A 72,089-nucleotide genomic window follows, 5' to 3' on the forward strand; every position below is an offset into this window, starting at 1 on the left:
ATTCCTGCGTCGGGGAATTTCATCGCTTGACTGGAGACGGCGAGTCTTGCTGAGATGACCGGACTGGACCAGACCAGACCGGACCGGACAGGACCGGACCAGACCAGACCAGACCAGAACGAATCGGACCGGACAGGACCAGACCGGATCACACAAGACCAGAACGGACCAGACCAGACCAGGCCGGATCAGACAGGACAGGACCGGACCGGATCAGACCAGACCAGACCAGACTAGATTAGACTAGACTAGACTAGACTAGACTAGACCAGACGAACCAGGCGACGATGCCAATATGCAAGGTGTGTGTGTGTGTGTCCGGTCACACTGGCGTCCTACAGCGTTTCAATCAATCAAACACTCCATTGTTGCATTATTCTGTGTATTTTGGGGATTTTGTGAAGCAAATCTGAGCATCGTACTTTTGCACTCATTGATTTCGGGAAATCGTGAATGAATGTATGGAAATATTATAATAAAGCAATGTTTGTTTATGTTGCAGTTATATTTGTATTGTTGTGTGCCTGGCCGTTCTTGTTGGACGAGGTAACACACACTACTACACACACTCTAACCTGACATTTCCTCCAGTCCTACTCACCCTGACCTATTTTGTGTTTCTAAAGCAGGTTGTCCTGGGCGAGCCGTCCTCCCCGTCCATTAGCATTATCACCCAGCCCACATTGTTGACGAGTGGTGTTTTTGCGGCAGATTGCCCACTGCACACATCAGTAACACCCAGGAGGCAGTGATTTAATTATGCAATTAGTGCGGTGGATGATTAAATGGCTTAATTAATAGAGGCAGATTGGGAATTTGGCTAGAGTTGCAATGTTTAGCTAGCTCACTAGTTTGTGGGGATCTTTCAATAATTGGTCTTTAGCTCTTTTGTTCAGTATAATGCTTTGGTATGATGAGTATGATGATGGCAAGACAGCTATTCAAAGACTTCAATCCCCAACAAACAGTTGCATTCATGCAGTTATTATGAATTTCAAGTGATGTTCTTTTCAGTGTGGCTTTCCTGTTATAATGGTTAATATTTCTGGTAGTCACTTGTTAACTCGCTAATGACACCACTCAGTGCAACAACAAACACGATTACACACCGCCGCAGCGTGATGCTAGCTGACGTCTGCGACTCCCGGGCTCAGATGTTCCGAGGACATGTGAGGTTTTCACACTTCACGCTTGCTTTGGAAGTCATTAGATTGCCGTGTCGTCGGCTTCCCTCCCGCGCTTTGAGACCGGATCTCCACACAGGATTCCTCTCAGGTCGGGGGGGCTTTGGTCGTATTTACTGGATTAGTTCAGCTCCGGGCGTCGTTGTCCGTTTGACTGACGCGGGCGGCGAGGAGAGGAGAGGAGAGGAGAGGGAGTTATTTACTGCTCGTTTGTTTGCTCCGGCAGCAGAGATGCGCAGATATACCAGGCTGTGCGCTAACGTGAATGGCGAGTTACACGGGCCTTTGTCAGTCAGCAATAGTTGTGGTAAAGCACACTCGCTGGAGCATGCCGTCTCCTGAGTCGAGCAGTGCTTGCTGTGAGTGCATATTGTTTGCAGCACTTGACACTACAGCTTGAGGCTGAGAGAAGCTGCTCGCTGGCCCTCAGAAGTGCCACGTTGTCTTGCATGTGGAGTAAGATGCTGCTCAATAAAACCGCCACTAGTGTATAGCAATTTGTATTATTTCTTCTTTAACACCGCGGCAAGTAAGGATTGTAGTTTTAGCGCCGTCTGGAGTGGCCCTTTAAATGCTTCATGCAATTGTGCTATCTCAAGAGACATTGTGCCGACAGTGATTAGTCTTTTTAATAGTTTAAGCAGAGCTGCAGTTTGAACTTTTTAGCTCAAATAGTCAATTTCCCAGGATTTAACAAAAAGAAACATTCAGTTTATTTACTACAATATATGTTATTTGGATCAAGTCTGAGCCAAGCCGCCCGTACAGTCGTCAGATATTTTAATGTCTTGTTGAGAGTCTGAATGCAGTACAATAGGTATAATTACACTATTTTAATCACACATCCTCAGCAGTCATAATCAAATGGACAAATTACTAAGTGTGCAATTTTCCATTTGTTCATACAGAATTGCACTAATAGAGGCTTTAAAGCTGGATATAATTATTTGCTTTTTATTTGGCATGGCTGCATTATTCCATTCTGCTGGGAGCCTTGAATGGTTGCCAGGTTTGCCGGCTCTCAGCTTCCCGTCCGCTCAGTACCAATCTGGTTCTTTACTGGCGGTCGGGTGGTGTTATGGTCATCGCAGAGGATCTGTGGGTTAATTAACCCTTCACAGCCATTTCTGACCCCAGACCGAGCACGTCCTCACAATTAGCGTCTACGCCTCATTTTGAATCATGAATCTATTTTGCATCCATAAACACTCACATTAATAACAGGATCAGTGGGGGAGGGGGGGGGGTCTTTAGGTTTTACTCCACTACAATCTAACTATTGCTCATACACGGTACAAATACATCATCTCGTATGGGAAATGGTTGTTTTGTAAAGTGTATAGTGCAAAATATACTAAAACTACTAAAGCCAAAACCAGAGGTAGTAAATTAAACGCTTATTCGGGTTTATTCTCATATTCTACAGACCAAATCTCTCTCCAAAAACTCACAAAATTGCTGAGTGAAAACCTTTTTGGTGCCTTTTTCGTCTTCGGTGTATCGGCACGGCGAACCCCTGCAGCTTGGACGTGCGGTCGCTGCCCCTGTCAGCTGCCTGTCTGCCTTGCCTGTCTGCTTGTCTGTCACTCTGCCATGCTGTGATTGAGACATCAACCTAATCCATGTTTACACTGTCCTGCACGTGTCACGCCTCGCCGCTAACCACACAGAATTAGGCCGTGTTTGACACCTCCCGCAACCCAGCCACTTGAACCCATCATCGACTTTAGGTCTTCCCGAGAGCGGCGCCGGGGCTCCGCTCGCCGTCGCCCGCATTGTCAAGGGGGGCCGAGGAAGCAAAAATAAAACAGGAGGCTGTAAGGGGACGAGAGGTGGTGGCGGTGGCGGGGGGGTGGAAAGAGAGACGATGGATGGCTACGGGTAAGTGCCACTCCTTGAATATCCTCTCTGGCTCCCTACCCACTCTGCCTTTCTCCCTCTGTCCTTCATTCTCCTCATGTTTCTCCTCCTCCCATTCTCTCTATCTTCCTCTGCTTCCCCCTCTCTCTCTCTCTCCCCTCTCTCTCTCTCTTTCTGTTGCTTACTCAGAGAACCTGCCAGTGTTTACTTCTCCTTATCCAGGTTTCTAATCCGCCGCCAGTGAAAGAGTCCACTAAATGGGTGTCGTAGATGGGTGTGTGTGTGTGTGTGCGTGTGTGTGTGCGTGTGAGGGACAGGCAGCACCATTAGAGGAGAGTTTATCAGAGTCGCTCAATCTGTTATCACTCCTGTCCCTCTGTCCCTCCCGCCAGCAACCCCCTCCCTCTCTTGTCACAGAGCTACTGATTATAGCCCCAGCCAGTCCAGACACACACAGACACACACACACACACACACACACACACACACAGTCGACCTTCTATTTGCGCATGTCCTGTCCTACAGCTTTGTCGGCCATAAGTGAACATGTACGCCATTGTGTCGGCACATAAAAATCTTTTGATCAAGCGAGCGCTCAGTGGAAATTTCCTGCTCCTGATCACAAAGGCTCCTAAGAAACAACATCAATTGTGGAGTATTTCCACGAGCAGCCCGCAGTGGGGACATCGAGTGTTCCTGAGGGCACTTTAAGGTGTGAAGCCGGTGCTCTAAAACATCGCCGCTGCTGTTTTGTTGGCACGGGCGCCATTGGGACAGAGAGGGGAGGGTTTGCGTTTACCTAAAGGATAAATGTCAGAGGATCAGCTAAATTAGATCCTGCCTGTATTAAGACATCAATGGCTGGAGTGTATGTGTGTGTGTGTGTGTGTGTGAGGACCCCTGCTCTCAGCTAGACTGCAGTCCGGGGCTAAAATGGAGCTCAGATCTGAAGTGGTGGAGTAAGCTGCGTCCTAGAGTTCTTTCTAGTGCAGAACAAACCGGTGAAGAGGGACGGTCCTCGTCTCTTATGTCACACTGTGCAGCTCCGAGTCCAAGGCCGGATCAAGTACACGGCTAATAACACTGCTAATAAGAGATTGTGAGAGATTTTGTCATTTTATTAGCACTAATAATCTATTTAATGACAATACACCATCAGTGATGTATTCTAAGTAAGAAGCAGCATATGGGTGAGAAGGTGTTTGGCTCTAAGGCTCCTCAGTCAAGTGAGATAAAGTGCTTTGGATCTCCTTGACCATTATAGCTGCAGGCATCCCAGGCCCCATCTTTGTTTACCATTAAGGTTATACGGGTGGATGCAGAGCAAGTAGTGCTGTGGCCCCCGAGGCGTGACAGGAGGCTCAGCTTGTCTTTTCCTACCCCAGGTCGAGACGCGCTATAGATAGTTGCCTATAGCGTCTAAGAAAATTGGATAGCGCGCAACTGGGAAGGTAGAGCGAAACGAAGGTCGACGACATTGTAGAAGTTGTAGCATTCTGGAGAGTTGTGCCGTTCACTCACGAGGTCCATACGCCTATGAAGGGACCCCTATGGCTCCACCGGTGATCTGTGCAACACTAAAAGCCTCTAAAAGCTCCTCGAAGTGAAGGTTTAACTTTAGTTAGACCCAACCAAGCTCACAGTTTGACTCAGAAAGTGTTCTCCTCTGACATTTTATCCTGAGACGTCTACTTTTTTTTCTCTTCATGGATTGTGATCTTATAGTAAGTAACTTCCAGGTGCCTGATCACATCAGTGTGCAGATTGTGCGATGAGAATGTTTGCAGAGATATACAGCACATGCTTTGTAAGGGTAAAGAAGTACGCAAAGAAAGTTGACAGCATAAAGCAGCTCTATTTAGGAATGAAGAAGATACATTAAGCTTCTACAGAATTGTGGCGTGCATAACTTCGATCTTTGCACTGTAGAAGAAACAGCTACGTGGATCCATAAGGGTCCATTCAAAGGCCCGCAGACCTGCTAACAGAACCTCAAATATCTCCAACATGTTGACCGAGATCGGACATAAAGGACGTGAAAATCCTGATATTTTGTAAAATCGCTCACTCACACTTCTATCTAACGTCTATCTGCCATTTTAGTAGAGATATTCTTATTAACATGGCCATCCTGAATAAAGCCAAATAAACAAGCTGGCTATCATGTTATGTGAGATGTCAGATGGGAAACAACTGCATTTACATCAAGTTTCTGTGGGTAATTTGCTTTCAAAACATCACCACCGGCCTTGTTTAGGGATTGGGGGGGTGGGGATTTGTGTTTTCAAATTTCCCCGTCTCCATCTTGGCTCAGGGGGGAACACGGTGCAGCGCAAGGCAACAACCGAAAAATGGCTGATGGAGAGTGACATTTCCCTGCCACGGCCGTCCATGTTCCGTCATTTAGAAGTAATGGCTGTGACCAGTGCGGGCGTGTTTACATAGCAGTGGGCTCCCACAGCAGCCAGCCTGTGACAAATTATGAAAGCCGGGCCTCTGTAGCCGACCGAGCTGCATTTCATTAAACTTTAACTTCCCTTATCTGCGGCGACAGAGGACGGAATAATAAAGGCTGACAGGTATCTAAAGATGTATGTTTGGACTGGGGGGGGGCAGGAACAGCATGAGAGCCTTAACCAGCTTTGTCACCAAAGAAGGGACATATGTTGTCGGCTATAAAAACTGCAGGCAGATGTTGTCGTTTTACTGAAGCGGCGAGAGGTTGGTAGACGCTGATGGTGCTTCTCACATATGTCCGCCGTGAATTAGCTGTCTGTTTCTGTTTCACAAACACAGCTTTCCTGCTGAGACATGACAGGAAATTACAGGGACTATCTCCCGCTTGGATAGAAAAAACATTACAACAATTCACAGAAACGTATTTGTTGTGTTTTGTGTGAAGCTTAAAGGTTTTGAATGCGGTGATAAAATGCATGTATGTGTTTATTATAGTGACATTAAAAGGAAGGTGAGACTCTCTTGAGTGAAATCGTGTGCACATTGTGTGAAAGCTTCAACGTGAATGGAATACGGACGATTTTTAAGATTTTTATTTGACTGCGGTGAATAAACAAGTCACAAAAAAATGCTTAAGTTACGCCGTCATCCATTATTAGTGAGAACAATGAGCCTCAGCCTTGCTTGTCTCTCCCTGGTTGTGTTCTCCCCACGCTGAGGCCTCTCGGAAATCCACTCTACACAAAACGGCTCAGAAAAGAAACTTGGATCGCAGGCGTAAGTTGGATGAGGTTTATATCTCCAAAGGACAATGTGGCAAGGCTAACATTAAATCATGTTAAGATCTTCTGAGAGAAGCAGTTGATTGATTGTATAGAACCTTGCCCATCAAGGCCACCAGGTTTGAACCAAAGATATTTGGAATGTGAGGAAGAAAGAGGTAGTTACGGCAACAAAAAGCAGCTGAGGCGGCCTTTGTGAGCGTGTGAAAGGGCCTATCTGCGGCGCGCTAGGCTCTCCTGTTGAGCAGGCGAAAGACTACCATGTAAATAAAAGCCAAGGGTGAGCTCACAACTTTGCCGGCGTGAATGAAAAAAAGGCCACAATAACATTACAGATGCACACGCAAATAAAGTTGGCTATTCTTCCCCTCCGCATACTTGGTATGTACTTTCCCTTTACGTATTCAGAGATGTGAACATATGTATATGGATTTGTCGTCGGTTCTACGGTTTTGTTCAATGTCAGGACTGATTTCCTCCATCCTGTAATTCCTTATCTCCACTCATTAAGAACGTAGCTTTGCTGTGTAAGCTGCAGAGGAATATCAGGGCCAACGCAGGAGAAAGATTAAATCCTGAGTAAAGTGGCTATATGTTGGTGTTAAGGTATAATGGTGTTAAGTATTTCTTTGTTTGAGAAGCAGACACTTAAGTGTAACCACAGCCTTCACTCTGACACACAGGCAGCCGTTTGATCGAAATAAAGTGATTTTATTCTTGTAAAGAAAAGATAAGAAAAGCAAAGAGAATCCAGTTGTAATGTTCTGAGGAATCATCAAACTCTATTCTACAAATACTTCTGAAAATATTCTAAATTTAATCCTCACACTTTGAATTCTTCCCTGTAACATTTCATTGATCTTTTTTGAAATATGACATTATTCTTAAACCTCTCTTTCTTATTCTTGCTCCAGTAGTGTGCATGTGTGTGTGTGTGTGTGTGTGTGTGTCCTGCTGCCTGGTTGTTATTTTCCTCCCCTCTCCATGAGAGCTTGTTTTCTTTGGCTCAGCCTGTGTGTTGATAAACAGCTGCGCTCACGCTCAGATAAGGTCAGATACGGCCTCTCTGCTGCTGCGGCTGCTGCCGGTGCCGGTGCTGCCGGTGGAGGGTATCGGCCGGCCCCGAGGAGTGGACGAGGTGGCTCAGATAGTCTCCTCCCGCGGGCGAGCAGGTCTGGAGTGGGGCTGCTGCTCGCTCTCCCCCCCCAGCAGCCGTGTCCTGCTGGAGTGAGCCCCTTCACCACAGCTTTGTCTGAGAAGAGAGTAGCCGAAAGGGCCCTCTGACAAACTGGACAAGACCCTTCAATATACAAGCACCACCTCCACAGCATCCCAGCCAACCACACACACACACACACACACACACACATTCTGCATACTCTCCTTTCCAGCTCGTGTGTGTGTGTGCGAGCCAATGTTGTTTTATCTACTGTTTTTGTGTCATTCTGGAGTTTGTACAGAGTGTTAAGCACAAACACAAACAGTGGGAGATGGAGGCCAAAGCAGAGCGCCATCTGCCCTGTTCACGGCCTGTCAGGCTTTCACTGTTCCTTTCCAAGAAGGAGAAGAGAAAAAAAAAACCCCTGCATTCACAACAAACCAGGGGAGAGAGAAAAGACACGATGGAGTTCCACACCAAGTAAGTTTAAATAGTTCTTTATCTGCCGTGTTTTCTACTCTGCGGCTGGAAGCAGAGACAGAGATGTAATCAATAATGAACAACCTTGAGAGTGACTGTAGACAGATGGCCTATTGAAAGTAGCCACGCTTTCACCTTCTATATCTCCCCCGTATCTCTGTTTTCTAATTCACAATCAGGAGAAGGACGGATCCTCCTTTGCCCAACATCTGACTGCATCTCCCTGCATTCTCCAAAAAATGGAAAAACCTTGCAGTCAATGCCAGAGACGGCGTTTATTGTCTTTCATGCCGTCAGAAAAACATAACCTCAGCACACCTCTGCTTGTCTCGCCACCGAATCTATGGAGATACGCTCCACGCCATGTGTATCCCCAGAGCCTAACCGAGGCGGCGGCATGTGACATTTGGAGACAAATGGAGAGAATTTTGAGACGGTAAAAGAAAGGAGAATGAAAAGGAGAGGGTGGGGTGTGTGTGTGTGTGTGTGTTGTATAATGTATGGTGGTTTCTCCAGGTAATGGCTGACTCAAATATGGTTTTGACACATTTGAAATTGGCCCTGGCCTGCTCACAAAGACGGACGGAGTCGCCGCGCACACACTCGCCGATCCATACTCTCCAGACACCTGCTCGGCGAGGAGAATCCTCAGATATTGACCTTCAATTCAGCCGGCATTCAGAGTTGATGAAAAGAGATAAGCACTCTAATCTGTCCGTCGTCTCGCCGCGCTCCCCCTGTATTGACTAACTGACACGGACTTATTTTAGCTCCGGTTGCACGCTGTCGCCACGAGCCGGTGTGGTACATAAACCTAACAGATGTTTATTTGAAAGGGGCTAATATGAAAATTGCCGCTAAAGACACATGAATCAATTTTCAAAAGCAAACATAATTGGATATTCCGGGACACTTATTAAATGTGAATTGGCCCAGGTCTTGCTCGTCTGTCACGGCAGCCTGATTCTCTCTCTCTCTCTCTCCCTCTCTCTCTCCCTCTTTGCTATGTTTCCTTGTGTGACACGTTATTATGCTCTGTTTCCCTCTGTCAGTCGTAGCCATTTAACAGATTGCCTGCCATGGAGAAACTGCTTTAAAATCTCAACGGAGGGGTGTGTATCTGTGCGAGTAAAACGGATACGTGTGCGCGCGCGTGTGTGTGTTACGTGCGTCGTGAATGCATACATTTTTTTACACACTGGTAGGGTCTTTTCTAACCCTTCCCACCCCGGCCCTACGAGGGAGCTGTAGGCTGGATGTTGGAGACACTTGACAGTAAAGTAGGGGGAGTAGGAGGCAGCGCTTACTGAGATCCTCTATAGGGAGCAGGAATGCCTACATAACGTCTGTGTGTGTGTGTGTCGCAAACCTGCCGTGAGGGCGAGCATGTGGCCGCACACACACACACACAGATTATAAAAGCAGATTCACGTGCACGGCCTATCAGAGAGCCATCGCGGGTCATTTTCATATTCATATTTACATGTATATGAGAGGAGCCACACGGCAGGGATACGGATCTATTTAAATTCAGGCCGAATCCGTAAATACCCCACCAGCAGAGAGGAGAGAGGAGAGAGGGAGAGAGGCCAGTACATTTATTTGAGTGACATTGTCTAAATTGAAGTTTGACACTCTTCACCACTCTAACCTTTATGCAAATGTGAAAACATCTATATGTGATGGACAGAATTCAATTAACTGAGATGACAGAAAATAATCTAGTGAACTGAATACATCATGCAGTTGAAAGGTAACATAATCATCCTGGTAGGAAAGGGGAGGTGGGGGGGGAGAGGGGGAGAGGGGGGGGGGGAGGGAGGGAGGGAGGAGGGCACAGAGGAAGTAGGAGATAGAGCCCATTTCTCCGCCGTCTTATCTAATGGCACAAGCTCTATTTCTCCAAAGCGGAGTCTTCAGTCCACTAAACTCTTGATCTCAAATGAGAGACCCTGGACCACTGTTGCTAAGCAATTAGGGGGCCTTATTGAGCAGCTGATTCCCGCCGCTCAGTGTCCATCATTACAATCCCCCCCCCCCACACACACCTCATAGACGTCCATACTGATGAACGCCGGCCCGGTGACCACGCACAAGAAAATGGGCTCCTCCGGCAAAGACGGCAAATTACAACCGCCGCACGCCGCCGTCACCCTGATTTCACCCCAATGCACCCACGCTACCTGCAAACAACTGTTGATGTGTGTGTGTGTGTGAGAAAGAGAGAGAGAGAATTTAGAATATCCGATGGAAGAAATGACATTTGCTTTCTTTCCTATTCCACAAATTAAACTGCATTTTTTTTAAAAACATCAACGATAAAATGGGGACAATTAAAAACCAACGTATGCGACTATAAAATTATCCAAACTAATTTAGAGATAGAGATCTACATTTAATCTGGCAGTGGGTGCAGAGAGCGAGCTGAGCGGTGGGAGTCAGCAGAGGAGCAGACACACACAGCACACACGGCACACACAGCACACACAGAGCCTGTAAGCACGTGCGGTAGCTGTTGGCCAGATGGGGGCACCCTTAACCAAGCTATGTGACGCCTGCTGCCAAGACACCGGCACAGAAGGACGCCTCCTAAACTCTCGGGATTTACTGTTTATTTGTCAATTATTCAGGATTAAACTGAACCTTAAGTTATTCTACATGAAGGTGCCTGCTTAGATTGTATACATGCTGTATTTTACACTGTTTAAGTCCTTACAGAACGTTGTATGTTGCCCTAAATACTCCCTGAGATGGAGCTGGAATCCATTTCTTGCCAAATACAAACATAAAGGCCGACACGTCTGCGGATGTGAACGTATATGAGGTCGATTCGGTGCTGGTCACTGAGAGCAGTGTTGGCTGTGGGGCTAATAGCGGGGTCTATTGTGTGTTAAGTGCTAACACTAGGGGGCTCTCTGCTCTGTTAGTGGTCCTGAAGAGCCACTCAGTCTTTACTGGATTGGTGTTGTGTTTACATTCTGCAGATTCCAAAAAAAAAGAAGAAGCATCCTGTGCTCAATAAACTCTGGATTCTACTTCTTCCATTGAGATCCTTCCTGTGTGTTCAATGACATCATCTCATATGCAACAGAGGGTGTAGAATGTTGTGTATATATATATATATATATATATATATATGTAATGATGTCATCTGTAGATCTGCAGAAAGCGTCTAAAGTCACATTTGTAATCCAGTCTGCATTAGAATTCAGATTTAATCTTCATCATTTTCCCGTGGCCAACAAAGGAAGCTGTTGCCGCACTGAAGTTGCCGTGGTAATGGACGGTTAAGTGACCCCTCACCGGATCTCTTACATATAATATAAGTTCCATTAGCTCCAAATGGCTACTGTACGGCATTTAATTAAATATAGCCTTTAAAAAGAAACACATAGAAGGCAATTTAGAGTGTGGTTCCATTTGAAGCTGGTGTGAGGTGACTGCTGCTTTTAACCACTGCGCCCCGCCACACACACACGCTTAATTAACATATTTAGAATGAAGTAGATCTGCCATAAAGTAATCATTCTCTAATTCACTAAGAACTGCAGCCTTTCAAACACTGGACGCTAATCAGCGTGCCGGGCCTAAACATTGCATAATCACTAATTACCTTTCAGTGAAGGAAGGAAGGAGAAGAAATATATAAATAAACACACACACACAAATTACCAAAAGCGTATTGATGTGATTGGTTAATGGATGCCTTTACGTGTTGAGGAGGATATGTCTGTTTAGCATTTACACAGCAGAATACTTGGTGACCCGTACTAAACACATTGGCAGGCACATTAGAGGCAGAGGAACATTAAGTGTGAGCGCTCAAGTGCTCCTTAATAAACTCAAACACTCCAAACAAATATCAAACACATTTTCTTGCTGCACGAAATCATTTCTCAACAGCAACTTCTATCTCCATCTGTATTAACAATGATCACACACATTAACACACATATACACACACACGCACAGCAGCTAACTCCCCTCCCTCCCTCGCTCCCTCCCTCCCCCAACCCGCTCGGCCGCCCGCCCCCGTATGGTGCGAGGGGCGGGGCCGTCCCAGAGGCCCCGGTGCACCGTGGGCGATGGTTTGTCTCCTCAGGTATAATGAGCGAGCTGCGGCTTGGCTGCTGAGAGAGGGAGAGTGGCGGCACTCCAGCCCTGACCCCTCTAATCCCGGAGAAACACATCCCGGGCCGACTCCTGCTCGCTCGCTCGCTCGCTCGCCCGCTTTGGGATTTTCCGAGAGCGAGGGGACACTCAGCCAGGAGGCTCCACGTGCTGTACCTGCGCTGACCGCTTCCATCTGCTCTTACAAGATGTATTTATGTGAGATGGGGTTGATTACTGAGGTATTGGAAGGCGAGAAGGAGTAGAATCTCAGCTCAAGCTTTCAAAACTATTTCACTTTACGGGAAATGGAGGAAAGGCGAGAATAAAACATCCCCAGTTCAGTTCCTTGTGTGAAATCCTTCATTTAGCCCTCGTCTCTGAACCGCAGAGACAATCTTCTCTGCTGAAGTCAAAGAGGAAAATTAAAGATGCAAACTCGCAGCGTTGAATCATAAAATGGGGACCTGAACCTATCATGGTGGGAGGTTAATCACCGGGGGGTCTTTGTTCATAACCCGGGCAAACAGAAATTACGCCGACTAGCAAACCTGCAGGGAATCAACGGCTCCGTTTTACTAATCACTTGTGCAAAAGTGATTACAAGCAATCCTGAGCTTTGCTAGGCCGCACTTCAGTACAGTCAGGGTCAAACATGCACATATTCTGATTAAAAAGGGTGTAGAGACTGAAAGCACATTAGGGGGTCGCGTTATGTAAACTGTATATGTATTCTAACATGGCGTGACTTCCATCCCAGAGGCCTGCGGTTCTGGGAGATCACACGCAGCGGGCGCGGTGGCAGCGGCAGGGTTTTCTGCTGCACTGGCTGTTGTCAGGTGGATTCTCTCGCCCGCTTCAATGGCGGCAGATCCCAGCGGGGGGACGTGGCTGATTGCTGACCGTGCACACAACAATGTCGCCTGTGAACCCGCCGATTTATGGCTGCCCCGGCTTTGATGCCACATCTAATTGGCCGAGATGAACTGTTGCTGTGGCGGCTTGGGGGCCGAGCGCCACTGTACGCCCGTCCACACCGACACTGTCTCCATTTAATTAGGTCCCCTCTGCCTCTGTGTGTGTGTGTGTGTGTGTGTGTGTGTGTGTGTGTGTGTGTGTGTGTGTGTGCAAGTGTCTCTCTCCGTGCATCTGCCTGCATGTTTGCAACCACTTCTGTGTGTTATTTGTAAGTTCAGTGTGTGTCTGAAGGAAACTTACTGTTTTTGTTTGTTGTAATGAAGGATATGCAGCGACAATTACAAGTTAGGAAAGGTGGGATGGTTTCACTCTTTGTAAACTAGAATTAAGGAGTGGGCTTTAATGCCTGCTGGTGTGTGTTCTCAGCTCTTAGCGTAGCCGTAGGTGCGCGTGTGATTGGCTGGAAGGTGACAGGGTGCGGCCGTGTAGAAGAAAGCGGGAGAAGGTGTCATAGCGGTTTGTTTTCATAGGCCCTTCACTTCGCAGCGTTTGGCGGCGGCTCTGGAGCTGTTTGTCGCTGTGGAGAGGCGGCGTGTGAGTGGCGCTTTGTTTAACTTCCTCTCAGTGCTGCAGAAACCAGCGGGGCCTGGTAATGAGTCTGCAAACAGGAAGACAATTGTGTTGCTCATCACTTTTTGCAGAGAATGACGCCAACGTGGTAGAGGAGTACCTGAGAGGGCTGACAGGAAGCAGCAGAAAGTACAGACTGTATGTAGATTCAGGTTTGTACTTTTTGCTGCTTACAGAGTTTCTACTTGTGCGACTTTTTTAGTTGTGCTATTTGCATTTAATGACATTAGAACATATAATGGCTTTTGGGCGACCTTAGTAAGAGAGTTTGTCCTTACTGTGAAATTTACAACACTATTGTTGGGGTTTACTGTTTGTTTTTGCAGACAAACTGCATTAAAAAAGGAGTAATATTCATTAAATAGTGATGTTAACCTGTTAAAGAATAAAAATATATATGAAATGTATATATTTTTCCAAACCAGAGCACATTAAAGCGGAGCAAATGACTCAGAGTGAGCAGCTCCAGCATGTGTAGACGTTGTGTTGGTGGTTCCGTGCCAACAGGAATTTACATTTTAGAAATGAAGGGCAATTTTAGAAGCTGCGCTGCTTTGTTTATTTGCATAAAATTGAAGAAATACCACAGAGTATCATGTCTCTCGGCATGTGCTGAACTCACCGGTGCACAATGACTGATTATGGCAAATTACTATCCCTGTACGAGCGGCGGCGGATCCACTCTGTGTGCTGTGTGTCGCCCTAAAGCAGAGGAAGAGAAATTGTTCCACCCAAGTACCATAAAAACAGATTGGAAGCTCGGCACTGTGAATTAGCTGCACAGGAAGCCCCCTAAACCCCCTGTTTTATTCATGAGCATGAAGGCTATCGGAGCCGAAGAAACCCCCGCGGTCTTCCTCGCTACATCAAGGTTGCATGCCGCATCCGACGGAGGTTGCAATCTTTTTTTCCAACACGCCACATTAAAAATCATCAGATATTAACCCACTGCTGTCATTTCAAAATGTACAAACAAATTCTTTGGCCTAATGCAGAGCGGCAGATGAACCCAGCAGCCATGTTGCACGGTGAGCAGAGCGTCTCTCGGCTCACCAAGCTTAAAATGTCCACCGTGTTACATTCAGAGGCTCAGGGCTACGAGGACGTTCTTATGAGACCAGAACGGAAGAAGTTTACACAACATATTGTTAATGATAATCCTTTGTAAACTGAGGGAGCGGCGGTGGCGTCGCAGTGGTCACACACACGCACTAGCACACACACACACACACACACACACACAGGAGCGGTGAAGAGCCTGAGAAGCCTGCGGGAGCCACAGGGGGTGCAGTGGATTGGGGCCAAGTAAGAGGAAGGTGAAGAGGCCTCATCTACAGAAATTGCAGAGGAGTGTGATGGAGAGAATTATCTTCCACACGGCTCGTGCACCACGCAGTTTACTGCAGCTCAGATACTTCTCGGCACTTTAATTCATGTTATTATGACAATGCTTTCCTAAGTGTAACAGTTTGAAGCCCTGATTATGATCTGGAATCTGTACAATGATGCCAAACAACAGAGGATCCAGGAAACAAACACACACACACACACTTCTACATGCACAACACTGAGCTGAACATGGTACAGAAATGTCAGCTTTAGAATTTTAAGCTGGTATTTCTAGTGTCACAATCCTGAACAAACCTCTCTCCAAAGGATCAAAACAACAAAACCGAACTACAGTATGAACCTGAATAACAGCTGCATGTAAATCCTCCTGTTTAATCTGTGCTTGAATCAAACATGGAGCACCTTCTCTACCAAAGAGAGGAGCTGTAATGTCAACAGACCATGATAACAAAGTGGATCCAGCCACAGGATTTGCTCAGTAGGAGGCCATTTATTGCTCTTTCTTTAAACTGCCCTTGAATGCTATTAGATGCGTCTCACAATGTCAAACCCGCTCCCCCTCTATATGCAGGATTCACAGCCGTGCGTCCTTGTTTACCCGGTTTGTCTGGATGCCAATATTTCCTAATTGTCCTCTCTGAATTTAGCAAGTTGGTCTCTCGTCATTTCCCCGCCACTGAAGTCCTAATGAGTGGAATTGTTATCTGAAAGATGGCCCCCTTTTTTCCCTGCTGCGAAAGCACATTAGATCCAGACAGCTCATTTCCATTCCCCCTGTCATCTCTCTAGAAATGACGTGCAGTGCTTGAAACTGTTTATTTCCAAATTCAGACCTCCTCCGCGGCAGCCATCGGCTTCAATTACCAGTTTTTCCTGAGCGGAGCCATCAGGCAGCCTGACACTGAGGTCCAACCTAATTCCCACCTTCTCCAAAGTCAAGAGCATAATGTGCAGATAAAAAAGGTGGAAAATAGGCTGGCTCATTAGCATGCAGCGCCTGCCTGTTCATTTGCTTGCTGGGAATGAAAGTTCTGACACTCAGCACCTTGTGCAATACGAGAATAGTCCTCTTCAGACTGCCTCGTGTCCTTACTGCCACAGAAAGGTCACAGGCAGAGGTGTGCGCTCGCCACCCGGGGCTGGCGGCTCGTCGGTGGCCCACCTGGGAGAGGGGTTAGCTGGGGTATTGATTCAGGGAGAACCTCATTACCTGCTGAATCAACATATTATTGCCGTGTTTCACCCAGCAGAATTGTTTACAAGTGTCTTTAGTGCGGGCAAAAGCCTGCTCTGCTAGGCCACGACCGCATTCATTAGTCCCTGACCCCGGTGATTATGTGTTATCTGATACGCGGCTATCTGGCTTGGCCGCATGACCAGGGCCACTGGCCTGCATTGGCCCAGGCCCATTACAACCTCTCTCTTTTTCTCTCTCCATTTTTCTCTCCCTCTCCCCCTCGATCCCTCTTCCCCTCTGTCTGTGCTCCCTATGAATGTATCCATTAGCCTGCCGATGTGTAAATTGTTTTCACCTGCACTGCGGGCAGATGGGGAGCTGTGTCTCTGTCGTGATTTCCTATGCATGAGCTTTCTAATCAGTCAGAGAGTAACACGATTCCCTTGCTTCTTGCTGGAAAAAGGTAAGCTCGCGCGTGCTCGTACGCACACATTACATACGGAGACACACACGTGTTCTCACACTCACAATCTGCAATCAATATGCATGCTGTGTTGTGGGGATATTGGAGCAGTAGTAGCAGTGACAGGGTTCATTATATGAGCTCGCCTTACATCACTGTGATGGCTTAATACAGAGCAGAGAGCCCGGGCCTGAGCTGATCCTTGCCTCTGCCATTCCCAATTTCAGTACAAATTGAAGGATAATTTGACCTGGAAGACTAAACCCACATAAGCACGGTGACATGCAGCAGCAGAGTCAACCGAGTGTGACCCTGGGAAGAGACAGGAAACGATGCCCCTCACGCAAACAAATAAAGCATCCCCTAATGCCTTAATGTGGACGTGACATGTGCCCTGTTGGCCTCTCCTGGAGGATGAGGTCAAACGGCTCTATGCCTGCATTGGCTCCTTGGATGTGGGGAGAGGTGCTCCCATAATGAGCTGTCAGACAGTCTATGCACCCTCTAACAGTCACAAACACAACGTTAGGATTGAATTTACGCAATCAAATCTTATAACTACCAATTCCCTGTGTTGTAATGTATTTTGCTGTGTTTCTGTGTGACAGAGTCAGGAGCAGAATAAATAAACAGACCTGTAATTCATGCAAACTCCGAACAGACAGGACAGGACAGGGAACAGCCCAAGCAAGCCTTTAGTTCAGCCTCAGTAATGGGTTCAGTCCTGTGCAGTGACCCACTGCATGACAGCCCACCGCCACACAGCCTGAGCTGCTAAACACTGAGATGGATGACCACCATCTTAACGAAGCCAGGGATCAGTCAACAGACCGGGGCTCATCTGGGGATGATACATCAAGCCCCGGCTGCCACACACCTGCCTGAACCCAAATATACATCCTACAATGATCCAATCCCAGCCTATTAGAGGGTGAACCAATATCCAAGCGTGTAGGCTTGGTATAGGATGATAAAGAGACTATACTGTGAGATCAAAGTAACAGAACTAAGAACACTTGGCCACCATGAGCTAGTTATCAGTGAGCAACATTTTTTGAAACCCTCTGCTCCAGACCCAAAATGTCACCGTGGGTTTACTATCACAGAGGCTGAGCTGGTAAACATGGAGGTGGACGGCCACTGTCTTAACAAGGGAGCAGTCTGTCTGTCCGACCAGGCCTGCTGAGCGAGCAAACATCAAGCCCTGGCTGTAATACACCTGACCCAACCTGGCCTGCAGACGTGGATCTAATCATCTGACAACCACACACGCTGCCCTTTTTTTCCCGCTGTCGTTTGGCACGGCGCCCCTGCTATCAGCTGCCAGGCTCGCGCGCTCTTGTCAAACTGACAGATGATCTTCTCCTTCCCATCTCGCCCACTGACAGGACTTCCTGTGGAAACATTAGGATGTGAAAACGCCTGGGCCGAGTCTTGGATGACACCAGCGGCAGACGGATGCTCGAGGGAGGGAATGAAAAGGGAAGGAGAAAGGAGGACGAATCCGCTCTGCAAACCGCGCCATCACAAGGCAGGCATGTGCTGACAACAGGCCACTGTCATTAGACCTGGGGGTCTTTGTTTAAAACCACACTGAAGCATTGTGCTCTCAGACGGCACTCGAGACTGCTCCAATGTTTATTCAAATAACCAACAAGTGCAGCAGCATGGTGAATCTGGATCTCAGTCTTCTTTACCGATGAGCAAACATACACAGGGTAGAAAACGTATTTATTCTTAATAGAAGACAGTTTCACAGGCAGAAGCAGCAACAGCAAAGCATGGAGGCTGTCTGTCTCTCTCTCTGTCTGTCTGTCCCTCCATCCCATTCTGTTTCGTCAGCTTACTTTTCCATTAAATTATAAAGGGGATTTGTTGCAGCTTTCCATCCACTTGATAGCACTTAACTAATTGCTGTCCTCTCATAGGCAAAAACGTTCTCACCAAACACAGACACACAAATAACCTGCACACAGGTATGCAGGCACAGACGTTTACAGATCAGCCCGGGATGTTTTCTATCCTTTCATCGGCGGCTGGTTTTCACAGATACTACTAATATCATCCGCTGACACATTTAATCTTTTTAATATAACTTTGTGAAAATCAAACTATAGCTGTGCCAACTACAAGTGCCTACTTTTGGAAATGATTATAAAAGCCTGGTCAAATCTCTTTTGCTAGTGGTATCAGCCAATTATAGAAACAAGTGACCATTGAATTAACACGTGGAACTTGAGGGCTTTTGCACTCTGATGCAGAATGCACTCAGGGAAAATATGTTAGACCTTAATTTGCAATTTCAGATGGAGTCACCTGAGTTCTAAGCAAACAATGGAACTACGGGGGCATTGTAAATGTTAACATGTGTTCAGAAATGTCACACGTCTTGCACACACGCAGTTTCAAAACTTGGAACAATGGACAATTCCTGTGTCGTTTTACGAGCTGACAATCACAGATGACAGCTGAGGATTTGCATTAACCCCAAACACTGCTCCAGTATCTAAGTGATAGTGAAAGGAGTGACGGGAGCGCCATGAAAACCGGGGCAAGGGATGAATGGTGACAAAAGACAGATAAACCCAAGATGCAGAGCACAGAGTGGTAAGCCAAGTGTTCCAAATCTCACACAAGGGAGGGGAAGAAGGGGGAGGGGAGCGGAGAAGATAATTTGGCATTTGTGTAAGCTGTTTATCAAATTATTAACTGCACAGATGTTTCTGACTAGCTAGGGGCTGAACATGGGCTCTGCCAGGAAGGAGAACAAAGGTCTGAAGGCTTCAACGGAGATGTGCACTGAATATCAATTTAATTTACTAGCTGTTAATTCTTATGTAAATTGTGACCTCTGTGAGGGCATATCAATGACCATACACATTGTATGTCTTCACAGGCAGGAAGAGAGGGGGGGAGAGAGAGAGAGAGAGAGAGAGAGAGAGAGAGAGAGAGAGAGAGAGAGAGAGAGACTTAACAGGGAAAATAATATTTACGGAAGTAGCATTCATGTTGGAGGATTTGATAAGTGTTCATTGCATTGTTATGTATTCACTAATAAAGACGTTCAAAGACTAAAGCAACGTTATCATCAGAACCATTGTTGTTTCTCGTCCATTGAAACTCTGGCTAGTTAAGGAAACTGAAGCATTGCAGTGTTGTGGTTGGGGTTTGGTGACTTAGCAGCATGTTTATAAGTAACTTAGAAGAAGATGAAGAGACGGATACAAACAGGGGATGCTAGAGGTGAGAAGACATGGGCTCTCTTTGCATTTCTCTTCGTAGATCAGCAACGTCACTATTGATTATTTTAAGAAATTGATTAATCTACTGATTAATTTAAACAGTTATGTGCCGATAGTTATATATTTATACTCTCTGAATGTGTGTCCATCAGAGACAAGGAGACATTAAAACAGCAAATCCCTTGTAATGATAATTCAAAGAATTCAACCAATTAAAGTAATAAAAAATAGACTCACCTTTCTTTATTAAGGGATGATTTAAGTGACGTCTCAACTGTGTTCTTGATCACATCACCAGTTTGTCTTGGTTGTGTTCTGTCTGATACACAAATAAGGGGAAATGTGAAATTACACATTGGTTTAGAAAGGTGACAACAGCATGAACTACAATCTGCTGTGTATAATATAATGACGAGGACATGGCATGGCACCCAGCAGAGGTTGATCACCGGAGCCAGCCTCAGCCCATCGCAGCTGGAAACATATAAAAAAAACAAAAACAGCCGAAGTCCCATTTTCTTCATCACCTCCAAAGTGCCGCCTTTCACCTCTCCACCGCACAAACAAAAACCCCGGCAACAATATCAATTATACATGCAGGAGGCAAACAAGGGGATTTATTTCACAACAAATAGCCTCATAGAGCGATGCTGAATAGGAGAGATTAGCATGAGAAAGGGACAACAAAACTCCCCGGTTCAACAGCTAAAGAGCAATTTAATGGGACTGAAATTGGGGAAATTGCTTGATTATGGTGTACATTAGGAGAGCTTGTCAATTTCCCAGCAAGGAGGTAGTGTTGTAGCTCTGACACAAATGACACGGTGCCACAGTCAAAACACGACATCATTATGAGATCTGTCAGTGGTGAACTTTGAAAAGACAAGACGACAAGATCAGGAGCTATTACAATAAACGAGCTTTCAATCTGGATCTGGATGGTTGGTATTCAGCTCAAGTTACAGAAAAACAGTTGGACAGTGTTCCTACAAAAGGCTCAAGTTCTATCAGGTTCATCGTGTTTTATATTTAGTAAAGTCAGGGATGTGATTCTAAATAAACTCACACATACTCTCACACTGCAGCTATTTAACTTGCTTTAAGTATGAAGGTTTCTGTTGTGTAAATATTGAGTGTTGGTGGAGAATTTTATGTTATGCTATATGTTATTATATTTTTGACATTGACAAGACATTTGGAATTGTTTTGTGAAAAGCAAAGCAAGCAAGACAGATATGATGGTTGGTTTTTATTCCACTATAAACACATACCATTTGGAATTTTGTTATCAACTTCAGTGTATCAAACTTCATTTTATAAACGCCATCTGTGCTTGGCTAAATAAGTTCACACTAAAATTTGCCTTGAAGTCTCGCACTGAGAACAATCTCACTACCTTTGAGGGTTTTGAGGGTTAAAATATTACAGTAGGTGGAAAAACCGTCTTGCCTTCTTACCCGCTCTTTGTGGGGTTAGACGGTTTGTTTGTAGCCGCAGAGAGCAAAGCTTTCCCGCGTCACAGCACAGAAGCTGTCTGGACTGGGGAGTGGAGAGAGCAGCTCGCGCCACGTGGTCGCTGTGTTTATCAGCAGGGATTTCTGGGAAGCGGTGCTCATGGTAACCACTGTAAACACTTCTCAGCCTCCTCCTCCTCTTCTCCTGCTCTTCCTCCTCTCTGCAGCGGCGCTAAAGCGGCGGAAATGTCACGCCTGGCTCAAAGCGCGGACCTATATTATGAAAAGGTTGCGTCGATTCAAGAAAGCATGCGTCAAAGGTGAGAGTTCTGGCGTTTCGGCGGGTCGCAAGTAGGCCTTGTTCGGAACCACGGCCTCAAGTCGTCATCTACGCCGGGGAGGAGCCTCCTCCTGTCGGCTGACCGGGAGAACAGCGCGGCTAGCCGGCGAGCTAAGAAAGCTATTGTTATGATAGTTCTTGTATGCTAACCTGGCACGACTGAGACGCTAATGTTTGCCTATTAGCTTTTAGCTTATGTCCGTAGCTTCTTTGTCGCTAATTTGTAGAATAGATTCACCACCAGCCGACTTATTACCTCGTTAATTAGAAAGAAATGCGATGGAATTAATACATTTTGCTTAATTAACAGTGAGAAGCGGAGGCTGGAGTTGGAGGGGGAACTGTTTTCTTACTCCATGTCAGATAGAAGAATGTAAGTCATCCACATTACACAGCTGTCACTCTGCTGCTCACTCCTGTATCTTCTTGCCTCCAACGTTTTTCATAAAAGACACCATAGCTCTAATGTATTAATTATTTATTATCACCAAATTGTTTCTCCTAAATGCTGTTGAGTGGCATAACAGATAAAGTACACAGTCATATCAATGTTTTCATTTAGAGAAATAAAGCTCCTGAAATCTTTTTTGTACCAAACATGACTGAAGTAAATAAGTGCTTGTTGAATACCTTGACGTGAACATGAGAGCTGGAAACCACATTTAAATATTAAATATACTGTGCATAACCTTTTCCTTTTGAAAAGTCTAGCTCTTATTTTTGACAATGCCTTTAGATCATACGTCTTTTGAATAATAGTTCTCCACTGCCTTCAGCTCACAGATAAAGTGTTCCAAACTGCACAGCTATCTGAAGGAAATCAGTGACAGGGAAGCACAAGCGAAAATGAGAAACCTTGAGCTTCTGAGAGATGTGAAGTGCATAGAAATTAGTATGAAGGAATATAGACCCGACCATGGCCCCCTGCATCAACAAAAGGTATGACACAAACACACACACACACACACACACACACACACACAGTTACATATTTTCAATTTACTTCTGGAGTTATATTAAAAACATCACTGTATTAGCACCCAGCACACATTTTGGTCCAGCTTGAACTATTTAACTTTAAATTCTAAATTATTTAATTTATGTTACAGTAATTTATCCAATAGACTACAGGGATTTAAGAAAAATACATTAATTCTTACCGGTTAGTGTATGTATGTATATAAACTACAAATAATAAGAAGCATAAAGCATAATGGGATATTATTTTAATAATGAATGAAGATATACGGTCTAAATGAAGCATCTTTATACACATTTGCCTTAATGTCCTGCACTAATTTTAACACAGTGTTGTAATATTTGCCAGCAATTGCTTGATGTGACAATAGTAAACACTCAAACAGTGCCATTTATCATGACAACCAAATGAGCAAGGGAGAAAACAATGAGCCAGTCAGATTATCACTTAAAACTCAACGACAGTGCTTGACAGCTTAATATCAAATTAACAAAATTGGCTAATTATGACTGGCTGAGTTAATTGCCCAATATAGAGACTCTGAAGTGCTCCAGAGGTTTATTCATTCGCTTCCCTCAAGCAGTTGCTTTATTTCCTCTTGATGCTTTATGTTTGCTGTTATTTTGGTTCCCCTGTCTCCCTTTGTTTGCAGTGTAGAGTCGCTCCAGATTCCTTGATTTTTACCTCTAAACAATTATAATAACATCAGGTATGAGAGATTAAAATGGAGTCATACACACACAGGCAGCAGTGGATTTACAGTTGTTAATATTTTTGCTTAATATGCCAGCGTTGCTTTGTGCACAATTATGGCAAACAGAAATAGGTGAAGCTAAATGTGACTTTATATTAATGGACATCTTTGTTCCTGTATACTGCCATTGTTTTGACTATAATGCGTGGGATGTCAGAGTAATCCCACCGCCTTTAACACAGCCATTATGGGTTTTAAAAAAAAAGGAGTTGGGATTAAGGAGGTCGGCGTGGTTTGTCATATAATTGTTAAAGGGTGTCAGGAGCCACATTGAGGACGCTCGCCAGGGAGGTTTGACGTTGGGTTACTTTTAATTTAACCCTCTCCCTTTTCACCGCAGTGTGTCTGAGTGTTTGTAGATCATATTGGAACAGGAAGGAGTGTTACTGCATTATCCTAAACAATTTCCAGTGTTTGTGTACAGGAGGAAAATATCTGTGACACGTCCGCTCCATCTCTCTGTCAAATTATTCAGAATATTGATTAACGACATAGGTTAGGTCATCATCTCTGCCATTTCCTTTAATTTATTGTGCAAGAAATTGAATTTCTGTAATAAAAACGTGATAACTACATACACGTCTGTCTGTCTGTCTGTCTGTCTGTCTGTCTGTCTGTCTGTCTGTCTGTCTGTCTGTCTGTCTTTTCACAGGCTGACTGCTTGAATAAAATTTCCAAATTAATGGCAGCAAGGAAGAAAAAACAAGCACTTGAATCAGCAAAGGTAGCGTTCACAAGCGTGTACTAATAATAACAAGACGTGTTCTGAAAGCATGTATGTGTGTGTAATCATATGTAATGTATTTGTATTTTCTACACGTCACTTCATTTCAACCACATATTCTGTGATTTTCCGTGTGTGAATTTGCGCATTTTGAAAAAAGGTACTTTTTTTTTTTAATGCTGGATTCTTTTTATTTGAAATGTTTACACGGTTTATGCAAATCTCTGTTATTTCAAGCTGTGTTTCCAGCTTTAGAATAACACAGGAAAGTCGACATTATACAGGGTAAATCTGTGGAGGAGTCTACATTTAAACTGTATCTGTAATAGCACAGGTGTCTAATCCCGGCTGGTGCATCGGTACAAGCCATGTAGTTCAAGCCCATAGCTGCTTTCTCCCTTAACTTAAAGCAGTTAAAGCTCTTTTAGATGAAACGTCTAAGACATCTCATAATAACTTGGAGCATGCTGTCTAGAGCAGTCACTTGTAACTGTGTGCAAAACCCCCCTCAGCCTGTCGATATTGTAATGAGCGAAATGGTACCGTCACTCCATTATGCATACAAGCCATTGGCTGGCAGTGTGCATGTCCCTCAGGCTGCAGCATTCATTAAGGGAAGCTTACCGGGCTGAAAGCTGGAGACAGATGATAACGGGATATGATTTTCATATTTAATACATTCCTTGGAAGAGCACGCGCGTGCCGCAGATTGATAGAAGAATCAATTGCTACTTTAGTGAAACACTTTCTACTTTGCCCTGCAGCTACCGATGGAATCACTCAGCCAAGAAATTAACTTTTCCTCTTTTTTTTTTACCTACTTTGTGGATCTGCTGGGCAGGCTGCATGGTTTACAGTGAATGTTATTAAGCAGCTAACTGTTTGGTATTTAAGACGCTTATCAGAAAAGAAACAGAAGCCATGCTTTTTGTTATTATGTTTGGAGGGAGGCTTCTCTGCTCCCCCCCCCCCCCCCCCCCCCCCCTCCCTCGGTGACATTGCAGACATGAATCAAAACTTGTGTAAAGGATTTCTAATAAGATTAAAAGTGAAAACATTGATCCGGAGACGTTCTTTTACAAAATGCTGTGAAGAGAATTGTGACCTTGGCCCAAATAAGCTGCACTTATTCAAAATTAAAAAGTGGATAGTTAACACACTCATGCTGGATTTCTTTTAGTGGCATCATTTCACTTTAGTTAAGACTTAACAGTTTCATGAGGCCAAAATGTAATTCTCAATTGATTTGATTATGAGCTTAGAGAAATACCTTCTTTTTAACCTTTAGATGCTTTCCAAGGCCATGTGCTACCATCTTGACACCCTCCTGACTTTGTCTTCTGTAATTATGTTGTAAAAGCAAAGCTGTGATGACGGAGATCTCCTCTTCCAGTAATGATTCATCATTGTCTGTTTCATATTTTTAAGGTGGATTCTGCACATAAACACCAGCACGTCTCCCTCCGTCACCCAGCTCAGAATGTTACACAACCGGCGGTGGTTTTAACGGGCTGCCAGACCTCCAGAGGGTCTGATGCTGAAGCTGCCGCCACAAGTGTATACTCAGGCCAAGCATTGCATCGTTCACCCAATCGCAGCGTGCACTCCCATGAACGTCTACCAAGTGGCCTTTTCAAGGACTTCAGAGTTGGCGGAGAGGATGCCGCCGGCAACCGAGCACATTTATCAGATGACATTTCGGGATCAAACGATTCCCCCGATGGCTGTAATTTGAGTGACAAACACGAAAGCACGGTGGCAGCGCTCCCATCCGTCCATGCCTTAACAGGAGCTGCCGGTAATGTGTCTCTTCGAGGCGATGATGAACAGGCACCTTCACCTCCAGTGACCTTGATGGCGCTGGAGAAGAATCCTTTGTCTCCCAGCAGCAGTAGTTCCACGTGCGTTAAGAATTCCCCCGGAGAACACGCTGACACAGGAGAGGAGGTTCATCAGCCGCCCGTAATGGAAGAAGCACAGACAGATTGCAGCCATTTGATGCCTGAAAAGCCTTTTGTGAAAGAGTCTCAAGATAGCCCAGGTCTGCAGCGTTTCTCTGACTTATTCCGTTATTTTATATCGCTGTGACATTTCTAGACTTTCATCATGATTGGAGTTCTCTTTATTTGCAGCTGAATATTTATTTGAAGGCGTCCATAATCGACCCTTGCACTGTGTCTACATTCAGGAAGGTGCCAGAGCGTCGACCCACCAAACTTTGAGCCGGACCTGTCAGCGAGCAGCGCCAGTGACCTGTCCCTTTCCCTGACACAATCTGAAACAGACGTCGATCTTCCTGAAGACGGGGCTTGTCAATACAGAGACTCACCTGAGAGGAGCGCCACCACTGGAGGGAGAGAGAAACACAACCCGCACAGTCCTGCATCATCCCTCCACTCTGAGGGGTCAAAGGACAGAGTGCAACTAAATTGTGATTCCCCCGCTTCAGAACAAAGAACGCAAAGGTATGAAAGAGCGAAATTCAGCTTGTAGCTTTTTCCAAGTCACATTTTATGGCAAATAATGTCCGTGCTGTACTGTTATTGTTCACTGTTTAGTCCAGATTTGATTCCAGGATTCAAAACTAAGCGAGCTCACAGAGGAGAGCGTCCATGCATGACCACAATAACCCACAGGGGAGTTTTAACGATCGCTGGAGGTGAAAACGCCACACAGTCCACCATGACACGTGAGGCTGACAGAGAGGATTGTGGGAGTCACGCCTCATGTCCTCCGTGTTCTCTGTAGCGCAGCAGCAGCGGCGGCGGCGGTGATGCACCTTATAGAGAGAGCTCAGGCAGGACCTGTGACCAACAATATTGCCATAATCCAAGATAATGCTGTAACAGAGCAATTTTCTGCTTGAGAGACCTCAGGAAGTCCCCAGTGGAGGAGGAAATTTGTGGAGCCATAGAGTGTTCTGGAGGGCGGGCATGTGGACAGCACTTACTGCCACAAATCCTTGGCGTGATGATGGCCTCTGAGTTGAAGGATCGTTTTGGATGGAGCCACTGAAAAGCTCCAACGTGAATATCTGCGCACACAGCCTCTGCATTTAGTCTCATAATGTAGTTTTTGTTAACATCTACCTTTTATTGGACATATTTCTTCTATTATTTTTAAATTAAGCACCCATTACAAAGACAAAGAAGCCCTCTGAGCATCATTTATGATCAGAGCATGGATCTGAAGCCCTGATGTTTTCTCTTGTGAGAGTGTTGGCTGTGTGCTGTGTTCCTGTGCGGTCGGCTGCAGTGTTTATGTCGCGACCTCAAGAGAAGCTGCAGTTAGCCTGTGCTCGGGAGAAGATGGTGGGGGCCGCAGCTTTTATTGTTAACACGGAGGGCTTCTGTGTATGAGGAGAAAACCAGAGGCTTTGATGTAAAGCCCGGAGAGAGAGCATCCAGCCTCTCTCTCTCTCTCTCTCTCTCTCCGTCTCTCTAACAGGTTAGAGTTTAAATCGCTCTCTCCGTTCATCTCACAGTCAGGAAAAACAAGCCAGGGCAATTCATTAGATTATCCCATTATATTTCTACTCTAGCCTTGGCGGGGGGAGTGAGGGTGGACAGATGAAATGTCCCCCAGGCTTCTTGGAGACTCATCATAGCAGCTTCACTGTGTCCTGCTCACTAACACCTTCTCCCTCGGCTACACGACCGTTCTGCTGGATTCAAGATTCAAGACGCTCTTTTGTCTGTCCCAGCATCACTGCATAAGAGCCGCAGTCATTTCCTGAGTTGTGTGGCAAATTTGTCGATTGTTTTTTGTCCTTAATCATAACTTTGAGAAAGTAAACATAAACAGTAGGCATAGAACAACCTTTACCTTCACGTGTCACGCATCATAAACATTCCAGTACAGCGTGATAATCAGCTCATACAATGGGGAGGAAGCCCCCCGGAATTAGTCTTCTGTGTGCGCCCCTGTCGCTTTAAGAGCTCCAGCTGACGAGCGTGCTCCCTTAACACCCAGCTGCTCTCCACTTCACTCTACCAGCATTTGACTTTCACATGTTTCATAACCATTGTTTAACTATATCTTAAAAACTTCTCCAGACAGATTGTCACATTTAGTTATGTGGCTAAGACACAGACACACTGAGGCTAATCCATAACCTACAGCACATACACACACATCACATATACAGTGCTACTGAATCTCCACCTGGTTGCTGCTATTACTTCTGGCATATTTCCACATTTCTTTGTGTTCCATTTGCCGTGTGTGTCAGCGCGGTGAGGCACCCCTGACACCAATCACTCAGCGGTGAGGCCGTGCTATGTGGTAAATCACCTCGGAGACGCCACTGTACGGCACGGAGCAATATCGCTGCAGAGAGGCCGACCTCTTCCTCCGTGCTAACAATACACTCCTGATGATGTCAACACATGGACAACAGCAGCATCTAAAGTGAGGTTGGAGACCTCAACATGAAAGCTGGCACACAATACAATGAGAGGGAGAGCTTTGCAGAAAAACACAACTAATTCACTTTCTCCCTCTCTAAAGGTCTCTTTTTGAAGAGCATTGACAAATAAAGTGGAAAGAGAAAGATGACTATTTCAAGGCCCACGCTGACGATAAGGGGAGAAAAAAGTGCTACTTCAGCCACATTGAAGAGGACTTGGCACAGACAGATTGCACACTACAGAATGTCATGGATATAATTCAGGCTGCCAGCTTAATCACAATGTTACCAGGAAACAACCTGCAAAAAAAAAAAGGGAGCGATTGTTTGCTGACCCCTAACCCAGGAGCCCATTACAGATTGTCATAAATTCTTTTTGGCCTCTTTTATGTCTGGGGGCTCAGGATCTCTCGGCTTGGGTTTTTTTTTTTTTTGTTTTTTTTTTTTTTGGTAGAATTCAATGAGGGCCACCCAGAGCTTAATGCTCAAGACAGAGATGAATTCCCAATATCCACATGCATTAGGCATCCATTTCTCATTTACAGCCTCACGCAGGCTCAGATTAAAGCCTAAAGCTCCCAGAAAAGAAATCATATCAAGTCTCCATTTTTCTAGAAACCTCCTTTTCATTGAAGATGAATTTATCTTAGTGCTGCATCATTTATATTTGTTATGTCTGTGTGTCATTGTATACATGTTTATACTCAATATTTGATATTTGAAATGTTTCTTATTCAGAGGAGGTAGCTTCTTTTACAAGGTCTGTCTTTGAATGTCTGCTAACACAAGCTATCTTTCCTCTCCTGTCATGTATTTACCATCAACAGACAGGGTTTTGTTGATTTACTTGTTGCAGCAGCATTGTACTGTTCAACATTCTCTTGCCGGTCCTTGGGTATACAGGTTATTGAAGAGATGTTGAATCAGGGATTGATCACATGTGGTCTTCTTTCAGACTCTCTCAGGAGGGACTCTTTTATCTGCTGGACAGCATGGAAGGACGACTCCATGGTGAGCAGACCGGCATCTACGGGGACGCTTCTATAGAAGACAATGGGATCCGTAGAGTAATCAGGTATCTACTTTCTCTCAGGTGAAATTCTCTTCTCTCCTCGTCTAAATCAACCACAGTGTGTATTTTTAATCACGGCGGAGCAGTTCCTATCACCCGAGGAACACATTTCCCAGCTGCCAAGTGCTCTCACTTTAGCTGAAGTGTCATCGCTCAGCACTGACAACATGCACACGTCTTCATTTCTGGATTGTTATAGTAACCAGCCTGTTGAATTGTTATTGGCGTGGAGATGGAGGATGGAGAGTGTGTTTCATCGTTAGCGTTGTCCATTTGTCAACAGCCTTTTATTTCCCACAACCTGGTTAATTTTCCTTAACTGCTGTTCAATTTGCTGGTTGTACTTTGTTTGGTGGCGTTCTTGGACCATAATGCATCCCTACGTTCACAAAGTTCTCCTGCTTCTCACAGTCCGACTCCTTTTCAGGTAGCAGTTAGAGTTTTTGAGTGAGAGCCAGTTGTTTCCACATGAAGTATTCAGGCATCATCTTCTGCATTTACACTGACTCAGCTCTGTGTCTCTGCTTAATTGGCTACACCTGTAGTTTATAAACAAATGGCAGCTTAGACTGATTTGAGCCTAGTAGCTCTCTCAAACATCATCTGATCAGGCGCGTGAGACAACGAAAACAGCCTAGGCGGGACAGCGTTATTTCCCCGAGAAGTGATTGATCTGTTTTTCTTTTGATAATACTTTTCTATGATGTGCATGAATTGAAGGTTTAGCAGCTGCAGGGTGCCCACCTGACCTGACCTGGCTCCATGTGCAATAGGTGACTCTCTCTCTCTCCCTCTCTCCCTCTCCCTCTCCCTGTCTCTACATATATATAATGTATATATACTGGGCAGGCTTTGTAACAGTGAAGCAAGCTTGAACGAGGAGGACCTTGAAGTGTGTGGAGCAGTCGTCCTCCGTGAGCTTCAGAGGTTGTCATGGAGCACGGCTGAGGGTTGCCTGCTGCCAGAGGAGCTGGTGAACGCTCACCAATCAAGCATGGAGCTGAAAGACATAAGGTCAGAGTTTGCAATTTGAGTTTTGTAGTTATGGAGATTTATTGTTGTATTATTTATTTTTTATTTTCGGTTCACTTTGCATAATTTTTGGAACACACACACACACACACACACACACACACACACACACACACACACACACACACATACACACACACACACACACACACAGTGCAAGCATGCTGTAAGTTAGATAATGGTGTTACAAAGAAAGAGTTAATTCCACTTCTCAGACAGAGTGGCGAGCTTACCTGTGCATTACTGGACCAGCTGGTAGATCTCACACCCCAGCTTCTCTCCCTGGTCCATAGATGTAAAGGTCATCGCACGGTGTCATCTTCTGTGGCTACGCTCCAGGGGTGAATGTCATGAGTAAATTAAAATGCCCCTATCTGTGACTTCCAGTCCTTTGGATAATGAGTCGGTATACTCTGAGCTAAATCTGTGCTCCGCTTCGCTACTCTATTGATTTCACGCCGACCTCACCCCGCTCACATATACTCAATCCAAAGAAACACATCTAGCCGTGTCATTTAAGCGCCACTCTCCTGTTGAGATGCCTGTTGGCTCTTTGACCTTTCATCCAGGAGCTATATTACTGCCTGTGTCCATCTAGTGTTAAGTGGAATTCATTTCTGATCCATGTTGTTTTCCACGGCCCGGCGGTAAACACTCTTTGGAGGATGCTTCACAATATGCTACACAATATTATGCTCTGTGTGTAAAAACTCACCGAGCCTAAGTTTCCTCGATAATCAAAGATCAAATCTAAGTACGGCTTATTTTTCATTGAGAGCTTCTTCCTCCCTCTGTCCGTTCCCTCATCCTTCCCTCTGCAGCACCAGCCTCCCACCTGATGCTGCTCAGCTGTGGGATCGCTGGTTCAAGCACGCCCTTCTGCTCAAGGAGCGGCATCTCCTCAGCACCGAGCGCCTGGTCCAGCTGTTCACGCCGCCGCTGCTGGGGCGCCATGCCACCTACAGCCACCAGGTAGCGTCGGCAGCACACACACACACGCACACACTTGTCACACAAATTGGAGGTCACACCCACTCCCGAAAGAGCACATATCAAAAGATATTTGTGCTTTGACTGTCGGAGATAAATTTCCATTTTTTTGAGATTTCTGCACAAAACTGAAAGTGTTCTCCTCCAGAAGGTGAGCGTTGGTTTTGTGGAGAGTTTTATGCGATACTGAGTGGTCTCTTTGTGTCCGACGTCTGAACTCGAGCCCTGGCTGCCTACTCATCAGATTGCTCCGCACAATGACCGAGACAAAAGGGAAACCCTGACCCACACTCTAATCACAAATAGCAGCCTCTCCTTGGCTTGTTTCATGACCATGTGGCCGTCTCATGTGAGAAGCACCGGCCTTTCATTTGGTAGTCACCAAAAGTATGGCCATCAGCTGGCCTCGTGTGAATGAGGGAGCCATTTAGGTCTTCTCCACCACTTACAGGAGTATTTGAAATTTCCCACTCATTGACCTTGTGCAGATCATGCTCAATTAAACCAGCAAGGAAACTCTAATGAATATTCACACCTACTGTATACACACACTCAAGGCTTTAAGGTGATGCTTGAAGGGAGAGAAGCACTGAATCCCACTTTTGTAGCACTGCTAGACTGCACATAAATACATGGCAGGTTTGTTTGTTTTGTTTTGTTTGCATTGTTGACTGTTGTGAAATCATCTGTGGGGGTTTTGATGGCGCGGAGACGTCGCTGCAATGTCCCTAATGCAAGTGAGAGAGGCGAGGAAGGAGACTGAGAACCTCTTGAAAATATGAACTGACAAAAGGAAGAGAGGCGCTGCCATCTACGTCATTGTGTCCAAGTGCGTTAAGAAAAGCCTGAGTGAAAATCTTTTCTCTCTTTATTTCTCTCTCTCTCTCTCTCTCTCTCTCTGCCTCTTCCTTTCTCCATTTTTTCCCTCTTTCTCCCTCTCTGTCCGCTCATAGAGCAGCTTACTCTCTCCACACACACACACACACACACAGAGAGAGCAAACAGAAATTTCCATTCACGTCTTTGCCACACAGCCGGGCTACTCTGACAAATGGGAGCATGAAGCTCGCATGCACACACTCAAAGAGGCCCTTTGAATATTCAAGTGCTAACAGTTGCATTCATTGATATTTAAAATGCAGGGGGTCTGCTGGAGCCCTCAACCCATGGTACATTTGACTCAATCTAAAAAAAATAGACTTAAGAACAAAGATGCATATCGGGGACAAGGATCAAGACACTTTTTTTTATTGTGATGTGGCATCAAATACAAACTGGCAGGCAGAGAGACTGGCATGTGTGTTTGTATCTCTTCCCCTCTCAGAAAATGAAAGCTTGTACATTGTCAATCTTCACTGAGACCGACTGATAAAAACTCGCCGTGTACTTAAAGTTTGACGCCGGCGAAATCCTCCTGATCGTCCTCTCCATATTAGTGCTCATTAAAAGTTGCACACGGCCATCTGAGGCTGAGAGGCAGCGTTTGATCACAAAAGAGAGATGCTGATGGCAGGATTTGATAAGGACGGCGGAGAGAGAGACGAGAGAGGAGAGAAAGGAAATCGGCGTGTGGCATCTCCGTGCTCCTCATCTCCCGGAACAGCTCCTTTTAATTGTGTATCCTCATCTCCCCAGAGATAAAAAAAAAAAAGAAAGAAGCCGAGCTGGAGAGGGAGGAAGAGAGCAGTTTGTCTCAATCCTCTCAGCCAAGAGGAGAGATATCTGGAACGTGTTGCACATTAACGGCAGGGTGATTGCATTCTTTAGACGCTTCTCTAATCTCATGGATGAGAAGAGTAGGCGAGAAAAAGTGATTGAGAGGGAAAGCGAGAGCCAAAGTGTGCAAAATAATCTTTTTTGACTTAAATGAGTGAGAGAATTTGAAGTTATTTTCTCCTGGTGTTTGAACATGCACTACAGCTTCACCTCTGTGCGAGCAGCCGTGGCCAAAATAAATGACTTCTCTTATCGGCCAGACTTTAATTTGACGCCTCCCTCGCAATATTGGAACAATTAGAAAGTGGTTTTAATTTGTGCTGCTCGCAGGCCAAAGTGCTGCTGAGGACACTTCTGTCCCGGTCCAGTGAGGAGTGCCCCTCACCACAGGAAGAGAAGGAGGAGGAAGAGGAGGAGGAGGAGGAGGAGGGGATTGATTTGTCCTCCTCATGCGGCCTTCCTTCTCTGCTGGCTGACGGTGGAGAGTTGAAGCCTGCCAGACCGGTACAGAACCAACCCGTCCAAGGTCAGTGACCGTTACAATACGAGAATCCTGCACCGACTCGTCTGACAGCTGTAGCACATTAAGATCCATTTTGTTATTAAACTTTTCATTTTAACTGCCAGTCGATTTCTTAAGGCCTGACAGACACTTCATCACTCCCATAAGTCTGTTGTTGCACCATAAAATGGAGCGAGACCTCAAAAAGAACAAATATTAACGACCCTTTTTTTTTTTAAGGAGAACCTCTGCAGAGAAATAAAACTTCTGTTTTATGAAAGAAATCAATTTCACCATAGAAATTTGTGATGAATTCCTCACAGCCTCGCTTTTTTATACAGGCCGTTCTATTCAGGGAGAAAGAAAGACCCCCATTCCCATTTTTATCCGTGGACTCCCTTCCTCCCTGCCACTGCCCCTCACTATGCCATTCCCTTTCTTACAGAACTACAAAGTACTGAAGAGGACAGCCAGGACGAAAGCCCCGTGGAAAGTATTCCTATTAGAGGTAAAAAGGCATTGGCGGTGCCCCAGCATTCACACTGTCCTTATGTTGTGGTTGGTTTTCTTCCCACTGCAGTGAATAATGGGCTCCTTTTACGCAACGGCTGAGGCAGGATGATCAAGGTGAATCCAGGGTCAAAGTCCCACCTGAAGAGCGGCGCCGGCTCCCTCTAATTATCCCCCAGAAAACACTGGACGCATTTTCATCCTAGTTTGAGGCATTCTATCAAAATTGATAATTTGTTGGCCCGGAATAGAGCCGGCTCTGTAATTGTAAGGATGCCGGGGTGGGAAAGCGCCAGAGAGATCTGTCCTCGGCTCTCATTATCTTCTAAACAATGCTCCGGCAAGGGTGGACTCCAGAAATGTTAGATGTAAAGGCATCCTGCGAGCAGTCGGTGCGCCGATCCCTCAGCCTCTACCTCTGAAATGTAAAGTAATCATATATTACACTTGGTAATCAGGTTTCCTACTGAGCTTTTCATGTGCTTGCATCCCTAAGGTGCACAGCAAGCAAAATGAGTCCAGCTTCCAGTCCCTTCACTTAATCAAAAGAGCCATATGACCAGTGGCTCCAAAAAAATCTGGGCTAAAGATTTGGAAAGCCAAGCCTTCTGCTGGACTCAGACACCTGGCAAATGGCCCTTCTTTGCCAAGACATGCATGTTTGTTTCCTTCATGTTCTTTTAGGCTCCATGTAGAAACGTCTGTGTGTGTGTGTGTGTGAAGCTCTTTGGCTGGAGTAAAACTGTACTTGATATATTGAGTCCTTTTTAGAACATGATTTAATACGGCATTAATTAGAAATGTAAAAAGTCAAGCGTTAAGCTCTTAATTCAGCTTTATACTTCACTGTGTGTGTGTGTGTGTGTGTGTGTGTGTGTTGCAGTAGCAGCAGCAGCAGCAGCATCTTGACACAGTTGCCCATTTATTATGTACTTTACATCTGCGCTGTTGATTTTACCAGAGCAGTCTCTCTCAAATATGATAGCTACTTTAATGTGCAGGAAAGTCGTTATGAGTGCTTTAAAAACAGAAAATCAATCACTGCCTTCCCGATAGGGGATGCTGAGATAATGTGCCGTGGTAATTGCTGTCTCATGGAAACAGTTGCTGCTCCACCGGCCTTAAATCAACAGCTTAGCTGAGTGAGCACAGTGCTTTCACCCTCTGTGTCCCAAAGACTCAGCTACTGGAGCGTGTTGTCTCATCAAACACACAAACCTCTGAAAGTTGGAAACCTGGGATTTAAACAAATATTTGACCGTGACTTCTGTGTGTGTTTGTGTGTGTGTGTGTGTGTGTGAACAGAGACAAAAGCATATCAGCTGCTTAAACAATCTGCCATGCAGGAAAGGCTTCAAAGTTCTGGAGAGGAGGAGGAGGAGGAGGAAGAGGAAGATAATGAGCCTCCAGCAGGTAAGAGATGTGGTCCAGCCTGACTCAGTCAACAGTGACCATATGTTCTCACAGCACAGACACACATGTTTAGGCTGGAGGACAGTCAGAGGCCAGAGGTCTGAGTAATGAATCTCTCCAGCCTCTCTGCAGTGTGAACTCGTTTTAAAGTCACACGCCTGCAGTTTAACAAACTTTTCTACATCAGAACTCGCTCACTAACACAATGTCCGTCTCTGAAATCTCCTGTTGCCGTATCAAGTGATCCCATTAAGAGGTCCCGACACTGACACAGTTAGCCTCTCACCACATGTCTCTATTTTAATCTGCACTGTAGATTAGCTTGTGATTGGGCCGCCAAATCAAATGGTTTTATGTGCCTCTGTTTGCTCTTTTAAGGAATAAATCAGGAGCATGAAGTGGACCTTGGGAGGGCCAAGCTCTCCTCACATCAAGACCCTTACCCTCGGTAAGAACGCTGTTATTATTCAACGGGCCACAGGAAATGGGCCACCAGACACCAAAGTGGTTGATGTACATTTGCATGGCCGCTCTCATAATTCCCTGTTCATTTCCATAAGATCAAGGGGGTGCCACCCATTAACTCGCTTACAAAGACAAAAGCTCCCCAAAGCACCTCTCACTCACCGTTTGTAGCGTGGGTCCAGGTTTTAGAAATCAAAAGCAAAATGGCTTCCATAAAGATAAAGTGGAGTCATAATCTCCGTGTTGTCAGGCTTGTTGTCAGAGTGTAAACAGATCATGCCAAAAAAGAGAATCAGGCACAACTGTTATGGAAGAAGGGGACTTAAGTGTCGACAAGGACAAATGTTCTTTCATTTGTCACCATTGAAACACATTTAGGCTGCTCAAATCAGAGCCATGAGTGGGTCGCAAAAGAACATCTAATGATAAATAGCTTGGTGGAGTCTAACGCCATCGCAGTTACATTTGAATATCAACACGACTTCATCAAATCTGCAATTGCACGGCGGGTCCTCAGAGCACCTCTTCACTGCCAGTCCATTTGGGCTGTAGTAATGGCTGGGTAAACGTTATGAGGAATAATCTTCTCTGATTTCATGTGATTACTGGGCACCACGCTGACACAAGGGCTGAAGTCTGCACCTCCCTGGCCTGGCAAGCAGGCACTCCCAGCCTGCCTATTAGAGCGGGGAAGGGCCTAATGGGCCGCCTCTATTGTGGTCCTCATAGCTGCTGATGTCTGCCGCTGCCAGCCCCGCGGACCGCCGTCTTTAATATACATGAGCCAATTTCAGGCTCCGGACCCTCTCAGGTGGTGCCTGTCGCTCGGTCATTAACACGCATGGGAAGCCCGCAGGATCTATGATTTAAATAAAGAACTGGAGAGAATGATGAAGGAGACGAGGACGCTGTGACACGGACACAGGCCAGGAGCCAGGTGTGGACATAAGTCAGATGAGAGGAGTGGATCTGTGTGTGTGTGTGTGTGAGGGGGAGGACAGGCTGTGGTGACCGTGGTCCTCTGTGCGGTCAGATGACCGTGCTCTCTGTGGGCTTCTGCTTCTGCTGGACGCTTTAGATTTAAGCGTTCCTCACTCACACACACTCACTTCTTGCGCTTTATTGCTTCCACAAGTGGTCTGGAAGCCCTGCACTTAAGCATAACATGGCACTGTGCTCCTGCCCTGCTTCTCCTCTTTCTCTCCGTCCCTCTCTCACTCTCTCGCCCTTTTCTCCGTCTACTCGTCCCTCCTCCTCCTCTCTGATTGTCTCCTCCTGTATTTTCCTCTCCCCCTCTGCATCCTACTTGTTAATTATTTGCTTTATTTTGTCAGTGAGCTGATGAGTGACATCAAAAGGAGGATGGAGCTGGACTCAAAACACAAAAATGGCTTCCTCTCTGTTGTCTTAGACAATAATTATGATTTGCCAGTTAAGCCTAGACTACAGCCGAGGGATTGTAGTTTAAAGCAGAGGCTTTGGTGCAAAAAATGCATTTATAGCTCTTTGTGAGGCTCCTCATTATGTGTGGGCCTGATTCATTAAGTAATTGGTTTGCAGTTGTTTACATGAGTATTAAGGCCCTCTATTCAGGGCCTTTGAGAGATACATTGTGCAAATGTTGCATGTTATGAATGCAGAATGAGAGGCGGGGGGCCAGGCCTATTGGCCAAACACTGCACTCGGCTGAAAGGCGAGAGAAAAGCACTGGGTGCTGCTTTGCATAGCAATGACTGGGGCCTTAATAAGCTTTACAGATTAAATACATGCAGTCTATACAAGATGCAAAGAGATACTCTTAACACATTTATATGTGCTCATTTCACTATTATGGCATTGGGGAGAATTGAGGTCTTTCATTTTCTTTTTTTCCTCTCTCTCTCTCACTCTTCCTGGCTTTCTCCCACACAGTGTTTTTCAGTCAGATACTTTGATTGAATGTGCTGTTTATTGTATTATAACTCGCAGGGAAGCGACGGATCTGCAACATTTATTAAGGATTTCTCCATTAGAAATCTTTTGCTGTCTTTGTGAGTGGCAAAGCAAAATCACTTTGTGGTTGAGTGGGGATGAAAGGAATAATGCACGAAGGAGTGAGTCTTAATAAGCAGCTGCACTCCATGTAAAGACCACTTGTTCCCCTTTGTACGCGAGTGCATGCCACTGCTTCCTCTCGTGCAAAGAATCATTGTGCTCCTTTCTACTGTAGGTATTTCAGATGCCACTCTGTTCTTATTTTATTTTGGGGTTTTTTAATACCTTTCCCCGCCCCCTCCCCCCTGTTTTTGACACTAAAAATGCTTGAACACATGTGCACAGACACACACACACACACACAACTAAACCCTTCAGCCATCAGCCGGTGTGTTGATTGTTGTGCCTAGTGCCTGCTTGACAAAAACCTTGACTCAACAATTAGTGGTTTACAGCTTTGCCTTGGACGACAGGATGTGCTCAGGCATCCGACCTCAAATCACTCACTCACTCCCTCCCTCTGTGTGTGTGTCTCTGTGTGTGTGTGTGTGTGTGTGTGTGTGTGTGTGTGTGTGTGTGGGGCGATGTGTGTGGCATTTTCTGACAACTCACTGTGAAGATGGAGGAGTGAGAGGCAAAGGGAACAGAGGGGGACATAGAAGTACAAAGCAGGAGATAGAGGGAGACAGAGAGATAGGGACAGACAAAGAGACTGTGCAGCACATTTCCTTCCTGTGAGGACGCAACACACTGAACCAGTCCCCCAGAAAGCACCACAGCCAGTCAGTCACTCAGTGAATCCTGTCGATGCTTATTTTGCTCTTAACACACACAAATCCACACCGAGAAAGTCAATAAGTATTTATTTTTGACATTGTTGCTGTTTTCTTCTATCTGGCATGAGAGCAGCTGATCCCATTCATTCTTCATGAGAGTGAAGCAGACACACACACACCAGGGCGAGGGAGGGAGAGAGAGAGAGAGTCAGGCCGCATTTAGAGGCTCCAGCCAGAGGAGGTCACTGTCCTGCACCGGCTGCTCCACACAGCCACAGACAGACGGAACACAGCCCTGCAGAGACAAATAGACACAGGCATACAAACAATCACATTTATTTCTGTTAATTCATTTTTAATTAGATATTAAACTTTTAGCCTCAATCACTGTGCATTTTCAGAATCATCCAAAATTTTGTTTTGATGAAGGCAATCAGTGATGAGGCACAGCAGGGAGAAAGAATCCTTTACATTTGAGGGAAAATGGGAAAATGGTTGACATATAAGATCATATGGAATATCTATATTTGATAAATCATATCACTATAAATATGGTGATATTTTCATAATTGTGTGTGTGTGTGTGTATAGCAGCAGCATCTTGAAGTGTGTGTGCGCACGCTTCATGCCAGCAAATATGAGCGTATCCAGGTTTAGGGCACGTTAGCCTCAGATGAATGATCTTTCCCTAAGCCTTCCCTCACTCTGGCTGCCACCAGTCAGGCAGAGAGGGAGAGAGAGAAAGAGAGAGAGAGAGAGAGAGAGAGAGAAAGAGGGAGAGAGAGAGCAGCTCAGCCTCCTACCTCGCTCCCCTGAGCTGCAGTACTCGCCCGCTGCCAGCAGAGAGCACTCACACGTTAGAGAGGGCCCACTCACTGTGTGCTAGTTGCCTCTCACCATTTGCCCCCACTGAGGGCTGCATCCTGCTCCCATCCGGGCCTGTTAGAGTTAGAGTACATCTAAACACAGCCTAAACAATGTTAGCGCGGGGTCATAGCTGGGATGGGAGTAGGAGTTGATGGGAATGATGAGGTGATGGGTCTCCCTTTACCTTCACACAAGCACTGCAGCACAAAAGTGCTATTGTGCTATTAGCATTTGTGTGTGGGTGGCGGGAGCTTAAAAAAAGCCAGGGTAAATAAAAGCAGTTTTCTGTGTGTGAGTGTGTGTGTGTGTGTGTGTGTGTGTGTGTGTGTGAGAGCCGGCTTTAAATGCTGGGTAAGCATTATTTCCTCACCCTCCTCACCATGTAAGTGCATCTTACATTCAGTCTTCCTCTCTGACTGGAGTGTGTTTGGTATGAAAGATGTTTTATGAGTTTGATATAAAAGCCATAGGTTTTTGTGTAGAGGGAAGAATAGGAAGTTTATCACCTGTTCAGTTCTTGTAACTTCATGAATATATGTTTTCCTTGACTCCACTTACTTCCCTTAACTTAGTGGTCAGATACTTCAGCCTTTCACACATTTAACTGGTATATCACTCACATTATAATGTTAAATCATAATAACATCTCCTGTATGTAGGGATGGAGCATTCATTGCTGCCACGAGGCTGAAAATCAAAAATCATTGCTTCTATTTGTTTGTGAACGATACATTTTTATAGCTTCTGTTTTAGGTGTTAAGTAACTTGTGTAAATCTGTACATTTCCTGCCTCCAGCTCAGCTTGTAGAGAGGTGACCTCATGTAAAATGGCGTCTGATTAAAATCGTAACAATAGCAACATTTCCCTTCAAGCCCTAGCTGTGTTCTCTGTATTGAACTTATCATACAATCTGAGCAGATCCCACTCAGCTATGTGACACAGCTGTGAAAAGCGTTAACATGTAGAATAAACAACAAATATGAAACAATTGCAAATGCCAGAGAAAAGAGAAAGAGGCAGAGGCACTGGAGGAAATAAAGGGGCATTACAATAGCTGCAATTTGCATCATTTTACACGTTACATTCACCTCCGTCTAGCAGCGGCAGAAAAACAGTGGCCAGCCCAGTCTTACATATTCAGATCATCGCCTCAATTAAGGGGAAACTCAGCAGAAGATGAACAGGCATAAATGTTTATGGAAAACGGAATATTAGATTGGCGGGGTCAGATCCAGATCGGGCTCTCTATGGTAATGGCCCCCGTCTTGAAATCAGTCCCGTCCCCGGCTGAAGTGGAACAGCTGATGGCCCATTCCCGTCCCGGGGGGAAGTTAGAGAAAAGAAAGGCCCAATTTACGCTCCGTAACAGCTATTATTGTGGCAGAGGAGAGGAAGTAATCGCGTGGATTATTGCTGTATTTTTTGCCCGGCGCGTGGCTGAGAGTTGTAAATGGATGCAGCGGTCCCCCCTGGTTTAGTCGTGCCTGAACTACTTCTGTACTTTATCTCTTATTTAATTTAAAAAGCCCAGCGTGGAGAGCAGGCAGGTGTCGTTGTTACACCGACGCCTTAGACGTCTCTCTCCCACCTGGACCCAAACGCTGACCAGCTCGTCTTCATCTCTGCACCTTAGAGCCTAAATTCACATTTTTATATAGTCAGATATTTTAATTGCAGGATATCAGAGTGTTTTTGAGCATCCTGTCTGCCGGGTATGTAAATGTGCCACCTTTCACTTCAATGCCAGCGTTTATTATGTGTCTCCAAAAATTACCATACAGTGTCGACTCCACACATCACATCACAAACAGCCATGTATTGCAGGATCATTGTCTCAGACGGTGAAGCTCTTCTCCCAGCTGGAACCATTCTCTACTGTAGATACGTGGAATGAATGTGTAGTTTTGCATCCAAGGTTGAATTCATCGAAAATTAGTACTTGACAGTGGCACTATTGTCTTTCCTCTCTGTTATTTTGTCATTCTAGTGAGCCGAGTGAATGCAACCGTGATGAAACCTGACTTCTGAGCTAATGAGTGATGAACACAAACAAAGCTGAGGAGACAAAATAGTCAAACTCAAAATAGACCACATGGTAAAAATGTGTCTCTGTATTTCTCCTCCTCCTACCTGCTATTCAGTCACATCCGTGTATGTGAGTAGATGTGATAACGCGTGTGCTAAACGACACACACATCAGGACACTTTAGCTCTGATTATCTATCGCCTCCTTCCCTTCCTGCTCCCTTATTTCACATTCTTTGCATTGCTTTCCATACACATAGCATCTGCTCCAATTTAACAGGGTTTTTTTTTTTTTTTTTTTTTTTTTTTTTAAAGTGCCAAAATCTCCCCCAGAAGTTAAGTACGCCCGTCTGAGCAGATGCACCAATGTAGCAAACGTCCTGTAGGAAGCCCTCTCTCTCCTAATGGATGTGACGCTTTAATGATCACACAGGCTGTAATGCTATGTTATACAGCTCCTAGCTCAAAGTGCGATCTGCTCACAGTCAGGGGGGGGGCGGCGGGAGCGGCGTATTTTTCTCTCATTCCGCCATAAGTGGCAAAAAAAGCGGCGTATATATAGTTTAGAAGATAGCAGCTGGAGCGTTGCCAGGGTAATTTGGTTCTTAGACTGAATGTACAGTCGCATGTGCCAAGACTTGGGAGGGAGAGAGAGAGAGAGGAGGAGAGAGAGAGAGAGACAGAGAGGGAGAGAGAGATGATGGTGATTGAGAGGATGACAATCAAACAGGTCATAGGTTTGAATGGATGCAGATGGGGGAAAGGCACCGTGTCACATGATTGTTTTGTGCTCCCATTTCCAAGCAAAGCGTCGGCGCAGATACAGAAAGTCCAAACAAATAGGCCATATGGATATGTATGCTAACCTGGGCGATGATGATGAGGATATATTGTGGGGGGTTTGAATAGACCCTGTGATGATGTAAATTAAAGAGGAGGCCTGTAAAAGTGGAGCGGGGCGGCGGTGGCGGCGGAGGGTGCGGGGGGCGGGGGGGGGGCCTCGTTGCATATGCATCGAGGCAGATCAAAGCCTTTTCGGAGGTCATGCATTTACATAGCGATATCACCGGAGCTATGGGAACCTGGCAACCCCGTCTTTGGACCGTCTGTGAATAAAGAGGGCCCTGTGGAAGTCCTTCAGCACAATTACAACAGGAGTCAAGGAAGTTCCCTTTGCTGCTGCGGCGAGGCTTAGCTGGCAGATCTCTCACCCCCCCTCACCCCCCCCTCCTGTTATTGAAGTGCGTATCCTCGCTTCGCGTTTGTCCTAAGTCCATTTGGACCCATAGAGATGTGGCGTTTGTGCGGCGTGATGGTTTGTGTAAGTGTTTATTATCTCAGCTGAACTTTTCCCCACTGGTTATTTTTTGCGTACGGCTCTAAATTCCTCGGCTTAAACACTAATCAGCCTCAGTCCTTCGCAGAGAGAAACCTTGTGTAATAACTTTCCTGGGCTATTAATGTCTGCCTTTGTGTCTCCAGGATGGGGAAGACGAACTCAAAGGCTCCTTCTGTGCTACAATCAAAAGGTGAGTTAGAAGATGAAGTCCTTTCAGTCACTTCCAAAGGCACCATATCACAAAACATTCCTCCCAGGCCACTCTAGAGAGGCTAATGTGCAAATACACCCACAGATGAAACTACAGTCAACTTCAGTCTTATATTCATCTGCTGTCTTGGGGGGAAAATGCTTTTTGAGAATCCATGTAAATGAGGAGTAGCCTTGGAGCCAAAGCGAGGTCGCTGGAGTCTCTGAGCGCTCCGATGAATAACCACAAAACATTCATGTATTAATGAAGTTGGGGCTTTTTATGAATGGGTCTAAACATTACCCTGGCAGTCATGGCAGAAAGTCATGTGATCAGTCTGAGAAATGGCCCCATGTAGTCGCCATTAGGTCGGGATCCAGATTTTCTATGAGGGTGCAAAGTCTAGATGTTCTTCACAGCATGTGCAGATGTCTGAGGAGCTCTTGGGTGTGTCCTGGTGTTTCGTGCTGCTCCCGTCTGCACACGCCAAACGCTCGTCGTCTTAATGGTAACTGAGCGATACAGGAGAGGTCAGGGTTCACATTGCGTAGGGTTTGTCCCCATCACCTGGAGAGAGAAAGGCCCACAAGCCTCCATGTGATTTCTTTGTATAAACTGATAAACTGATGTCATCGTACCTGCGCTACAAAAAATAACACACACACTTTTTTTCCACAACCCTCATAATATAAATTTATCTTTCTACCGAGATGTCACATGAAGTCCTTTTCAGTCAGCTGAGATCCACATTCCACAGTTTTTCCGGGTTATTGTTGCTTTCAGCGACAATGTCAGCCATTAACATCTGCAGCTCCTCCATTTACCCGGACCGTGCGGGCTGCTTCATGCTTTGTGGACGCAGCCAGGGACACATTTGCATGTGCTTTATATTACGTGTTTTGCCGCACGTGTCCTTGATCGCATACAAATGTGGGTTGAGCAGCCAAATCCCAGTGTGTCCTCAATTAATTTTGCCTGTTATCAGCGCTGTGTTTTAAGCATTGGGAGCTGCGGTCAGATCACCCAAGGCGCATGTTTGTGCCAACTGTGAACAAGACACCGCTTTAACACAGATCAGTGTGTCGGCGAAGATTTTCCATTGTGAAATCAAACCCAAGGTAAGCTTTCTTTTCACAGCATTCAACCCCTGGAACACTCATCGTGAGAGGCCAGGCCTCAATAAAGCCAGGACAAAGGCAGAAAGTCAGACGTGTAAAAGGTTACACTTTTTTTGAAGGCTGGATGAGGGAACGCTCTGCAAACAAGTTCTGATAATATAATCATCTTTTCCTTTTCTTCATTCTTTGTGTAGCTTTCTGGGGGGAATCGGAGGACAGCGGCTCGGAGATCGAGGCGGCCTTACGTCCTCAACCTTTCAACACAAACAACGATGACTCCGATGACTTCTTCGACTGATTGTTGCACTGGAGATAGTTCTGAATATACAACATGGTATCACGGTGAACCTTCACACACTTCAGCCGCCGGCGCTTTATCCCCCGACCACTGTTTTAACCCAAGTCGGGTCTGCTTTGTAAATCAAATGCGCGCTGTATCGTAAAAACAAATAATAAATGTGATAGCTCTCACGCCGGGTAAAGTATGTGAAGAGTTGTCCAACGCTCTGATGTTAACCCTGCTTCAGTCTCTTTATCTGAACAACTCTCGCCGCTCGTAATAACAGCTCGAAATAGATTAAACGGATCTTTTAAAGCGATTTGTTTGCACTGGGCTGGAAATCATGCATTTGGAATGCCGCGAGCATCTCCGAGTGCTCTGCCTCCAGCATGCTCGAGTGTAGTGATGTGAGTCACCTGTGAAATGACAAAGCACAATGGCCACTCTGCACGCTGCTACGCGACCCGCCGACCCGCTGAAGAGCCCCGCGTCTCCCAGGGCACAAAGTATGGCAGCGTTAACAAACTCCCAATATTTACAAGCTGCCATAAAATGCTCAATGTGATGTTTTTTTTAATTTATTTTGTTTACAACGGCTTCTTTGGAAATTGTGCTCGGGTTGCAGAAACGCCGAGCCGTGCGTCTGCTGTGGTCTGTGTTCTCGCTGGAACCAGTCAGGAGCAGCAGAGCCTCTTTTACGATTGATCATATTAAACGCTTTCCCTTCCTATTAATAGCCCCGACGTGCCGCGTAGGAGGATACATTCCAAAGTTTACATTCAGGCTTCATTATGTATGAAGCTTCCAAATCTGGGAATCTGGGATTGTGGTAAAAGCCGCTGTCGTTCAGTGTCAGTAGGATTCCATTAGTCAGCTTTAGGTGACTTTACATGCCTGAACCTTTTAAAGTAGGACTCCACACTCATTACCAGTAATGGCTTCAGCCGGCTCTGACCCGCCTCAGAGAAAGGGACCGTGGCAGAATGATTTGGAGTTTACTAAAAGGCTCCCTAACATAATATCCATGTTAAGGAGCATGTCAACAGATACTTGTGCGTGACAGATATGTGTGCGGCGGAAGCGGAGTAATGTCGCTCTAATGCCTGGCAACACAATCACATTTGAAAGGAACTTCGCCGCAGAGGTGACGGCGATATTCAGTCCCTTTCCTTTCAGAAAACGTGCAACGTGTTCCGGCTTATCTTGGGAATTTCACCAAATAACAGATCGGAACAATGAGCTTGACATCAGACTGACCGAGCTCTGATGGGCGACCTATAGAAGAAGCTGTACCCACCGATGAAACCGTGTCAAACGTGTGGCTAGGGAACTATAAGATCCCTTCAGATGACAGTAGAGAGGATCTGACCATGCGTTGTGTTACGTTCCACTTTAGGACCCAAATCAAATCAAATTCATGACAGAGAATCCCCTGAAAAGCTGATTTACAAGTGGCATTGGAAAGAGGAGAGAGACTAAAACGTTCTGCATGTCTAACAGCTTTTTCTCTCAAAATTGGAGGCATTTGTTTAAATATCAGGGATAATAGCAGCTTGATTGGCTGGAAGAGGAAGCCTTTTCTTGAAAATTGGTTTGAAAATTGGAAAAGTAAGCGTGTAAAGCCGTTTTTGTGTAATCAATGATTGTTCATTTCTGAAGCGGCGCGTGGAGCCGGAGCCTTTAATGCGGGGCCTTTTTAATGTGCGGCGCTCTGATTCGTTTAACCTTCAGTGGCAGATAGAAAACGCATGTGAGCGAAATTAATCACCATAACAATAAAACGTCTATAACAGCGAGTCGCCCATCGACCGTCACATCTACGCCGGTCAAGGTCTGTCAGGCTGACGGACGCTGGGTTTTGTTAAATGTACATCCGCAGTGTCTTTAGAAGGGAGGAAGCCTGAGGAAAAGCAGAGATGATGGTGACAAAACGCATACAAATACATGGTGTTATGGAGAATTGTGCGTTTATAGGAGTTATTTTATAATAATGTTGTTGTTCGTCTGCTAAGTGAACCTCTGTGCTTCAACCTTTCCTGTCTTATTCAATTTCAAGCAGTGATTTCCTAAATTTCACAGAATCCTCATGGCAGCCTGGGGTCACTGACAGGGATTCTTAGATTTTTGTAATTGGTGGCAAAATTGTGATTCTTTTTTGGGGAGCAATCGACACCAAAAATCAGACGTTTGCCTGCGATCGTTTCACTGACTGAAGCTGAAACGTCCTGATGTTAAATATTGTGTCCATTTCACCAAAGTGACAATAAAGCCGGTTTGGCATTTTGATATGTTTTGGTTTGGTGTCGATGCTTTTAGATCAGATCTCGTCTAACATTACATGCGGTGAAGTGCAGCGTGTTTACACACCCTAATATCACACACAGTCTCTCCTGACTAGCACAAAGCTCTCCAAAAGGAAGCGGACGAGTAAAAACTCTCTAAAAATCCTAACTCATAAAGGAAAGAATGCAAGAAACCTTGAGAGAGGCGCTTCAAGGAGAGATTCCCTCTCCTGCAAGCGGCCATGGTGCAGCCGAGACAAACCACAAAGAGACGGAAGAGATGTGATAACAACCGCACAAGAAAGGGAGAGAGGGGGAGAGGTCGCTTCCCTTTACCTCTGGCCTGGTCCTAGGTTTGGTCCTGGGTCTGGGTCTGGGTCTGCGGGGGTCCCAGTCCTGCACCAGTGACTCCTACTGGTCGGTCTGAGGAGCGCAGGATATGGCTGACCTGCGTTTAACTGGAGACAACTTTGAATATGAAAGAGTGTTTTGTGTGTGAGTCTATTTTAATCCCCGGCTGTATATGATCACATATATACGTAATCCCTTTGAGATGGGGTCGCCTCGCGTTTCGCCCTCCTGACGTGGAAACAATGTGAATAATCTCTAGCTCCCAATGTTTGGCAATAATTATGATGAATTTCCGAGGGTTGCTTAAATAAGATTGTAATATTTCTTTGTAAGTGGGTTGGGAAGCGTAGATGAAAGCGAGTGGTAAAGTTAAACACACTGGCTAACAATGCTCTGGCTCCGCTCTCCTATTTGAATAGTGGATGTGTGTGTAATATATTCCTGCTTGCTGGACAAACCGAGGCTCTCGAGTGTGCGGCTTCCATTCTCCCTCACCCTACTTTTATTTTTATCAGTGAATAATCATTTAAAGCAAGGTCATTTTGATCTTCTGCCTCAATAGGCCTCAATTAAATATTCATTCATTCTGATGCGGCCTCTTCGGCAGCTTCTTTGGTATGTGTGTTACAGAGACAAAAGGCTGTGCTTTTGCTTACACAAGCTTGGACCTTTTCAAAGAGAGCCAGCTCAGTTATACGGACTTAAACAATCTTTTCTACTGATCGTCAGCCATGTTGATAAAATGTTTGGATTAGATTAGTGATTTTGTCCTTGAATGTCGAGACAAAAACAATTAATTCATCCTGCTGAGCTTAATCAAGCCGTTAGTCTCAGGGGCGTGCGCGCGCGTGTGTGTGTGTGTGTGTGTGTGTGTGTGTTTGAGAGCGTGTGTGTGCGCTAACAACATGCTTCATATTGATGTTTCCTGTTCTTGCTGCTGCAACTGTGACTGAATTTCAGCTCGGTTACATTCAGTCAACCTGACTGATGAGGACATAATGAGGATATTTATATACGGAGCATTAGGCTGTGTTCTTTATAATAACACGTGACAGTGTTTGCTGCATTTAGACGTACATACAACATACAACATACTGTACATGAGAGCAATATTTTTGTTATAATGATTTCATCAAAAATAATCTCTGGTACAAAAATCTTTAATCTTTAACTCATTGATTCTGTATTGAAAGCCTTTATGATATCAGCAGATATTTGTCTGAGTATCCGTACATACTGTAAACATAAACTGAGCCAGCATTGTGGTTAGATGTCTCGTTTCCTTTGCTTCAAGAATACACAAAGAAAAGAAAGAGTTTTTTTTTTGTTTAATTTATTCATTTATATATGAAATTACATAATCAACAAAGAATTACCATGTTGGCATAAATTAGAATATGCTTTGTGTAATGTGTATGTAATGTATTTCAATGACTGAAGTAAATGTGTTCTCCCTCCAGACGACCTCTAACTAAAGACGTTAAAAAGACTCAAAAGTTTCTTATTATTGTAATAAAATGTTCTTATTCCTTCTCAGCCTATACCTTCAGCTTGGCCATGGCGTTTATCACTTGATTCAGCAAGTATCTGAAAGCGCAGCGGGTGAACAATACATGCAGGCACGATTTGCACATGAATGACGTCTGTGAATGAGAATGGGTTACAGAGGAAGCCAGTCCCTCCACGGCCGGGCCAGCGAGCTTTGCTCCCCTCTGGCCCCACTCCAAAGACCAGGTGAGATTCTCCAGCACAAAGGGCCAAATGAAAATCTGTTCAGCCTGGACGCCTGAACCCCTCATTATGATGAAGCTTTGGGGAGGATTGTGGCGGACATGTAGAAAAGCAGTAAGTTGGTGTCGTCTGCAGCTGGATGCTCTGTGTTTGTTACCGTTACATGCTCACTGCTTCACAAGACAAGGCTAGTGCTCAGTTTACAGCATAAACAGTGTTATAGTGTCATAAACAGTCTCTATTTGTGATTGTGTGAATCAAAATACAGCAGTGCTCCATCTCTGAACACACTAATATAATCATTTTAATAATAGCATTCATGAAATTACACGTTTCATATTTGATTTGTTGTTAATGTTGCTGGAGATCCTACAATCAAGAGACACGGACGTCTCACTCACACAATAATCCGTCTCACTGCTCTAATGTGTCTTCTATCCTCCTCCTCCTATGTTCAACAGCAAGAGAAGAAGGGCTGAGGATGATTGATAAGTTCTAAGCCGAGCCCAGCGTGATCTAACTCACAGGTTTGCAGTTTTCCAGCAGTTTCGTGTTCCACAGTTACTTTTTCTTGGCATATAAGAACAACAACATGGGAATCTGAATAATATGTCCGCTTTTAGCATTATGGTCGTCACCTATGTAACAGAAACGAGCTGAGGGAGGAGTTAGTGCCGGAGCATCGCCGCAGAGTAATCTCAACACCCGTAACATCTCTGTTTGGGTCCTAAGCGTATAGGCGATGTGCGATCCTCGGGCCTCTGGGAGCTGAAGGACAGACTATGTGCAGCCATAATGAAGAGCTCCAAACTTGAGTTGTGGTCAGAGAGTTCCAAATCTAGACTGACAGATTCCTGCTTGAGATGCTTCAAATCACATTATAATTAACCACATTTAGCATGGAGAGCAGAGAGTCCCTGCTTAGACCTATTCCCATGATCATCCCTCCCTCCCATCCCTCTCTCCCTCCATCCCTCCATCTCTCCCTCTCCCTCTCTTCATCTCTCTCCCTCCCTCTCTCCTCCCCTGTCCTTTTTTTTTACATCCCTATTTTCAGATGGGGGTAATTAATATGGAAAGATGGAAAGACATCATATTCTGCAAATTCCTATGAGATTGCCTTGCAAAAGCTGTTAAAGCCAAGTAGGCAAATTAGTATTCATGCCGGTTTTCCTGTCGCAAGTCATTTCTCCCTGTGGGACCAAGTAGTAGATTGGGTAGACAGGCAGCGCTCATCCTTGATTATGTGAGCAGAATGCCACCACAGCGCCGGAGCCCAACAGAAAAAAAACATTCCTTAGTCAGTAAATCAATTTCTGTGACCTGCTAAATGTAATTGACTACACTCTAATTCTTTAACCCTGTGTGTGTGTGTGTGTGTGTGTGTGTGTGTGTGAGGGAGGAAACACATTCTGAGGTAGAATGATTACTGGCTATTATAAAAATCCATGGTTTCTGTATCAGTTAATAACCATTTACGGCAAAATTATACGTACGGCACGATGCAGCGGTGATAAACAACTGCTTTAATGCACTAGTCTTTATTTAGTCAATCAACATGGATCTCAGAAACCGGCTATTATTCAAAATGAGAAAATGGCTCCATAAAGACTCTTTGCTTTTAGATGCATGGAAATTTGTATGTAAATGGAGATGTTAATTTTGCACCTTGTGCTGAACACTGGATCTGGCCTTTAATGTTGTGGTTAATACACCATAGGATTCAACGTTCACATTTCGCTGTGTTACTAAAACGCTGCGGCGATTATGCGTGGCCTCGGCATCACACAGGTTATAAATATTTGATCATGTGGACTGACTGTGTGATGATACATAATGTGCCGTGTTGTTGTCAGTTGCATGTTTGTCATATTCCAAACACCATCATCATTAGCTACGATTACACGCACACACACACACACACACACACACACACAGCAGACGAACCACACCAAGATGCACATATGAGCAGCAGTGGTCTATTTATAATCCTGTTTACACAGAGCCGACTCCAGTGGTTCTCATGTAGGAAGGAGCCCCTGAAATGCACTTTATGTTTGGCATTTGCGACCATCGAGATGACGTCCATGTCTCCAAGCTAAACTTAGCCTGATGTACGTCTGATTAATCTTGGTCAGACTAATTCGGGTCCATTACTCTGCATGTAACCGTAGCTGATAAACCCGATGGAGCTGTATTCCGTGCACTATACATTTGTATTTCCTGCAGGAGTCTCCTCTCTCATGGCTTATTCTTCCATACATCCAATCTTCCCCAACATAAGCTGGTCTAACAGCATGTATATCCCCGGCCTGAACCTGGCCAGCGGCGAGCAGGCCTTGGACACGGGTTCTGACTCGGGCCAGATTAATCAGCAGTCCATCCTCTTCAGTCCATTCCCAATTCCTATTAGACCCAGATCAGCAATCTGGCAGAAGGTAATTCGGTGCTCCATGCACGCAGGGCGCAGCATTGACACCTTATGCTGCATGATTGAAGGCAATCTCCTGGGGACAGCTCCAAATTTATTCATGGTACGCTCTCCCACAGCCACTAGAGACGTGTCTGTGCGCGCCTGCCGCACATCCACAGATTTCCTGCTCTGCATCTTTTCCCTGAATGCACAAATAATACTAAATGATCTGAGGGAGTTGTCGCAGTGTCTTATTTTCCGATCCGTGCAGGGACCTGATGATCTCTGGGCTGAGTGAGATGTCTCTGCTCTGTGTTTGAGTCTCCGAAATGAAGACAATGCATAATGTCAGGCTAGTGAATTCTTATTACGTTTACAAATCTTCACCCTCACAACCTCTCCCATTCTCCTCATCTCCCGAGAGAGAACACATGTTAACATATGTACACACACACACACAGGCGCGGGTCCATGCTCGGTGCAGCTGGGTCACAGGAAGTGGTATTAATGTAATTCCTTGTTGATGGCTGAAATCTGTTGATAATAGAGATGTTAGCAAAGGTGATCAAAGCAGATTAGCCCGAGACACAGCAGGGGGATTGGTTGGACTCCCTGTCATTAACACAGGCTGTTATCTGGGAGCTGACACGCTCGCTCGTCCTCACTGGGGGAATACAGGGTCAGCCATTAGCATGGAGTAGAAATGCTAATGCTCAACTTGAATCAACAAACCCCTGACTGCCTGCCACCATTTATTTACTGCTGAGATTTCAAAGCCGACACAAAACAGCTGGGAGATGAACGGAGCCGCGCTAAGCTTAGTGGGGTGGTTGCATCAGGGCTCGTCGGGTCGCTTAGAGTCTTGCCCCATCCGAGGAAAAGCCTTTTGTCGCGGGAACGAGGTAAACAACTCAACATGTAGGATCTGTTGGCCTGTCATTTGACCCGTATTAACCCCAGACATCCCCGATAATAGCAGCGAGTGTGACACTAATGTGAGAATACAGTGCAAGTTGTTGCTGAGAGAGCTTTGTACTGTACATCTGCGTTTTTTCAGTGATAAAAGGAGGAAGCAGGTTCACACATGAGAGCCATCACTCCTGAGGCTGCGAACTTGTTGTGGAGTTATTGTATCATCAGAGCAGAAGAGGCAAACAAGTGCCCTCAAGTCGTGTGGTGCTTGAGCAGGAAGAGGTATTTTTACAATTAGCCCTATGAATTTGGCTCCCCCCTGGCATCCACATCGAGTGCTATCAGTATTTGTTACACAATAGCAGAACAAGCTCTTTCCAGACGGGGACTCACCTGTTTGCTTCTTTGCTGACATTATCACACCACCAGGGTAGCGATGGAATAAAACACAGCTTTTCCGTGTTGTATGAGGCTTTTTCAGTCTGTTTCTGTTACAGGTGGAGCATCGTATTAGCACACCACACAGCAAAGAGGGAGTGGAACACATTGTTTACCATGAGATGCTATGAGGTGAATCACAACACTTTGAAATGAGACAAGTATTGTGTCAGCAAATTCTTATTCCTTTATATATCTATAACCTTCCACAGGAACAGTCTCCCTAAAAACAATGCAGAAATCCTCTAAATCCTTCTGTTGACATTGGTAGCAAATTTGATCCCTGTGTCTGAGTGGGGAGCATTATAAACTCTGTTTTACTATAATCTGGTCTTTTTCTGAGAAGTAGGGGTCGAGACTCTTCAGGAAAGCTAAGATCTGTTTTATAATTCATACTTTTATTAAATCTATGCACAAAAGCTTAATCTGTATCTAGAGAGGTGAGTTCAAGCATTGAACGCTGGCCCTTTAAATCTCAGACAGGAAGCATGACATCATGGCTCCTAGCTCTTTCAAATTACATCCGATCAGGCGGCGCGAAACACCTTTAGAAAGCTTAGAAGCTCTACTATTGGATGAAACCGGCATCGGTCAAATGGCGGGACAGAGTTATGTCCACGAGACTTGATTTGTCTGCCGAGCATGTGTTTGATATGAGAACACCTAGCAAGCGTAGCTTTGATCTCTGTGTTTGGATTCCAAAAGCTTCTAAATGACGGTGAGTCTGCAAACTTATTACATATTTTAGCGGTGTTACAGCTGAGCGAGTGATATGACTCCATGTCAAAATTTTTACGGCCATTTTGTTTGCCGTCGGTGGCTCTACCTGCTTGTGTGTGTATGTGGTGCTAAGCTAAATGCTACTTGCTGTGCTTGGGCAGGTTGCTAGCTAGCTTGTTGAGGTGAAATTAGTTGTTCAAACATTTTTATAAAGCGTTTAATGGCTGTTGTTTGGGAGTTGGTGTGTTTTTAATCATGGCGTGTGAACACAGAGGAGATATAGACTCTTATTTATCACCCCAGCAGGTACAAATGTGCATTTTGTCATGTTTGTTCATGGTCCTACACTGGTTAAGTTGAGATGCAGCTTTGGCGTGTTGTTTCGGTTTATTCAGACTCAGGGCCAGTGGTGGCGCTAAAGATGCATCAGGTTAATGACTTCCTGTGTTCATAACTACAGACAAATGTATTTTTTGTAAAGCGAAAAAGAGACCTTCATTCATTCATTCATTCAGACCATTCATTTCTTTCATAACCTGGATCATTACTCAAAACCTCCTCCAAGGTCAACCAAGCCTCGTCATTGTTACTTTGGTCTCTTATATCTGTACATAGCAGTTAAATGTTTGTGTTTGTCGTCCCTCTTTTCCGCTGTATGTCTGGTCTGGTCTGTGTATAACAAAAAATACTATGATAGGAATATCATTTCTTATGAATAACCTGTATAACTATTAAAGATATGAAGACATCCAAACCATTCACATGTTAGTGGAAGATTCAGGTTTGCTCAGGCTTCAGTGGTCAAGGGAAACTTTAACTAATACAGCCGTCATCCATCGGTCCATTCTCATAGGAAAGACCTGTAGAGAAGAGTGTGTTCTCATGAAACAATAGTCAATGATCAATCACTTCATGAGCATTATAGGTATAATCATATTAAATGGTAAATTATGGCCAATATACAGTACATGCTTGATTATTAGTGAGACAGGAATATTCTTCACACACCTACACACACACACACACACACACACACACACACACACACACACACACACACAATGAGCAGTACTGCGGCCTTGACCGAGGGCCTTGACCATCGATCCCCGTTAGGCTGTTTCAGAGGAACGTTTCAGCAGTGGATCACGTGAAGCGCGGATCTGTCTGAATAACGCCGGACGGTACGACTATGTGACAAAAACAAATATATGATTGTGTGGCTAAATGGATTATTGATTGATCATATCAGCATTTCCTCCACTTGCTCTTCCAATACGGAGTTTAAGGTTGTGTTGAGCTGGTTTGTTGATCTGTGTGGTTCCTCTGCTTGAAGCGTTCTTTTCACAGCGAGTCCATGCCCGTCTCTTTTTAATAGCGACATACACAGCAACGTATGCAATTCAGTTCTGTTTTCAAAAGCTTCAAAGGCCAAGCAGCATTCATTAGTCCTCTGATTTGAGAGGTGATTGCTCAGCCCTTCAAAAATCAGTTTCCATACTTCAAATACGTGTTTTTCCTCTATTTTCTCCGCCATTCAGTCGGGTTAGAAAAATATAACAAGCCAAGTTTTGCTGATCAACAAACTATTCACACATTCTTTATCTAAACTTATTTAACATCGCTGACATTGGATCTTTAATCATCAATTATTTATTTATTCATATATGCAGATATGTGTCGTTCTAAAATGAGAGGGTGTGTTTAAATGTATGTATCACGTCTTTTTTTTACTTAGTATTGAGTTTGTTCAGTAAGCACAGCACAAGGACAATCAAATAAGAGATACACCGCAGGAAGAAGGGTTACTGTGTTTCCTTACATTCATAGCTTCACAACAATCTTTACATCAATATTTAAAAAAATCAATGTAATCATACTCGATATTACATCTCACTCTCTCTCTCTCTGTCTTTGTCTCCCTCTGTGTCTTTGTCTCCTCTCTCTCTCTCTCTCTCTCTCTCTCTCTCTCTCTCTGCCCTTCGGTTCAAATCAGTTAGGGCGGATAAAGATTTGTACATTTCTTTGCTAATTAGAAAATGATTTGTGATTTATTGTTTGCGTTAAGCTCCATTACTGAATGTATGAATGAATATGTCAGCAGTCCGAGTTCATACAATGGGAATTAAACATGCAGGTAAACTTGAGGGGGACCAGAGGAGCTTAAAGGGCCACAGTCCACCCACAGAGCACCCACACACCTGTTTTCTCTTATTTTGCCTGATTAGACCTCTTGTCTGGACTCTCTCTCTCTCTCTCTCTCTCTCTCTCTCTCTCTCTCTCTCTCTCTCTCTCTCTCTCTCTCGCTCTCAAACTTAATCTTTATATTTCTTTTAAGAGCAATATGGTCACATCAACTCCAACCAGCCTAATGAGCCTGAAACACCTGCGTGGGTGAGCAGAGTCTTTAAATTGTATTGGTTCTTCAGAATTCAGTTTTCTGAAGGGAAGAAGTCAGAGGAGGAACCTAACAGTGGAGGAGGAAAGTGCCACACTAGCCTCTGACTGAGTGAAAACAACATTAGCCGCATTTAAACAGTCCCGCCAGCTTCTCACAACTCTATAAAGTCCTGATTCTGCATAGTTTCCCAGTTTAGGGAATATTCACTGCAGAATTTGTAACGATAATCCAAGTTATGTGTGAGGGAGCAGGACTGATTAGAGCAGGGCTGCATTACATGGAACAGATTTCCTCATTTACTGGTATTTCTTAGTAAATTACAAATCTTCACCTTCATCACCGTGGAATGAGCACAGAGGAAAGTTGCCATTAGGCCATTTTATGAATCTTTTGGAATAAACTGAGGCCCCTGAATTGAAAGAAGAAATTAACAAAACATTAAAGATGTCACACAGATACAATTTTGATAAATAAATAAGTTGAGGTTCTGTGAATGCAATGCAGAGGGTGGCTTTTATCTGGTTGCTACCACTTCTTTTAAAGTGGTGAATCCTCAATGTTACTATGGCCTCTCCTCTCTTTGGTAAGAGAGAGATGCAGTTGAAGAAATAATTAACGTCCTTGGTATTTGAAATGATTGCAAAAATCCTTTAATTTCCAACCTTTACCTTATATTTCAGCTCATTATTGAAGACGCCTGGATAAGTACCAAGAATCTCAGGGCTGCAAGTCCAGGGAATCCATCAAACTCTGTTAGCTTCATTGATGGGCTCAATGGTGACACTGAATCGAGATGTTTATGTCCGTAAATAGTCCCTTTATAGTCCTCCATCATATTCATTCCACTCCATGTCCTGTACGTCCCTACAGTCCCTGAAACGCTCACATCCTCTGTTCTTCGCCTTTCAATTCAATGAGTTATATACCGAAATGTATCTCATGATGTCGAGTTGTTATGAGATCTTTTTCAATGAGGGACCTTTCCTCCTCTTTTGTGTTCGCTCTTTAGATTAGATTAGATTCAACTTTATTGTCAGTGAGCAAGTACAGGTACAAGCCAATGAAATGCAGTGTAACTGCTAGCAACCTCACTGGCTAGCTAAAGGTTTTATTACATTTAAAGCATAAGTAGAGATGAGGATTGACATCGACTGTCTAATGTGAATAAGCGCTGGAAATCGCCAGTCCAGTTGAGTAATACATTTGTTTACATGTCGGGCTAACATCAGCCTGGACAAGCTCTTGTAGACCTAGCTTAGGCTGAGTAAGCCTTCAGTCAGACCAAGGCCTGTGTTTACAAGATCACAGCTTTGTCTAAACCAGCTGTGTCGTAGCACTTTAATCATCTATCAAAATGCAGTTAATTCCATATGAAACTTTATTTGTCCCTCAGTTAAAAAGTAGCACATCAGCATTTCTAACACTCCTCATAGAAGAAATGTAACCATTTATAAACTCATAAGTTGCCCTTTTAAGTTGGTGCCATTATTTATGTCTTCATTCTTTTCGGGTTTTTACAGATTTTCTCCACAAGCTTTCTGTGCAAAATCCTTAACCTTTACAGGCAACGTTGAAAGGTTGACAAGCTGCTTTCTGTGAGTGACAAAGAATACATTTCATTATTGCTCAAACAATATGGTGACGGAAAACGTCTGAGACGGGAGGTTTAGGGTCGGGCTCTCACGTGTATGGACTCGTTTAAGAGACAGGATTGTTTTTCAAGTTCTCACCAATAATTCATGCTCAAGCTTTGAAAAATCCTTAACCTTTAAACCTTGAGAAGAAGAATCACAATACAAAAACTACAGAAAATGGTTCAGATTGGAAAAACCAGAAGACGAACGCCACTGTGTAAGACGAAGAAGTGAGGGTGTTGTTGCTGTAATCATTTGCTTCTTCCTGATTGGCCACATCGTCTCTGAGAGCCCGGTCACCTGATTCCTTTATGTTCCCACTGATGAATGGGGAACGTGGAGATATTTACAGTGCGACTAGAATTCGAGATCTGAAACAATGACAAGCTTTTGAAATGAAGTGTGAGGATTTCCATCGGGGCCATGTGCGTCAATGTTCATCATTAGACCAGAATACAAAACAATGTGACCACAACTTCAGAAATGAATGAGAAACCTCTTCTTCTACCATGAAGCAACAGGAACAATGACTCCACGCCTGCTTCCTACTGAGCTCCAACTGTGAAGAGTAAAGATATTGAACACAAAGCTGTGTCTGCTATGTGACAACGCAAACACACAAATCTCATTCTCTGCTGTCTAACGCCACAAATATGCTGGTCAGAGTCTACTGATCGCTCCTCTGTCATCATGCAGGCGTTTCCTGTTTCATGCCATGATTCAGGTCCCAAACTCCAGAGGGAGCGATCAGGTCAGAGCAGCGCGGAGGTCCATCTGAGTCCATCTGAGTCCATCTGAGTCCATCTGAGTCCATCCCCTCCCTCAGCAGCTTCCCTCAGCTGCAGTGGAGCCGCTCAGCTGGCCGTGTGATTGTACCGACCATGTGTGAAATTACATACAGCGTGTTTGGAGTTTCATCACGGTCATGTTTAGTCACTTGGCGGTGTACAGAAAGGCCGGCGGATCCGTTAGAATTGTTGCTCATCAGTGTAAAAAATTATACAAAATCCATTTTTTTTAAATCTTAATTAGAAATTTCAATTACACATCTTCCAAAAAGTGTAAATGCAAAATTTTTGGGGTGTCCTTCCTTTGGTTTTACATTAAACTACAAAATGTCATCTAGGAGGGGACAGCAGTTTCATATTTGACACAAACATTTTCTTCACTAATGATTGTAAAAGCAGAGAAGTTGCTGTCTGAGCCTGCGTACTTTGATCTTCCTCCTCTATTCGCTCTGACTTGTGAGCACTTTGAGGCTCCGTGCGGCTCCTGGGCTCGGGCGGAATGGACGGGTTTGCTGGAAGGGCAACGCGGTCAATCAAAGGCCACCTTTCCTCTCTCAGCCGTGCGTCGGGGTCTTCCTGGCGGTAATTCTCTGATTTGACTTTGATGTGCCAATTTGTGCCTGATGAATAATTGTCTGGCTTGCTGATAACTTGTGGGAGTCAAGTGCATTCTGGTGGCACTCAATGCAAATGGGAGATATTTGGGTCCTTCAAATCACGACAGTAGCCCCTCTACGTTTGCCTCCCCGTTTCGTGAGTAAACTGACCAATTAGCTGTGTTTGAAGAAGGTATTTTTGATTAGAGCAATCAGTAAACAGAAAGGCCTCTCTGTGATTGTCCCCCTGATTAGATGAGTTGTCACTCGAGAAGTTGTTGGAGATTTTAATTTATGGCCTTATATCTCTGTAAAGTATGGTAATTACCTAATGCATTCTCCACCGCTCGCCACTCGGACTGAAATATATCCATACTGTCAGAGCTGACAAGGTCATTTTTAGTAATAAAGTTTTTTTAAGTAGTCTCTTTCCCACTGAATCACACAAACCTGACAGCAGCGCCCATTAGAGCGCAGAGGCACAGAGCATCGATGGGGACAGAGTGTCAGCGCTGAAGAGAAAGAGGAAAAGAATGAAATATGCCACATCTGCACAGCCAGCAAAAGGAATCCAAACTCAACCGTGTTCTTTGTGTGTTTCCCTCATGCAAGGTTGCTCATTAGTCAGGAGGAATAATGTGCATAAGGAAATACATCTGAGAGAATTAGATAGCTGAAGTATGATTGTGTCTCTTTATTACAACATAGACTCATTACAACACTCTATGACATGACGTGTTGTGTGTACACATACAGACAGCTGGTTCATTTATCTCAACATGTTCAGTATATGAGTTATTATTACCTGATAATAATTCGAGCACTTTTAGCTCAATGTGACGCAGCATTACAGAAGAATCCATGAACTGAAAGGGTTAACATGTCATCAGTGCACCAAGCTACATTATAACAAACTATGAATCTGATAAATCTGTGTTTCATTCTACAGAGCCGAACCAGGAGCACGACGTCGTCAATGGGAGCTTCACCGTCGACATCACTGATGGTGTTCCTGGGACCTGGATGCAGATTGCAGCGTATTGACCACCAAATCCCCAAATGATGCCTTAATCAATACACCAGACGAAGTAAGTAGGGCTGAGGATGTGTGTGTGTGTGTGTGTGTGTGTGTGTGACACAAAGCCAGGATTAGGGCTGATTAGGGCAGTTTTAACATGTCCTGCTGATTAGGGGCCAGTGGATCTGACCGCTAATTATCTGTGAAGTGTGGCTGGCCGCACAGACAGGACAGCGGTGGGAGGAGGGGTTGGCAGCCCCTAACTCCCCCCACCCACCCCCTCCTCGCTCCCTCGCTCCCTCCCTTGTCCACTCAGCACCCCCACAAAAGCCTCTGGGGGCTCTTTGATTGGGTGCGCTGCATTGTGGAGAGGCCGTTGAAAAAGAGTCCTGTTTCCCTTTTGCGGTGCCACTACCCCCTGCTGGGTGGAGTCAATGTGGCCTTTCTGTGGCTCCGTGTGGCCAGCTGGCTAAAGCGGGCCAAACAAACACTCCCGACTCACCGGCCAGTGTGACTGGCATCTGAAACACACCCTTTGTCCCGTGCGGATTGTGTCCTAATTGCCGTCCCAAGACAAATTCCCAGTGTGATTGTTTGTTGGCATTAATGAGGTTTTAATAGACAGATAACACACGGATGATACAAGTTACAAGTAAATAGACGGATGCCACCTCGCCTGGGGAGAGGATTAGAGCGAGAGCCGAGTCAATCTGTGCCTACACACGGAAACAACAACCTTTATTCTCTAAAATGTCACACACACACTTCCCTTTAATTGTGTGATAGCACCCAAATGATGATGTTATGGGAATTTAGAATTGTTTTTAATTGAACGTTCAACTCAGTCCAAGCTGCTTTTTAGGTTCAAATGAGTAAAACCAAACCTTTGCTGTTAATTTATCCAAAAGACCTCAACCAATATTCACTTACCAGGTCCATAGGGTTTGGATGGAACTCTATAGATCCATGTTGGTGTTTCCATATAGATCCATGTAACCGTATAAAGGACGGTGACATGTCTGCTTCCTTTACTACTATTTTCCTTTACTTCACTATGCATGTATGTATAGCCCTGCTACATACATTTAAGGCTAAAATGAAACTAATAACTTCATGTAGAGGAGCTTTTAGAGGCTTTTGAAGGAGTTCCATGGATCCATAAGGGTCCATTCATTCATCCAATATTCTCAAACAAACAAAAACAACAACGAAAGAAACGTAGGGATCTATTTAACACGTAGATTTCTCCAAATTAACAAAATCGCTGTCTTGCGGCTGTGATATTTGGCATTACAATGTGTTTTGTGTATTAGAGGGACTTCTGCAGCCGTCGTCTCTTCCCTGCCTCCACCCCGAGACAGACACTCACACACACGCACACACACAGCAGCTCAAGTGGCAGGAGGAGAGAGAGAGTGAGGGGAAAGGAACGCGGGATTTGGGACGTAATCCTGTTTGTCCTTAAGGTCACATGCTCCACAGAGTTCAGATCGTCAGCTACAGTCTGGAAGTTTATTGCGGGGGACAACATGGGCCTAATTGTAATTCCCTTTGGAGAGCAGTCAGTGTCTCCCGCTGAATGCTGGAGAGGAGACAGGTTGCTGCAAGATGATAATTGAAAGGAAAGTGGGTGGTCCTCTTTGGCCCCGTGGCCCTCTGGGACAGTTATATTGAGACTCCTGCGTGTATTGGAGGGGGGAGATTACCAATGTTATATTTGAAGAAACGATTATGTCCTTCTGGGCTTAATTTGAAAGACGTGGCCTTTGAGTGGCGACTCTATCTGTTGTCTTTTGCTATTCATGTTCATCTGTGTGTGTGTGTGGTGTATGTGTGTGTTTGCTGTAGGATTGTTGCCCTAAATTAATTGGTTTTGAGACTATTATTTAATATGATTCTCTTTTTTTTTTTACCAGCCTTTTCAAAATGATGTCCTTGAATTTTTAGATGGATTTTCTACAATTAAGTATAGTATTCCTGGCCTGTGTTAGTCTGTGTGTGCATCCGTATGTGTGTGTGTGTGTGTGTGTGTGTGTGTGTGTGTGTGTGTGTTTGCGTGTGTGTTTATCTCAAGGCACGACTGTATTGAGCATCCTGATACTGAAATGTTTCTATTAAAAGACACACACACACACACACACACACACACACACACACACACACACACACACACACACACACACACACACAGAGAGAGAGAGAGACGTGCCTGATCTTATCCATTGCCTGAACTGCTCTCCAGCCCTGGCCCTATTAACCAGTAATCTGCAGACTGGCAGCTGGCCATTACCGTGGCAACAGTGAGCCTGGAGAAAAGTGCAGGCTGGCTGGTTCAAAAGTAAAGCGTGCAGTGAAGGACGGAGACCAACTCTTTTGTCCCGTAAATGTGTCTGTTTCATTTTTCCCAACACCAAACTCCCATTCGCTCTCTCACTTCAATGTTTTTGGTGAATTTTGATTTTTCCTTCTGAGCTTTTGTGCCTTTGTGCAACATGAAACCCGCTCCAAGGATGGATCGTAATTATTTGCTGAGTGCCCGGCCTGATATGTTTGGGTTGTGAAAGGCTGCAGATCTCCTGTGAGGACGCTCATCCTTCACATCCTCTCTCTTTGGGTTAGTGAGATGTTTACACTGCAGACATTCTGTTAAACGACACATTTATTAACTCCACCTTCGTCACACAAAGACAGGAGAGCTTTTATTTTGGTGGTGACAAAATCTATTTGATGTTTTGATGGCTGTGCCACATTCTTATGGAGCACACAGGATACATATCTGATTGCAGTTGTGTGAGTGGGAAACAAAGAGCATTGATAGAAGTCTGATGATGTCGTGCGAGCATATTTAATGTAGAGATTCAGGAAGGAAACACAGAAGCAGAGGATGAAGCTAAACTCATTTATTATTTCTGATTTATTGGGGCACATATGATAAAGCAGATATGAAGTGACGATTCCTGTAATAAACAACCTCAAATCGTATTTATTCAATTGACTTTTATAATGGTATTGACGTGCAGACGAGGTTTCTGACATTGTTTTTTGTAATTTGAAGTTGGAACTTTCCAGAGACGTCCACTTGGTTCCTCATAGATTCCTGTGCTTAACACATAGAAAAGCCTCCCAAAGCTCCTCTCAGCAAGTTATACGTTTAGTTAGAACTAAACTAGTTCCATTGATGCCTCAGAAAGTGATTTTCCTGTGACGTCTAAACCTGAAATGCTGAGAGAAGCTGTGAGAGAGAGAGAGTTTACAAAGTGTTACCGTCGTTCTAGCTTAACACAGTTTCATTTGGGAGCACACGGGACACATTGAGCTTTTATTGTGGCGTGTGCACGTTACTGCAGCTTACAAAAAACAATGTCAGTGACTTCATTCAGACGTAAACAACCTGGAAAATCCTTAAATTTTGTCTCCAGTGTCTCTTTAAGATCTCTGGAGAAAACAACAACAACAACAACAACAACAACAACTCCCATGAACCTAAGAAACAATCCAAACGTGACAATCTTCCGGAAGGAAACTGTGGACAGTTAGAGACATCAAATGAAACATTTACACCAATCATCATCGCCTGTTTCATACCAAATATCCATCAAGAGTGTGCAGGTTGGTCATGTGATCAGATGGGCCTCAGGAAGCAGACACAGTAAACCCACAGTCAGCCTGTGATGCGTTCAAAGCCCTTCGGACATTTCTGCGCCCCGTCCGTCTCCGAGCTCAAACTCAGATTTTTTGGAAGGAGCTGAACAGTTTCTTCTCTTTTAAAAGGGAGGAGAGTTTGTGCGACTTAATGAGGCATAACTAATGGAGGTCCCACAATCGTCCGCGCCATGCTGGAAGCGCCACGGCGGGACAGAGCGGCCATTGATTCTTGCTTCAAACCTCTTGAGTTCCTAATCAGCTTCTTTGGTTGTGCGTTTCAGGCCTGACAGAGCCATTGTTGGCCTGTGTCACTGGAGGTCAGTAGTTATTAGTGGCGACTGAAAACAGTTTCTCTAACTACTTATGGGCAAATTGAATGACATGCACAGGGAGACTTGGAGGGGGGATTACTGGCAGCGCGGCGAGTCCGGCCGGCGCAGGAGAGAATGTGACATGGTTCTCTAATAAGGGATGCTGCCCCCCATCCCACCCCCCATACACACACACACACACACACACACACACTCACACACACTAGAGCCCAACCTGGTCCCCCTCCTCTGGTAGAGACAGTGGTGAATAGTCTTCTAAAGGTTGCCACATATTGCTGAGATGGTATTCATAGTAAGCAATGGAATTAGCTGAGTTAAGTCCTGGAATAGCATCTAACTCCCTCTCTCTCTCCCTCTCTCTCTCTCCCTCTCTCTTGCTCTATCTGTGTGTGTGTGTGTGTGTGAGAGAGAGAAAGTGAGTTCATGTTATCATCCAAAGGCAATGGCAAAAAAAAACCCCTGTTTCCCATATTTAATTTCATGGAAATCTATTAGAGTGAGAATTGCTTTCAGAGTCCTCTGACCTTCTTGAAATGTTTTTCACTCGGCAGCAAGATGATTATTTGCGGGCAGTTTTTTTCCATTTGATAATGACTGGAATTAGGGAACTTTCTGCTTCCATGAGGCCTGAGTCTCCTTTGATCCCCGCGGGGCCTGGCGGCGGTTTGTCACCGTGCAGCCTGAACACACACACATACCAAACACACACAGCAGTGGGAGGGGGGGTCCCAGAAAACAAGGAAGATTGTCTCTCCTTGGCAGAATAAGAGAGCATATTACACTAATTAAAGCCTCTCTCTCTCTCTCTCTCTCTCTCTCTCTGTCTCTCTCTCTGTCTCTCTCTGTCTCTCTCTCTCTCTCTCTCTCTCTCTCTCTCTCTCTCTCTCTCTCTCTCTCTCTCTCTCTCTCTCTCTCTCTCTCTCTCTCTCTCTCTGTGTCTCTCTCTCGTGCTCTCTCTCGCTCTCTCTCTGTCTCTCTCTCTCTCTCTCTGTCTCTCTCTCGCTCTCTCTCGCTCTCTCTCTCTCTGAACTTGCCAATTCAAAGCATCCATTTGCACTGGGGGATGAAAAGCGGCCCTCAGGTCTGCTAATCATTTCACGTGGGGGCAAGATTTGGGGCGAGGGAAGAGAGGGACCAGAGAGGGACCAGAGGGGGGACAGAGCGTCTCGATGGACCAAACGGCCTGAATGTTACCACTGAGACACTCTGGATTGGAAGTCTGTGTGTTTGCTCTGTTATATCACCACACACACCTGGGAAACACCTGTTCACACTCAGAGGAGGGAATTATTTGCAAAACCTGGCAACCCAATTTCTACTGAATCTTTTTAATCGGTTATTTCCTTCAAACTGTACTTTCACATTTATTTAGCTTTTTTTTCTAAATTAATAATTTCAATGATTTAACCAGGAATTGTATATGGAAGTCTAATAATAATAATAATAATAATAATAATTGTTCCTTTCCCCTCATTATTTATTCACAATTTCCACCCTGCTCTTTTTCCACATTTCAGCCTCGCAGCATTAAACAGTTATTTTTTCTCTCCTTCCTCCATTTTATCCGCCTGTATGGTAAAGCTTATATGTTTGGATGTTTCTGTATTAAGCATGCAGCCAATAACGGTAAGGCCTTGCCAATTAGCGCTCTCTAGGTTGCTAGGTCACCATGGTCAATTGAGGAACACATCAATAGGACTTGAAAAGGTTTCTCTGCGATCAGACCTTCTGACATATTAAGTTGAATAATGGGGAGGAAGGGAGTTGGAGGGGGGAGGGGAGGAGGAGGGGGGATGGCTGAACCAAGGCTCTCCTACTATATTCACATTATGCAACACAACCTGCAATTACCTGAGAAGAATAACCTAAAAATTCTCCATATAAGTGAAACAGAATCTTCCCCTTTATGCTCCACATGGCATTGAGGATGAGACAGACAGGAAATCTGCCATCTTTGTAGAATAAAAGCAAAAAAAAAAATGTAATGCATGACTTATTGTGTAGCGTTATATCCCTTTGTAAATGGACGAGGTGTGTGTGTGTGTGTGTGTGTGTGTGTGTGTGTGTGTGTGTGTGTGTGTGTGTGTGTGTGTGTGTGTGTGTGTGTGTGTGTGTGTGTGTGTGTGTGTGTGTGTGTGTGTGTGTGTGTGTGGGTGTTTATATTGTTAACACAGGCAACCTTTCAACTCATTCTGTGCATCATCACTGAAACTGTACAGAAGTAACATCACAATGCAGCGGCTCCATCATCCTCACAGCCCCAAACTTTGCAGACAGAGATGATGATGGCAGCACCAATTACAGTGGCCGGCGTGTCTCATATACCTCCACAAAGAGAAGTAGCCCCCAATAAATTGAGAGAAGCAACAGGCACAATAGCCAGTGATTACCAAGCATAGCCTATTAGTGCGCCATAACTATGGCTATTGAAAAGAGAAAAGAATGGCTTCACCTCCACTTTCTCCACTTCCATTTCATGTGGTCCACCATCAAAAGCTTTGTTGACGCTCATTCATGCCCTCAATTTAGACACAAAATCTATCAGGAACATCTTGCAGCATCAAAGTGTATATTGTGGAATGCATTTCTCTTTTTTTAATGCTCTTATCAGACTCCCTGTGATGGAGCTGTTGGCACTCAGTTTGAGATGTCAGGTGCATATTGGCTCTGGTGCTTCCTTGGAGTGTGTATGGATGATAGATCCACGCATATACATACAGCTGCCAGGTATGTGAAGGGGCTGGAAATGGAGGCTCTCCAAGGTCTCCACTGAGACATGGTGATAGCCATCATCATCATCATCATCATCACCATCATCATCATCACAGGGTATCATCAGCAAGGGGATTGAGAAGTCATTTTCAAACGCCTTTAAATGACCACAGGAAATGAAAGTGTTGGGAGCGGCTGGTGGTGCAGGGAAGGTTTAGAGGACAGAAGCACAGGGGCGCTGACATGCACACTGAGGGACGACCTTAAACACTCTGGAGTTGGTTTTCACAAATCATTCATCTCCTAAAGAGATTGATCAGAATGGGCTCTCTATGTGTGTGTGTGTGTGCCTGTGTGTGAGAGAGAGAGAGTGTGTGAGTGGCTGCTGCTCTTCACACTGCATTTCATTGTTTATAAACACTCTCACCTTCACTCTAAACGTCATAACTCGGCATGAAAATAATATTAAATGTAAACGTGATGATATAATTTGTTTAGACTCTAATGAAGCTTTGCTCTTCATCCTCTGATTAGTTTGTATTATTCATATGATGTCAAAGAGAAAGTGGAGCAGCAGAGGAAATAAAACATATTGATTTTGGATATTAATTGAAACATTTTTAGCCCTGAAAAATAGTAATTAATTTTAGTTATTAAAGGTTGAATCTCCTCTTATATTTATAAAAACAAAAATACTTCGATACTTTTCTCTCTGCATATAAACACTTGACGGGTTTGACACCGAACCGACGCAGCAGATGAAGATGAAGATTTGGGTCCTGAAGGTCGAAAATAATTATAATTAAGATTTTAAAACGGTTTACATTCAGACGTTCAGATTTAAAATCACATTAAGTTAGTTTGACCTAATTATTTGATATATTTACCCAGACTGAGCTCTATTAGATAATCATAATAATTGTAATAATATTAATAATAATAAAATTAATAATAATAAATCGTTTACTTTTATGCGCTTATAAATAATTTGGGAACATTTTTTTTCATTATAGCACGATGGCGATTTTCGTTGTTTGTTGTCGTTGAGCTGTTTTTACCAAACTTTCCCTGTTTAGTCTCGATAATAATCAATATTGAGAGTTATTTTCCAGTGAAATGAATAAATTAATGTGTATATTTAAGCTCCTTGAGTGTGTTTGTGCGGTTTGAAAGGCGGATCTCCTGGTCCTGCTCCTCCATTCAGGCGGCCCTCCAGCATGTCAGCGGAACAATACTCGCTCCCTCATCGACCTTGCTTCCAACTCAATTTGGTCTCAATAACAGCATAATGAAAATGTACTCAAAACAGATCCCCTTCAAAAATTAGTTCTGCAGGAATTGCTCGCACACTTCAAGTTATTTATTGTTAACGTTCACTTGGTTTGGACACATTTACAGCAGCCATCACGCATTGGATCCTTTTTAACTTACAAAAGAATAAAAGAAAACATAAAAGTGGACGCAGTAACGATTATTATACAACGCATTCGTGTGTGTTAGCCAAATATACAAGTCCCTACTTTATTTAATCAGTCTAAATGAATACATTAGTTTACAATATTAATAGGATAAAATAGCAGGTTATCACCGTGGAGGCTTAGTGAACTTCAGACCTGATCTCCCCTCTGCCCCTGCAGTCCCAAACTCGAGTGAAGCAGCATTCCTGTTTGTTTCAACAACATATAAGACTACGTTTCATCAACATCATGAGGAAGGTCCCAAACATGGATTACAAAAGGTCCAGAAACCACAGAATTGCTTTGAAGGGCATCGAGCTCCGAGTAACGTTCAAAAATAGACTCTGCTGTCACACATGTCAAGAAAAGGTGCCCTGATCAGCTGGTGCGCCTGTGTGTGTGTGTGTGTGTGTGTGTGTGTGTGTGTGTGTGTGTGAGAGAGTGTGTGTGAGCCGCGTCCCACCGTCCCCACACAGGGCCCAGATACAGTGTGTATGTACACACATGTATACACGTACATATATGTGTGTATAGGTGTAGTTTTCGTTGCACGGGCTCATCCGCAGGTTGACATATAAAAGTGGAAAGTGACAGTACTGCAGTGTGACGCAGGTCCTACCACGTTCTGCCGTAGAGGAGGTTCGAGCTCACCATGTTACTGGTGTAATCTACCGCTGCGGAGTCTATCTGCGCCATGTTGAGCTGGCTGTGCAGCGAGGGGGGACTGGGGGACATCTCCTCCAGGTCCAGCGCGTTCACCTGCTGCTGGCTCTGATGCTGGCTCAGGCCGCCGGTGGGGGTTGCGAGCACGACTCCCACTCCGTTTTGCTGCTGGTTCTGCTGCTGGCTCTGTTGCACCTGCTGCTGGTTGGGCGTCGGCGTGTTGGAGCCGTTCTGGCACGGTTTACCGTCCTTGACCAGAACCGGCACGGCGACGCGCCTGGGGGACTGCGCCTGCTGCGGGCACAGGCTGCCGTCCTGCCCCTGCTGCTGCAGCTGCTGCGCCGCCTTGTCCTTGGCCTGGCGCTTCATCTTGTACCGGTGGTTCTGAAACCAGATCTTCACCTGGGTCGGCGTCAGGTGGATCATGCTGGCCAGGTGCTCCCTCTCCGGCGCCGACAGGTACTTCTGTTGCTTAAACCGCCGCTCCAGCTCGTAGACCTGCGCCTGGGAGAACAGGACGCGCCGCTTCCTCCTGGGCGCAGCGTGCAGAGCTGGCATCGACTTGGTGGCGTCCGCCATTCCACCGAGACCCCCCATGCCGCCCATGTTCATACCTGTGGAAGGTCCCATGTATCTAGAAACTTAAAAATATACATACATACATACATGCGTTCAATAAACAGAAGAGGAGAAGCCTGAGCCGCCGGAAGTATCTGACTGATCACTGAGGCGAGAGGAGCTCAAGTTTACAGCTCACAACTAAACACAGTCACAATCAAGAAGAATACACACTAATAATAAAATAATAATAATAATAATAATATTAATGATAATAGCAATAATAAAAATAATACAGTAATATAATGATAATAATAGTAGTAGTTATAATAATAATAATAATGTATTTTGAATATATTCAGGTGTATTTTAATTTCCAAACATGAGTTCGATCGAGACGTATATTAAGCGGCGGCTCAACACATAAACATTGACGTTTCATTGAATATTTCCTAAATTGTGTAAAGTATTTATAATAACTTCAATCAATAAGCCCCGATAAAGATAAATATCATAAAGCCCAGTGTGATCCAGCCAGGTGCGTTTCTCTCTTTCGTCCTTAATATTCTAAAGTATTTCCTCTGTACCCGTAAAACCCCCTAAAGTGTGTAAAATGCAGCCTGGTACTTACTTGTGGAGTACCGCGGGTCCGGGTTGGCGCTGTACCAGCCTGTTGCTGCCGCGCTGCTCCGCATGCTCTCCTGGTACGACGGCAGGTCTCCCATGTTGCCAATGCTTCCATTGCAGTATCCCCCCATGGCGCTGTGGGAGAACTGGGAGACGGTGTGCGGCATGTGGTAGGTGGTCGCCACGGTGGCGTTGTGGCCCATGGAGTGCTGCTGCATGCCGGACTGAGCCACCTGAGGCTGCCGGTAGGCTCCCAGTGGAGAGGTTAGGTTCCCTGCGCCGTCCATGCCACCAAACTTCTTGTAGGTCTCCTCGATTGGACTCAAAATATCTGTCACTGAAAAAGGCGTTGTGTGCTTTGGGCTCAACGACATGGTTCAGAAAGCAGGTAGATTTTTTGTGTTTGAGCAGATCAACCGTGTTGTTGTATCGGCTCTCTCCTTGGTGGATGTCTACGTAAGAGAGGCTTGGAGTGCGCCTGAGATCCTATTGATCGCCTTGGAGAAGGAGGCGAGCCCAGGGCGCTCTTAGCCCGGGTTTATTGGAGCCAGGAGCCAGGTTTACGACAAACACGGGGGGGCGGAGCAAACCTCCCGAACCAGCAAACAATAGTCATTGACATTTTAGGGAAATAATTCATGAAAACACACTTTGCTTTATATTAAGCGGCATATTGACCGAACCGAGGCAGATATTAATAATTCTATGCAGTTTACAGGTGAGGCTCCATTCTGCTCTGCACACTAGCTGATCCTGTGGCCACATAGGACTATTTTGCGTCAGGAGGGAATTCCACTCTTTCTAGAAACTTTGAGAGCACTTTGAGCAGACATAAGGGCCATGAGGAGCATCAGAGAGGCGCAGTGAAGCTGTATGACGCCTCATTTAGGCTTCTTAAGCGGCATTTTACCCCACAGAGTAAAACTAGACCAGAGGATCCACAAGACAGAGAGCAGGTCACACGATCATTACAGGCACATCTGAGTCTATATTTGATCTAAATGATCAGGACACTGCACGCTGTGGGGACATTTACACACAAAGGTGTCCAATAAAGGAATATGTAATTTATTTGTTTTATAATGCAAATTAGTGGTAAAATTTAAGTCCCAGATCCTTAAGTATGGAGCAAAGACACTTTCCGGTTGTGACCTGACATTGTTAATCTCTGAGCAAACTGACTGACTGGCGCCAGGAGAAGGGGGTGGGGGTGGGGGGGTCAGAGGAGGAAGGAGCTCCTACAAACACACACAAGCAGGAATAAGCAGGAGTAACGGCAGCTTCACATCATAACATGGCACCACACATGACTGGGCCTGACACACACACACACACACACACACACACACACACACACACTCGTCTGCACTAATGTAATTCCTCGTGCCATGGCAGCGAGCAGCTCCCTCCCCTAATTGAGCAAATGAAGATGTGACTTGGTCAGCCATCAATTACAGCCACATATGAAGCACGCTGATCTCCTGTTTAAGTTGTTAGGCGTGATTGTGTCTAATATCTTTGTTGCTGTGACTCAAACGCGTTGGAATCAGACGGGTTTGGGTTCGAATGCAGCTCAGCCAGCCGGAGATGAAGGTCCACGTAAAACTCATCTCAAATAAATCCTCACCCTTCATTTATGTGTATCGATACAGATCATTGATTACAGATCATCAGTATAGATTATGTCTCCAGCTCCTTTAATGCAGATCAGCAGCATTTTCTACCTGCTTGTGTGTGTGTGTGTGTGTGTGTGTGTGTGTGTGTGTGTGTGTGTGTGTGTGTGTGTGTGTGTGTGTGTGTGTGTGTGTGTGTGTGTGTGTTGCTCAGACTTCCTTGGAGCCGTTGAGCTCCTGGCAGCGGCGCTCCGCGGTGCTTCAGGGCGGCAGGAGGTGCAGGCCTCGGCCCGCACAGACCTCCAGCATTATGTAAATGAGCCAAACCTCTCAACCTGGAGGATTACCGAGTCAGAGAGCGGGACCCTGGTCCGCAGACCCTCCACACTAGAGCCCGCAACCATCTGGAGCTGGTTGGCTGCCTCGCTTTAAGAGGAATAGATAAATTAATGTTCTAGTC

At 44.9% G+C, this 72,089-nt stretch overlaps 2 protein-coding genes across 3 annotated transcripts; one reads left to right on the forward strand and one right to left on the reverse strand.

Moving 5' to 3' along the window:
- The first annotated feature begins 21,497 nt into the window (after window positions 1-21,497).
- Window positions 21,498-47,031, forward strand: kiz (kizuna centrosomal protein). Its single transcript, XM_076161773.1, has 15 exons — window positions 21,498-21,586; window positions 21,917-21,979; window positions 22,383-22,545; window positions 23,992-24,063; window positions 25,492-26,104; window positions 26,252-26,528; window positions 29,427-29,546; window positions 30,393-30,557; window positions 31,397-31,547; window positions 33,612-33,807; window positions 34,229-34,291; window positions 35,599-35,706; window positions 36,085-36,154; window positions 43,297-43,343; window positions 44,656-47,031. Exons 1-15 carry the CDS (start codon window positions 21,513-21,515, stop codon window positions 44,757-44,759), a joined length of 2,286 nt encoding a protein of 761 aa, XP_076017888.1. The 5' UTR covers window positions 21,498-21,512; the 3' UTR covers window positions 44,760-47,031.
- A 21,752-nt stretch (window positions 47,032-68,783) lies between these two features.
- On the reverse strand, window positions 68,784-70,390 carry nkx2.4a (NK2 homeobox 4a). 2 transcript variants are annotated; one of them, XM_076161728.1, is made up of 3 exons: window positions 70,021-70,390; window positions 69,027-69,472; window positions 68,784-68,945 (listed from the first exon to the last, which is right to left on the reverse strand). In XM_076161728.1, the coding sequence occupies exons 1-3, from the start codon at window positions 70,388-70,390 to the stop codon at window positions 68,784-68,786; spliced, it is 978 nt and encodes a 325-aa protein (XP_076017843.1). The 2 variants fall into 2 exon arrangements, with proteins under 2 accessions (XP_076017843.1, XP_076017842.1); XM_076161727.1 differs by having other exon boundaries at window positions 68,784-69,472.
- Between the last annotated feature and the right edge of the window lie 1,699 nt (window positions 70,391-72,089).

This window comes from Genypterus blacodes, unplaced genomic scaffold (genome assembly GCF_046128005.1).
Source record: "Genypterus blacodes isolate CSIRO-AG114 ecotype Tasmania unplaced genomic scaffold, CSIRO-AGI_Gbla_v1 ptg000112l_1, whole genome shotgun sequence".
Taxonomy (NCBI): Eukaryota; Metazoa; Chordata; class Actinopteri; order Ophidiiformes; family Ophidiidae; genus Genypterus; species Genypterus blacodes.

Bases quoted from the DNA above. Each gene is read 5' to 3' on its own strand.
- kiz (XM_076161773.1), top strand. From the start codon at position 21,513: ATGTCACGCCTGGCTCAAAGCGCGGACCTATATTATGAAAAGGTTGCG. The intron at 26,105-26,251 runs GTCTGCAGCGTT...GTCTACATTCAG, and splicing joins AGAGTCTCAAGATAGCCCAG to GAAGGTGCCAGAGCGTCGAC. The intron at 33,808-34,228 runs GTCAGTGACCGT...CCTTTCTTACAG, and splicing joins ACAGAACCAACCCGTCCAAG to AACTACAAAGTACTGAAGAG.
- nkx2.4a (XM_076161727.1), bottom strand. From the start codon at position 70,390: ATGTCGTTGAGCCCAAAGCACACAACGCCTTTTTCAGTGACAGATATT. The intron at 69,473-70,020 runs GTAAGTACCAGG...TATATTTTTAAG, and splicing joins GGACCCGCGGTACTCCACAA to TTTCTAGATACATGGGACCT.